Here is a 72,089-nt window from a genome sequence, read left to right as displayed (position 1 = left end):
TTCTTAGTACGGTATGCACTTGTCTCAGGATATGATCAGCCTAAGATCAAGGAGGACGATCCAAGTCATGCATGAACGGAGATAATCCTTATCTGTTCCGCAAGCAATACTCAGGTCAACTTGATCCATTATATCAAGTTGCTTGTATTAACTTGCTATATAAAAATCCATGTAAGAAATACTCTGGTCATCTTGAATCTTTATGTCAAGTTGCTTGTATTTTCTTACAACATTTTAAAAGCTCAATGATGAAAAATAATGCACCATGGATCGTCATTGCATCTCATCTGTATATATTGCATTTCATTGCATTCCATCCATCCATACATTCATAATAGCTGCATATCATGCATACATAGTCATAATAATGCATACTCTATTTTCCTCTTCTTCCATAGGAATGTAATAGGTCCTCCATTTCTTCTATCTATCATTGAACCCCCCCCACCCTCCCCATCTCGATAATCACCATCACATACCCTACATCATGTCCCAATCAACCTAATCAAGCCACGTTCATCACCATCCATCTCTAAATAGGAGGGATTGTGTTTCCTATCCTAAGTCATCCAATAAGTCAAGAAAGTTACTCTATTTGCACAGATACATCGACTCCCACACACCTAGACTATCAACAGATACTCTGATCAAGTATCTTCGGGTCTCAACAGGTAATCGATCATGGTAATCCTAGACTACATCAGGCATTTATCATAATGACCTAGTCTCAACGGAGCTGCTATGATTCCCCACAACCATCCATCACACGCACACACTATCAATTGATCAACCAATCAAACACAATCCAACGGACAATTACATCAATTGTCTACGTCTCAACGAATATTTTGCTTCATATACCTTGACTTCATCAGGCAATTACATCAATTGTCTAAGTCACCATCAGGTCACTTTGATTCACTTACTCAGACTTTATCATGTCCAAGCAACCAACTGACATCAACTGTCACGCTTTGACTTGACCGGGGCAATTAAACTGATTGCACCAGATTGTCCAAACAATTTTGATCAATTGTATAGCATCAATCCAAACCCCACACTACATCTGCTATGTATCTCTTGCATGACCTCAGGGTATTCGTTGGCTTGTTGTTTCTTCATATTCACTCCATTTTCTCCCATTCTTTCATCATTAGTTCTAATTTCTTCTATTCTACCTCCCCTCCACTTTTCATTCTTTTTCGAGAGATCGCCCGATTTTTCAAAAAAAAAAAAAAAAATCGGCCCATCTCTCGAGGGGGCATACCACCCATTAAATTTACATTTTATGGGGCATTTCTTCACACCTATTTTTCTTTCTTTGAAACGACGCGATAAACCGCACCGTCTCAAAGAGGGGCAAATGTAGTCACATAAATTTGTCCACTTAATTAAATGAATACTTAGTATTTATTTGATTATTTAACCATCAATTAATAATTAATTAAATTAATATTTAATTAATTCATCTTAACCCTATTCTCCTATTAATTAAATAAATTATTCAATTTATTTGATTTAATTCACTTAACCAAATTCAGACCATTAATTAAATAAATAAATCATATTTATTTAATTAAATCTTCTCTCACATTTAAATAAATTAATATTTATTTAAAACCCCCAAAATCCCACCTCTCACATTTAAATAAATAAATCATTTATTTAAAATCACCTTTATCCTCCACCCACTTGTATTTTCCTACAAAAGCAAGTTGCACAATTATTTTAAATAAATAATTTATTTAAATCACCTTTATCCTCCACCCACTTGTATTTTCCTACAAAAGCAAGTTGCACAACTATTTTAAATAAATTATTTATTTAAAATCCTATTTATCCTCACCCACTTGAAACCTTTAATGGTTTCCCTTAAAGTATTCAAACTTGATGGCTTTAAAGTCTTCAAACTTGATGGCTTCCTTCTATAATCTTCTTAAGACTTTAATGGTTTTCCTTAAAGTCTTCAAGCCTTTAATGGTTTCCCTCAAAGTCTTCAAGCATTTTAAATGCTTTATCTTCTTTTTCTCATTTAAATAAATTAATATTTATTTGAATATTTATCCAAATGCAAATTACACCATTTAATTGAAATAAATGATTTTATTTTAATTGAAAATACCAAAATTTCTCCCACTTGCATTTTCCTACAAAATCCACTTGTATGCCTAAACCCCTTCTAGATTCTTCTAAACCCTTCCTAATTAGCCTAAATTCATCCCTTAAATATTGTCACATTCCTAAGCAAATTGGAGTCACTTCTCAAAGACTCCAAAGTCTTTGAAAAGCAATTAATGCTTTGTGTGTTCAACAAATTAACCCTCAAAGTCTTGGATAACCTTTGAAAGCTTCCAACCTTCAACCACTAAATGGCTCAAAGTCTTTGATAACCATTGAAGGCTTTCAACCTTCAACCACTTAATCCCCAAAGTCTCCAATAACCATTAATGGTTACCTCAAACCCTCCCACATGGTTAAAACATTTGTTTTGACTCAACCTCTACCCAATCCAAAGGTCTCATCAGGCCATTAATGCTTTGACCATGATTATCTCTTAAACATTTGCACAAAGGTTTATCCTTGGATTAACTCTTAATCCAGTGGGTAATCTTAATTTAGACTTGACCCTTGCCTTCTAGATAACCATGAGGTCTTCTCAGGCCTTTAATGCCTCCAACCTCTTCTCTCAACCCAATCCTATGTTGAAACTTGTCACCATTTTATTGGTGCCAATTGTGCACATGGATCCCCAACTTTCAATCCTAACCCTTGTTAAGATTGTTCAATCTTAACCCTTCATTTCCCTATTTCTTCTATAAATAGAACCCTTCTCCTCAAGCAAAAGGGGAAGCATTTTAGAGTATTGTTGTTATACTGGCATTAGCATAGAGCTTTTTCATAGCATCACTATCTACTCTAGCATAGTATTTAGCTTTTCATTTCATATTTGAAGCTTAGTATTAAATCTCAATCCTCCATAAGCATCCATAGTGCAAAAAGCTGCTGAGAGCTACACTCATTTGGGACTTGGAGAGGAGAGAAACAAGGGAGGAGCAACTATGAGCATCTTGATTAGCTATTTCATTTTATGTTTATATGCTTTCTATTTCATGCTTAATATCTCTCTTGATATGCCTGTTTAGGATAATCTTTTGTTGCTAACACTAACGTTTGTTTCTTGTGCTCTTGTGTGTGTTGCCATCAAACAGATTTTCTAATCCTTTTTGCAGAGCATCAACTCTTACCTTGTATCTTTGAACCTCCTTGCTTGTAAACATGTTCTAGCAAGTCAGACAAACTTTCTATGGTAGAGGTGTCTAGACTCTTGATGTTTTGGGTGTCATAGACCTTGTGTTTGAATTTTGATTTCCTAGGTGCAAGTTATGGGGGAGTGGCTTTCATTGGGGGTCGGGACCCAAAGTGGTCGTTGGGGTAACTCAATGAAAGTTTGTAATCAAGTGAAAACATAAAATAATGAACTAGGGTGGGTAGCTAGCTCACATTTATAAAGATTAATTTTTTGTTGCCTCTCTTACTCCCGAACGCTTGTATAGGTTCAGGGTAAGTTGAAGAGGCCTAGAATGGCGTCCACCAATCTTGTCCCCACGAAAGGTTGGTGTGGTCCACTAAAGTTGTATGGGGGTCGGGGGTCGGGAGAGGTCACCAGGGTAACCCAGGATGGGGGTCGGGACCTAGAGAAGACCTACCATGGTAACTCATGACAACCTAGTGATGACACTCTTCCCAACTGCATACCTAGCAGTTTCCCTTGGTTTTGTCCTTCTGTGAATTGCTTGGGCCTCTAGGAGTCTTTTGTTTGTACTTTGAGTTCATGTGATCACAATCTTGTGGGTCTCTTGTGATTGTGGTTTTCTGAGCCTCGTGAGAAAGTCTTTTTAACACCTTGTTATTCCTCTCATTTCTTGGGTCTGGCAGATACCTCCTAGCACAAGGGGTGGACCTTATGGTACCACATGGTTGGGTGGAGTGCTATTCACACCCATTGGGTTCTAGTTCAATCTGCATCATGTTCGTGATGGCTCGTGAGAAGATTGGAGACTCGCATTATGTTCCAGATTTTGAACTCACTTCATTGTTGTACTCATGGAGAATATATCCTTATCGATACCTTGTAATGTAAATAATGATCATATGTACAATTCCACGGCTATGTATATTGTATCATGTACCTTGTAAAGGACAACGTAATCTTAATTGTAAAAGTATCATTGTTCTTGTTTGTATGGATATGTTATTTTGAGTAACATCGTTGTGGGGCCTTGAGGACTCTTGTTTGATATTATATGTCCGCTTTACCATTATCTTGTATCATCATGATACTCATTGCATTCATATAGTTTAATTCTTTTATAAAAAATATATATATTATTTGCATTTTTTGTTGTTTATTTTGTTTATGTCCTTTGGGCCTCATAGTGGGGGAGTTACATGGATGAAAATTGGAATCAAACCATTGAAGAACTTGAGGATTGAGGAATATAAAGTGTTCTTTTCTCGGTGGAAGAATAAAAGGAATCAAACAAAACCCCTAAGACTCCAACAAGATATGTTCAAAAGAATCACTCTAAATATCAGATTATTGGTGACAAAAATGAAGGTGTATATACCAGAAGAGACTTGTGAAGGCAAGTCAACAAGTGAGTATTTGTCTTTTGCCAAAAGTAGAGCTCAAGACCTTTATGATGCAAGGATGAAGTATAGATAAAGGAAATGCAAGAAAAACTTGATCAGATTGAGAAGAATCAGACATGGGAATGTTTTCCCAAACCTACTGACAAGAATGTTATTGGAACCAAGTGGGTATTTCAAAACAAATTGAATGAAGGAGTGACAAGGAACAAAGGTAGAATGGTATGCAAAGGATATTCTCAAGTAGAAGGTATTGATTTTGAAGAGACTTTTTCTCTAGTAGCTAGAATGGAGGCAATCAAAATGTTTATAGCATTTGTTGCTCACAAGGATTTCAAAGTGTATCAGATGGATGTCTCATTAGCCTTCCTGAAAGAACTAGAAGAAGTTTATATAGAACAACTTGATGGTTTTAAGTAGGTAGATGATTTGGACATGGTATGTGAATTTAAAAAAGGAATTATATGGTCTCAAGAAATCCCCTAGGGCTTGATATGCAAGATTGGACAAATATCTACTGCAACAAGGGTTCAAGAAAAGTATCGTAGATAGTAATCTTTATTTCAAAATTGAAGATAACAAGCTATTGATTATTGTTGTATATGTTGATTGTATTATCTTTGGATGAGACGATGAGGTATGCAAGAGGTTTGTTGAAGAAATGTACAAGGAATTTGAGATGTCAATGGTTGGTGAGTTGTGTTTTTTTCCTGGTCTTCAAGTTGCTCAATCGGATAATGAAAACTTTATCTCTAAAGCAAAATATGTTAAGGAAATGATGAAAAAGTTTGGTATGGAGAATGCTAAACCATTAAGTACCCCCATGGCTACTAGTTGTCACTTGAGAAAGGATGATAAATCTATGAAAGTTGATCAAACTCAATATAGGTTTACGATTGGTGGATTGTTATACTTGACTGCTTCTAGACCTAATACTATGCATGCAATATGTATGGTTGCAAAATATCAAACTCATCCCAAGCAATCTAATGATAACGTTGTCAAGAGGATATTCAAATACTTGAAAGGAACTGCAAAATTATGGTCTATGGCACAAAAAGGATAGTAATTTCTCTTTGGAAGCCTATACTAATGTTGATTTGGCTAGTTGTGGTGATGACAGAAGAAGTACCAATGGAAGTGCATTTTTCTTGGGAGACAAAATGGTTTACTAGTACAATAAGAAGCAAGATTCAATTTCATTATCCACTATAGAAGCGGAATACATTGGTGTAGCATCCTGTTGCACTCAGGTGATGAGAATGAAGCAATCATTGAAAGATGTTAAGGTGATTTTTAATGAACCCAATCCTGCCATGTGTGACAATACTAGTGCCATGAACATTACAAAAAATCCAATAATGCATTCAAGGACCAATCACATTTCTATTCGGCATCATTTCTTAAGAGAGAAAGTTGCAAAGGAGGAAGTCATATTGGAGTATATACCTACCAAAGATCAGATTGCAAACATATTAACTAAGGTACTCTCAAAAGATACTTTTGAATACCTCAAACAAAAGTTGGGGGTTATTGCCCCTCCTTCCAACTAAGATGCATATATTGATGCATCCATCCAAGGGGGATTTTAAAGATATATCCTTTGTCTTAAATTGATGTTGATTGTTGCTCTCAAGGAGAGAAGATGGTTGGTTTGTTGATGTTGAAAGGGAAAGTATAGATGGATCAAAATACAAAAACGGGTGAAAATATGTGCCCTTTGTCTTTGTTGTCAAAGGGGGGGAGATAATGTGGAATAGATATTGTTGATAAAGGGAGAGAATGCATATATGAAAGGAGAGCACATTGCATTGTGTATACATCAATTAGTGTTGCCATCAATAACAAAAGGAGAGATTGTTGGCAATATGTGTTATCATTGATGTCAATTTGATGTCAGACAATATATGATTGTTGTTGTCATTGATGATATCGTATTTGGTTGCATAGAGAACTCTTGCAGTTGTTATGAAGTTGTATGTTGATCAATGAGGAGAGTGTTGGCAATTGATTGTCAGTTATTTGTGTCTTCCATGATTGAATGAAAAGTTTGATGTAATGAACAAACGGTTATTGGTTGTAAATGCTATGTGGATGTCCACCTTCTTGGTGTTAGATGACTACATTGAATATGTTATACTGATACAATTAATGATCTTGACAATGTGGTTGATCGTAATGATAGCATGATGAGGTTTAGATAACTTGAGATATTAAGATGAGGATTAGATGCATGACAAAAATATTGTACTTAGTGAGAAGGTGATGTTTGTGGGACACTTTGGTCCTTGGAAGTTTGATAAAGCAAGTTGGTGCAAAAATATGTATTAATGTGTGTCTAAAAGAATGCTCCACATTCCTCTGCATTTGTCGATATGGTCATACAAACTTGGATATAACATTTTTATGAGGTCATTGGTGTTTTTAAACCATAGGAAATGACTCTCAAACATGAAAAAAATCGAATCACAATAAATTACCAAAACATGCTCACTATTTGGGTAACTTGCCTCAAACATTTCGGATTACTTCCACTAATAGGAATAGATACAACAAGATATTACAAGCATTCCTTAATAAGTCCATCATCATATACAACCGCAATTCAAAATGCTTTAATATGACATGACAACAATACAAATTCTTCAATCTTCCAAATGTCATTACATTAATGATAAAATTGACTAGCACAAAAGATACTCTTCTGACATCAAAGACAACACTCCATTGACATCAATGACAACATATACAACATTTTTTAGGCCATTCACACAAAGAAACACAATAGGGTTAACTCAAAAGCACTTGAATTGTTGGGATTAGGGTATCTCAACCTTTGCAAGTCTTAACATTGGTAATTGGATTTATTTATTTAATAATTGATTTAATTTTATGAGCATACTAGACAATTTTGTTTGCACATGTAATTTTGTCATCTTGTGGGAGTTGGCATTTTGACTTGTCATCAACTGGGAAGGTGAAGTGGAGTTTTTGTGGAAGTAGGCATCCCACTTAGAGGATCTTGGATTATTGATAAGTAGGTGCCATGTGTCATGTAATGACAAATTTATGATAGAATCTAAGACATATTGTGGCACATGCACCTATGAGAAATTCTATGATAGAATGGACAAGTGTCAGGAGACACCTTTACATGGAGAAGGTGGGTGCCCAACTTAGGTAATGACAAGCTATAAGAGAATTATCTATTAATGGTTCGTTATAGTGAATTTCATTATAGTTGTAAATGTTGTCAGTTATGATATTTTTTATGACAAATGTAAGATGTTTAAGAGCATCTATCATACCTAAATATAGCACATTTCAGCACCCAACTTTGGAAAGTTTGAATGAGTCAAAGGATGTTGTACATGTGCCATTTGTAGCTTACAACCCATTGGCAAAATGTGTGTTGAAATTAGGTTGTCATTGATGTCAACCGGTATGGAATGGTCACCGGTAAGTAGTAGTGACCGGTATGGAGTGTGCAAGTAGATAGAAAAGGTATGTTACTGGTACACATGAAGTGCAGCATCTACCAGTAAAGCAGGACAACTGGCAACCAAGCAAAGAATAACAGAGGGATGTGATTACCGGTATACAAAGAGAAATATAATGCAACCGGTAAATGGACTTAGTGGATGGACCAGTATGTTTGATGGGAGATCAACTTGATCCACCGAAAGAGAAGAGGTTAGCAGGTATGAAGGTCAACCGGTGAGGTTAGGTTATACCAGTAAGGTGAGTTGAACCGGTAGTGAGTCATGGTCGGTGAAGGATGTCAAACCGACATAGCAGTCTGAAGATTATGCCAACCCGACTTTGCAGTCTGAGCATAGGTGGATGTCGACAAGGATGACAGGTGGACACTAGGTGGCGAGCACGTAGAGGTCGGTGAAGTGTTCATCGACATGGTAGTTGACGAGCAGGTCGGCATTAATGGAGAACCCGCAAATCATGGGACTATGGTAGGATGTTGCGCCTCGAGGGAGACAGAGTGACCAGGTGATTGAACTGATCTTGCAAGACGATCTGATCCTTGTACTCGTTGGCTGAAGGAAACAGCCTAGCCATTAATGGTGATTGACAAAGCAACGTCGAAAAGCATGTTGCAGACATCCAAAAATAGAAAACGCACATTGGAAGGCGAGGAGATGGCGGTGCTAATTGATGTGATGCAGATCATCATTCCAGAAAAGCAAATCCGATCAGATTTGATGTGGATTGAGTTGGTGGAGGAAAACCCTAGCACGCCATTGTTTGAATGTTGCTTTTGGCAAGAACATTCATATATAAATATGTGAACTGAAGACTGAAGTGATTGATGTTGAATGCTAGTGGTGAGAAGAGTAAGTGTTTGAGCAAGCAGAGAGAAGTTAGTTTGATAAATATCTCGCTGAAAATCAGAGTGTCTGAGTGTTAGCAGACTGAACCGGTGAGAGGTTCTAACCGGTAGAGATAGAGTAACCGGTGAATTGTTATAGTCTTAACATTCAAGCGTACCAGTAGGGATTGAAAGGTTAGGAAGGCATCCAAGTGTGATACTGTGCAGGGTGAGGTTCAGAGAAAGAGAAGAAAGGCTGAGAATAACCAATTTGCGATCAAAGAGAGCAATCTAATAACTGGCAATGGAAGAACCGATGAAACAGAGGAGGTTGGTAACCGACAGACATTAGTTGATCAGGTGTTGCAAAACTCATTTGCAACAAGGTGTTATTATTGTATGAAGTTGTATTTCATTGTATTACATCGAGTTGGTGCTTGGTGCTCCTTGGGTTGGTGCCCTAAATCATTATAATCCATTATTTTATTGTGAGGCTGGATTGGAGCAGTAGACTCAAGCAGCATTTCTCACCGAGGTTTTTCCCATATTGGGTTTTCCTCGTACATCTGGTGTTGTAAGTTGTGTATTTGTGTGTTTGCCTTTTTTTGATATCCTCTCATATCTTACCAGTTTGATTTCTTAGTGCTTAGGTTGTTAACCGGTACTCAAAGCTTGGTTTAAAAGGTAAAGATTTCTTAGGAACCACTGATTCACCCCCCTCTCAGTGGTGCATTGTGTTCAACAATTGGTATCAAAGCATTAGGTTCCCGGTCGATCAAAGCTTTCTCTAGCTTGGGTAGATTCTGGTCAAAGAACACAATGGCAAGAAATGAGTCTGCCTCCTCAAAATCCCCTATGTTTGATGGAACTAACTATGCCTTTTGGAGCAAAAGAATGGAAACATACCTATCCTCCCTAGGTTTTGACGTTTGGATGTCTGTTAAGAATGGGTATATTGTCCCTAGTGTTCCTCCCACAAACCCGAATGCTAAGAAGGAGTATGAGAACAATGCAAAGGGTAAACATGTTATTCTAAGTGGGTTGTCATATAATGAGTTTGTTAAGGTTATGCATTGCTCATCCGCCAAGGAAACTTGGGATAAATTGCAGAGCTTATTTGAAGGAGATGCCAAAGTCAAAGAGGCCAAGCTACAATCTCTAAGAGGTCAGCTTGAAGGCTTGAAGATGAAAGATGAAGAAAAGATTGCAGACTACCTTCACAGAGTAGATGAAATTGTGAACACCATCAGAGGACTTGGAGAGGAAATTGCTGATGAAATTATTGTCAAAAAGGTACTTAGATCACTCACATCTAAGTATGATACTAAGGTCTCTGCTATAGAGGAGCCAAGGACTTGAAAAACCTTCACAATGGATAAGTTATTTGGCTCCTTAACTGCTTATGTGATGAGGACAACCGGAGAAGGATCTTCAAGGAAAGAGGTTGCTTTCAACTCCATCAAAAAGGGCAAGGAAGAGGTTGCTCATAAAGGATCCAGTGAAGACTAGAATGCAGAGGTAGAAAACTTTGTCAGAAAGCTCAAGAGAGGATCCGGTAAGTATAAAGGAAAGTTAACACTCAAATGCTTCAACTGTGGTAAAGTTGGACACTTTGTTGCAAAATGTCCCTAGAATGAAACCGGTGGAGATGAGCAAAGGAGTTTTAGCAGATTTGTCGGTAAAGATAAAGAGAGGAATGTCTATCAACAAGGAAGAAGAAGCTACCGGAAGCATAACGGCTTATATACCATTGAGGATGATGCCACAGATGAAGAAAGTGCATTAGAAGATGATTGCAATGAGGATGAAAGAGAAGTTAATCTCTTTATGGCACTAGATGAACCGGTTGGTGAAGATGAGGAAGAAGAAGACATTGAAGCTGAAGTGGATCTAGAATGTGAGCTCATAAGTGCACTTGAGGAATTAAGTAAGACAAGAAGAGAACTCAAGAAGGTCAAGCTTGTTGTAGCAGAAGAACAAGATCTCTTAAAGCAATCCTTAGATGAGCCCAATCAAGTTATTTCCGACTTGAAACTCTAGTTGGAAGAAACCAAGAGGATATGTGAAGTTACATCCTTTGTTTGATGAAGAAGGAGAAGGTGCATCAAAATCTGGAAGAAGAAATTGTGAAGCTCAAACAGGAGCTTGAAAAGAGTAAGGATGAACTGAAAATGAGGAGCAAGTATGAGTGCAGTACTGAAGCCTTGGACAAGATGTTGAGCAAACAAAAGCAAACAAAGGATACCGGTGGCTTAGGATTTGAAGAAGGACAAAGTTCAAACAGCAAAGACACATCCGATAAGGAGATACAATTCACTTCTTCATGTGATGGTGAAGAGAAGAAAGCATTCACTGTAACTAAAGAACTAGTAAGAAGACTTATGCAAAAGCTGCAAGAAACTGCCCCACAAACCGGTATGCTCAGTCAATGAACCGGAGGCCACACTCAATGTACCAGAATGCAAATCTTAGGAGCAAAGCAAAGGTTGAACATGAAGGGTTCACTAGAGTCAACAACATGAAAGGAAGACCCCCGGTGAGACAGATGTTTGCAGGACCAAGGCAACCAAACCGGTATGTACCAAACTTTCAGGGTTATTGTTACCGGTGTAACAAGTTTGGTCATAGAATTGGTGATTGTAGATTGATGAACAAGCCCCCTATTAGTTTTGCAAGTAGAAATCCATTTAATGCACTCTGGGATATGAATTTTGTCTATTATCAATGCAATGGGTTTGGTCACCGGAGTTTTGAATGTAGGAAAAGTAAACCAGTGTCCTACAATAATTTTAAAGATTCATCTTTTAATGTAAATGTGAAATGCTATAACTGTCAAGAGTTTGGACCTATTGCAAAGCATTGCAAGCACAGGAAAATCAAGCAGAAAAAGACAACTCCTCATCAGAAACCGGTAGTTAAACCAGAACAAGAAGTTGCAGCAAACAAAAAGAAAGAAGACAAACCGGTCTGGCTTGAGAAAGAAAAGGACAAAGCAAAATCAAGTCTAATTGTGCAGACTGCTATACATGTAGAAAGAAGAAACTTGTGGGTTGTAGACAGTGGTTGTTCCAGCCACATGACCGGTGATAAAAAGAAATTTATCAAGCTTGAAGATTGGAATGACGGCTCAGTAAGATTTAGAGATAATTTCTCCATCAAGATAAAAGGCAAAGGTACTCTGAATATAGATGGCAAATTGAAGGCACATGATGTATATTATGTGGAAGGTCTGAAGCATAATTTGCTGATTGTGAGTCAGATGTGTGACAAAGGTTATAAATTCACCTTTGACTCTACCGGTTGTCAGATAAAGAAGGAGAGTATCGATCAGGTTGTAGCAAAAGGTAAAAGAACAAATGGAAATGTATACAATCTAAAATAATGTTTTGATTCCCAATGCATGATGGGACAAGTGGATGAGAGTTGGTTGTGGCATAGGAGATTAGGCCACATAAATTTTGATAATCTAGTTGTAGTAAGCAAAAAGGGTTGTGTGAGAAATATACCACCCATCATCAAACCGGTAAGCACATTTTGTGATGAATGTGTGAAAGGAAAGCAGACTAAGGTGAGCTTCAAGACAAAAGAACACAACACCTCAAGACCACTTGAACTTGTACATACAGATTTGTGTGGTCCAACTAGGACAAGAGCTCTTGCCGGTGAAAGATACTTCATGCTCTTCATTTATGATTACTCAAGAATGACATGTGTCACCTTCCTTTATGATAAATCACAAACATTTGATAGATTCAAGATCTTCTTAAAGATGGTAGAGAAGGAAAGTGGATGCAAGCTGAAATGCCTAAGATCCGATCAGGGTGGAGAGTTCACATCAAATGAGTTTGAAGATTACTGTGAGAGACATAGAAACAGAAGACAATACTCAGCCCCCGGGACACCACAACAAAATGGTGTGGTAGAAAGGAAGAACGGGAGAGTCAAGGAGATGGCCAGAACCACGTTGACTAAGGCAAGTTTACCGGATATGTATTGGAAGGAAGCAGCTCATACTGCAACATATACTTTGAATCGGGTTCAACTGAGAAAAAACAGCAGGATGACACCTTATGAGTTATGGTATGACCGGAAACCATCTGTCAAATACTTCAAAGTATTTGGAAGTATATGTTTTATCAAGAGAGACATGGACGGTTTAGGTAGTTTTGATTCCAATAGTGATGAAGGGATCTTCCTTGGTTACTCAACTCACAGTAAGGCCTACAAATGCTACAACAAAAGACTAAGAAGAATCATTGAGAGTGTGCATGTAAGAGTTGATGAGGATATGCATAAAGGAAGCTAGCACAAGTAAAATGGTATGATGATTCTGGTGATGAAGGTGAAGAAGCTCAGTCAGACAATGAACCGGAAGAAGCATCCAATAAGGTCCCTAACCTGTATGTGTAGAAACATAAGAGTGTTGGTGTGCAGACTAGAAGAAGACTTGCCCAGAATGATGAACAAGTCAATTTCTACCTCATGACTGAAATGGAACCTAAGACATTCAATGAGGCCAGCAAAAGTCAGAAATGGATGGATGCCATGGAAGAAGAGTTGCAGCAGATTGAGAAGAAAAAGACTTGGGAATTAGTCCCTAGACCAGCAGACAAGAACATCATTGGCACCAAATGGGTCTACCGGAACAAGATGAATGAAGAAGGTAAAATTGTTAGGCATAAAGCTAGACTTGTGTGCAAGGGTTACTCTCAAGTAGAGGGCATTGATTTGAAGAAAAATTTGCACCGGTAGCTAGACTAGAAGCAATTAGGATGTTTCTATCTTTTTCAGCCTAAAAGGGTTATAGGGTATATCAAATGGATGTAAAATTTGCCTTCCTCAACGGAAGTTTGGAAGAGGTGTATATGGAGCAACTGGAAGGATTTACGTTACATGATGATGAAACCTTTGTGTGTCGGTTGAAGAAAGCCTGTATGGTTTAAAGCAGGCTCCTAGGGCATGCTATTCAAGGCTAGATAAGTACATGAAGGAACAAGGATTCAAAAAGGGGAGTGTTGACAGCAATCTATACATCAAGGCAGATGGAAACCACATGATCATTGTGGTTATGTATGTAGATGACATCATTTTTGGAGGCAACAAGGACACTCTTTGCAAAGATTTTGTTGATCAGATGCAGTCAGAGTTTGAGATGTCAATGCTTGGAGAGTTGACATTCTTTCTTGGTTTACAGAAATCTCAGCTAGATAAGGGAATCTTCATCTCACAAACCAAGTATGCAAAGGAGATGCTAAAGAAGTTTCAAATGGAGGACAGCAAACCGGTGAGTACCCCCATGGTGACCAGAAGCAAACTGAGCAAGAATGATGAGTCATCGGTAGTGGATGAGACCTTGCATAGATCCATGATAGGCAGTTTATTGTATCTTACTGCTTCTAGACTGGATATAATGCAGGCAATGTGTATGGTGGCTAGATTTCAAGCAACACCTAAGTAGTCACATATGAATGCAATCAGCAGAATTTTTAGGTACCTGCAGGGGACACTCGATTATGGATTATGGTACCCTAAACAAGGGGAATTTACCTTGGAACTATACACAGATGCTGATTGGGCAGGCTGCATTGATGACCAGAAGAGCACAAGTGGTGGTGCATTCTTCCTAGGTGACTGGTTGGTCTCATGGCATAGCAAAAAGCAAGATCCAGTCTCCCTATCAACTGCTGAAGCAAAATACAATGTTGTTGCCACGTGCTCCTCTCAGGTGCTTTGGTTGAAGCAGGCCCTCAAGGACATACAGGTGGACATATCTGATCCTATTCCCATCCGATGTGACAACTCAAGTGCCATCAACATATCAAAGAACCCGGTGACGCATTCAAGGACAAAGCATATAGCCATCAAGTATCATTTTCTCAGAGAGAAGGTTGAAGGACAAGAAGTCATGATGGAATATGTCCCTACAGGAGAACAAGTGGCAGACATCTTCACCAAACCATTACCGATAAGCACTTTTGAGTACTTGAGACACAAGTTGGGAGTTGTGTCACCTGCCTCATGCCATTAAGTTTGTAAGGAGATATATGGTTCAGGGGGAGTTCATAGCAGTATTTATATCTCTCGAACCACATGTTGATCACAGGGAGAGTTCAAGATTTTATGTCTCAGTACCAGTTGTAATCACACAGAGGAGATTGTGTCAAAGGGGGAGAATAGACTAGATAATGAAATACCTTGACCCTTTGTCATTGTGTCAAAGGGGGAGAAATCTATCGGTGTGGAGACTTGCATGTATGTTGACATCAATGCCAAAGGGGGAGATTGTTGGCATTAGATTGTCATTGATGTCAACCGGTATGGAATGGTCACTGATGAGTAAGTAGTGGTGACCAGTAGGGAGTGAGTAAGTAGACAGAAAAGGTATGTTACTGATGGAATTGGGTTTGGGATAGACTAGCCTAGTCTATGCTCCTGGATCCTTCCCTGGGATCACCTGGTGTTCTCTCCACACCCTAGGGTCTCTAGGACTTCCCTTTTGCCTGAGGAATACCCTGGCCTTGCCCAATCCACCCACCAATGAGTTGCTATGTTGCTCCTAAGGTCTCACCTACTCATGAGACTCAAAACCCCTTACTATGGCTAATAAGGGCTAAGGTTTGTTTCACACTTTCCAAGGTCTTAGCAAGGTTAAATCAGGTCTTAAACCATGTTTTACATCCCTCCATGTGCCCCCAAGAAGTTGCTACCTTCATCCTTTCTACCGATTTCATTGTTTTGTGTTTTTGCTTACAAAACAGGGCTACAAGGATTAGGACCAATTAGGCCTCCTAACCGGTCTTCTAGGGCTCCCTCTCACAAACGATGCATAAACAACCCTAACTCCCAAAAAGGACTGCCATTCAATTGGCAAGGGCTCAAGGATTTTCTAGGTTTTGGGCCTCCAAATGGTCGTACAGTGCCTAGGGCATATTTTGGGGTTTTTAAGGGTTTTGTGAGGGTTTTGTGGTCTGCCTAGGTCACAGTGAAGGTTTTGTGTGTTAGCCACCTTGTTTGGATTGGTGGAGGCTCCTCCTTCACACCAATGATGCTTCAAACACTCCTCTGCACTTCCTCCAAAGGATGCTTTCTCCACTAACCAACCTTGCTCTCCAAGACCTCTGCACCAACAACCATTCCTAACCGGGCACTGTCCAGTCTCGCCTAGGAATGGGCCTTTGCTTGGCCTCCTTGCATTTCCAAGGGCCCTGCTTGCATGGGACTATAGTACAAGGTCTTCACTCTCATTCCCCATGGTTTCATGGTGTTTCCACAACGGGGAACGGAGTTAAGACTTCATTTACACAATCCTGTCCAAAACTGGACAGTAAGAAGACAGTTTACAAACTATTTACAAACCCACTCAATCTGCAAGTAAAAACCTAAACTAATTGCTTGAAATGAAAGTATTTACAACATGAAAGACAAACCACACAGTTTTGGACGTATCTCAATCCATTAATTTGCTTGTTTCCTTCATTCAAACTGACTGGTAACAATTTTACAGTCTCAGTCTGATCTTTTTGCTAGGGCCATACAAAGTCTGACATCCAACCCTTTAACCTAGGGTTTGTAACATCTTATACCACCCATACCTCGGTCAGTGTGCCACATTTAGGGTTGTCCACGCCAACCTAAGGATTTTGACATCATGGTGGAAAAGTTGCTTGACAACTTTTGCAGCTTTTGAGCAACTTCCCCAATGTTGCTCTTCATGACTCCTAGACCCACAATAGGCCAACCTAAGGATACCACCATGATATGAAGGACCCCTAAACACCTCCAGGACACACATACCCTTCATTTTCAAGAAAATCACAATCTTGACTTATGACCCCTAAGATCTCCTCTAGGACCCTACCTAGGACCTATGAGCACATGGCTCATTATTTTATGTACAATGGCTTCATAAGAAGCATAACACCAACAAAACAAGAGGGAGGGACAACTTGAAAGGGTGCTCCTGCACCAGTTACCGATACACATGAAGTGCAACATCTATTGGTAAAACGGGACCACCGACAACCAAGCAAAGAAGAACAGAGGGATGTGATCACCGGTATACAAAGAGAAGTATAATGCAACCGATAAATGGACTTAGTAGATGGACTAGTATGTTTGATGGAAGATCAACTTGATCCACCAACAAAGAAGAGGTTAGCAGGTATGAAGGTCCACTAGTGAGGTTAGGTTATACCGGTAAGGTGATTTGAACCGGTAGTGAGTCTTGGTCAGTGAAGGATGTCAAACCGACATAGCAATCTGAAGATTATGCCAAACCGACTTTGCAGTCTGAGCATAGGTGGATGCCAACAAGGATGACAGGTGGACACTAGGTGGCAAGCACGCAGAGGTCGGTGAAAGGTTCATCGACGTGGTAGTTGACAAGCAGGTTGGCATTAATGGAGAACCCGCAAATCATGGGACGATGGCAGGATGTTGTGGCTCAAGGGAGACAGAGTGGCAAGGTGATTGAACTGATCTTGCAGGACGATCTGATTCTTGTACTCGTTGGCTGAAGGAAACAGCTGAGCCATTAATGGTGATTGACAAAGCAACGCCAAAAGCAAGTTGTAGACATCCAAAAATAGAAAACGCACATTGGGAGGGGAGGAGATGGCGGTGCTAATTGATGTGATGCAAATCACCATTCCAGAAAAGCAAATCCGATCAGATTTGATGTGGATTGAGTTGTTGAGGAAAACCCTAGCACGCCACCGTTTGAATGTCGCTTTTGGCAGGAACATTCAGATATAAATATGTGAACTGAAGACTGAAGTGATTGATGTTGAATGCCAGTGGTGAGAAGAGTGAGTGTCTGAGCAAGCAGAGAGAAGTTAGTTTGAGAAATATCTCGTTGAAAATCAAAGTGTTTGACTCGTTAGCACACTGAATCGGTGAGAGGTTCTCACCGGCAGAGACAGAGTAACCGGTGAACTGTTATAGTCTTAACAAACAAGCATACCGGTAGGGATTGAAAGGTTAGAAAGGCATCCAAGTGTGATACTGTGCAGGGTGAGGTTCAGAGAAAGAGAAGAAAGGCAAAGAGTAACCGGTAAGTGGTCAAAGAGAGCAATCTGATAACCGACAGTGGAAGAACCGATGAAACAGAGGAGATTGGTAATCGGTAGACATCAATTGATCAGGTGTTGCAAAACTCATTTGCAACAAGGTGCTATTATTGTATCAGGTTGTATTTCATTGTATTACATCGAGTTGGTGCGTGGAGGGGTTGGTACTCCTTGGGTTGGTGCCCTAAATCAGTAGGGGTTGGTGCCCTAAAACATTGTAATCCATTGTTTTATTGTGAGGTTGGATTGGAGCAGGACTCCAACAGCATCTCACCGAGGTTTTTCCCATATTGGGTTTTCCTCGTACATCTGGTGTTAAAAGTTGTGCATTTGTGTGTTTGTCTTTTTTTTATATCCTCTCATATCTTCCCAGTTTGATTTCTTAGTGCTTAGGTTGTTAACCGGTACTCAAAGCTTGGTTTAAAAGGTAAAGATTCTTAGGAACCACTGATTCACCCCCCTCTCAATGGTACATTGTGTTCAACAATGTGCTGAATAGATTTGGAAGCCCATCTCTTTTGGCTCGGTCCAAAAGCTTATTCCTTTGTTGTATTCCTCTTTATAAGGTTGTCTTGGACAGTGTTATGCATGTTATGTTTTGCAAGTGAAGTGTTATGCTGCCTGAATTAATCTAGATTGTGGGTTGATTGAATATTACTATTGAAGAAGCCTAATATTGATATTGTATTGTAACTGCTAAGTTTCCTAAAAATACAAAGTAGTGTTTTTGGAGTTTGGAGTTCTCTTGAAAGGGTTTTCCCCACATATATCGTGTGTTCATTGTAGTTTGGAGTTCTCCTAAAAGGGTTTTCCCCACATATATTGTATGTTCATTGTAGTATTCTATTTGCATGTCTATTATCTCTATCTAAATATGTTTCTTATTTTGTAATAGTTTAGATTTTTAGATAAAATTTGCACTCCCCCCACTAGATTAGTGTTAGGAAGCATTTTCTACACCTTTGCTTCCTTTCATGAATAACCTTGTCTATGAATGGTATAACCTTCATTTGCATAAAATAAGGTACAAGGGCAAGGTACATATATGTTCTTGATTTTGATAACTTTAATCCAATCAAATTGCTAAAACTATTTGATTTTGATAAATTTAATCCATATTTAAATCAAATTGCTAAGCCTAAGATATTGATGTGGATGTGGATCCATTGTTAACTGGTGATGAGTTAACTAATTTGAAGGAGGCAATTAAATGGAAAACGAAAGTGACAACATATATGGAGGCAAAAGGTGAGGTTAATGAGCCATTAGGGGCAGGTTCTTCGAATACTCAACTTGATCCTATCACTATGGATGAGACACATATTAAGGATATTGCAACTATGCTATCCACTTTTAAACACCCATACAATGGCAACTGACTTTTTTGAGCTTTACTCGTAGATGAAATTTATGGTTTATAATGTTTATTAATATTGAAACTTGAAGGTCATATGTATTCCAAGGGTAAGGTCTTTGATATGTACTAAACTCTAATTTTGATTTGTATATGACATAAATCAATAATGCGTTCCACAAATCCAGTAATGTATTTTTGAATAATAATTTTTTTATTTTATGTATTTTCAATGTTTCAAATTTGCCAAATTATTCCCCAAGTTTTTGCCAAGTCCCAGGTTTTTAAAAACTTTGGTCTTACGACTAAGTATTACAATTATGTGTTGAACAATGTAAAACATAGGCAATTTGGTTTAATAAGCATGCAAACAACTTCAAATCATTTTGGAAAAGAAGTAATGGTTTTATAAAACTTAAACGTGTGCCAAATGATTAATAAATATAATATAATGTTATACTACTACACTTAATCTTAGACTATAGTTTATACACAACCATTTATTGCATATGATAGTGATGTAATAACACACGTTAGTTGTCTAAATAGTAACTTACAACATAAGTTACCACCACCAATGTGACTTCCCCATTTAATAATAAATACAAACATACACATTAAAATCTATTATCATTCAATTCTCTCAAACTCCCTGCATCTTTTACTAATCCAATGAGAATAGAGGCTTAGCTGATTTTACAAACTTTCCTAATTCAATTCAAATTATTGAGCCTAGGATTAACACAATTATATTCAAATCATACTTTGAATCCTTTTTATCACTTCAAAATAGGATAGAAACTCGATGGAAAGCTTGAATAAGAAGGATTCATCACTTCAAAATAGGATAGAAACTCGATGGAAAGCTTGAATAAGAACTTCTTGTTTGGATGTGTTATTGGTATACATTTATAATTTAATGGCATAGAAAGCATACATTATCACTAAATGGCATCCATAAAATTACATTAACAATCCATATCATAGAGTTTCCTAAAGTTCTTTGAACCTTTTTGTTCTAGATCCCTTTAGTGGCGAATAGCTTGCCTATGTTTTTTATATAGAAAAGTAGGGGTCCTAAACCCTATACAAAAAAAAAGCCCCTAAACTAGCCTAAGAATGGCCAAAAACGGCAAATAAATAGATTAAAAAACAGTATGAATTCAAGTGAGACCTTATCAAAAACAACATGAAATAATAAACAACTTAAGCGAAAAGATGTCTCCAATCCTTGGTGAGAAATTTGTACATTTCAACATTTTTCCTAAGTTCTCAACATCAATCCCATGCTTCTTCAAATCTAAATTCTATAAGGCCAAGAGAGTGGTGGCAAACTTGTGCATAATTTGTATCGAACCTCATCTTAATCTTCACGATTTTCTCCATTTCTTCCATTTCGGTCTTCATCTTCTCCATCTCATTTGTGATTTGGGTATAAATCTAACGTTGTTGTTGATCCATAGCAAGGGCTTCAATGAATCCTCGATCACAATATAGGGGGCCTTAGATGAATCCTCAATCTTTGAGTCAAAACTAGGTGCATTCATCGCATTGAACGAGTTATTACCTTCAAACCTTAGGGGGAAGGCTAATGAGAACTATCAATAGATTTTTCTCCATCTTCAATAATACCCCCTCCTATTGCAAGCCACTGGATATTTTTGCATTTCAAGTTAGGATGTTGCACCACTGCAAGTCTAATTGATCCTATGATACTCATGCCTTCCATATCTTGCTTTGGGGTTGTCCCCTTGTCCTTTTGTTCAACCAAATTTTGGGGTTAATTGTCTTCAAGGGTAAACAAGGTCGTGCTAGCAAATGAGCTTGAACCCTCCTCCACTCTCACCGTTTGAATCATGGAAAGCTTCGACTTTTTTACCTTTCTTTTTTTAAACTATCCTGCTTAATTTTCTTCCCAAACCCCTTGTTAAAATACTATTTGGCAAGGGAGCAAACCCAACCACAACATCATCCTAGGTCTTGGTTTTAGTTTCAAGGTTAATGGTAGGGGGGTCGACCTTTTGGGGGGATTTGCCCTACATGATGCTTTTTGACTTTACATCTACTATAACCTTCCTCCTCCATTGTACCCTTAGACTTGACCAGAGTTTTACTCATAGCAAGAGGGAGCTAGGACGAAGGCCCCATGAAACTAAGGGGTTATTTTCACTTATCCACGAGAAGGCGAGGAGGCGAATTTTTGACATTGCTAAATTTAATAGGCTTAGTCGAATAAAGGGAAAAGTGGAAATGGCACAACGTGAGACACTAGTGTAAAGGAATGCTGGCTTGTTAGGGTTATTGGAATGCAGAGCCCTCGCATCCTTAATTGAATTCTCCAAAGAAAGAAAGAACAGAAAGTTTATTAAGGTTTTATGCCAAAAGTGATTCAACAAAGCAAAGTGGTAGTGGTAGTGGTAGTGGTAGTAACACTTGAAACACCCTTCTAGGGTAAAATACTTAAAGAGAACTTGACAAACCTAGTCCCACAATGTCGAAAGCTTTTGACAATCAAACCCATTATGGCTCTTAACCGGTTCTTCACCATCTTTAGAGAATTTCTCCACACTCTCAATGGTTGGAGCCTTACTCTATCATTGGACTTTTTTTCTATGGCAACTCATCCCAGAAACTTTGTTGATGACTTCCTCACTAACTTTAAAGCTCACAACTCCTAGTTGGACATATCTCTAATTACAAGATTCTATAAATTAAATTGAAAGCATTTGGTCATGCTCATTCAGCCATTCTAGATACGAAGCAATGTCACCCTTACTGCAAATATACCAAAGAGTACCATCCATCACTTCTTCACAAGAACCCAGCTTAGTGTGAACCCTATCTCACCCATTATAACACAACGGACTGGCTTGAAATGAAGCAAAGCGGACCAAAAATGTAACAGAGATGTTGTGCTATTGTGAGAATCCAGAGAGTTCTGCAGCCATATAAAATGCCGCCTAAGCCAGCATGTTCAAGCAACTTTAATGAAGACTGCAGAATCACCAAATTCCTACTCCTCAAGCATGCAATTTTGATGAAGCATATCTTGACCATGTTAACAATTTTGATGAAGCAAAGAGGACCAAAAATGTAACAGAGATGTTGTGCTATTGTGAGAATCCAGAGAGTTCTGCAGCCATATAAAATGCCGCCTAAGCCAGCATGTTCAAGCAACTTTAATGGAGACTGCAGAATCACCAAATTCCTACCCCTCAAGCATGCAATTTTGATGAAGCATATCTTGACTATGTTAATAAACTACTTACTCGGCTATTTCACAAAAAAGAATCAGATTGGGAGTTAAGTCAAAGATTACAGACATTTCTACACAAATATTTGCTCAACACATTTAACAGGACTATCTTTCACCTATTGCTAGACTTGTAACTTTCCATTTTCGCAAAAGAACAATAACATTTGAATTAGATCAAAAATCACAGACATTTCCAAAGACTACAGCATCTGATATGCCAAACTGTTGGAAATTGATGATTTGTAATCTTGTTTGTATACATAAGGAAAAACGGCCTTTTAAAGATGGTCTCCAACTAGAGAAGGAAACCCTATACACTATAAACTTGCAAGGCTCAGATGATAACTGGGTAAAAGATACAAAGGATCTGATTATCTGTGGCGAATTGGAAGACCAAAATATTTGAATAGGTTCACTGCTGGAATTTTCCATGAAACCAAATATATAATTTCAGGTCTCCAAGATGTAGCCTGTGTGGTCAAGATTGAGTTGCTCTAACCCAATTAACAAGAGATAAAATCCCTACAAACCTAACTATTTTCTAAGACAAATTTTGAGCTACTTTTTAGTTCAAGTATTTTCACCAAGTGTCCGTTTAAACTTTTGTTGCCTTGATCAAAAAATGTACTTTACAGGATATACAATAGTTATTCTATAGATCATTTGTTTATAACTTTATAGTTCTGCCAATCAAAGGAAACAATCAGAGAAAAATCAAACCAGCCAAAGAAATCATTATTTCAAGACTTACCCCTAGTGCTTTAGATATCAGCTCAAGAATATAATTACCAATTCAGCAGATACGTTAACACAGATTAAATTTTTATTTATATTACTCAGATGTGTTCTTTACAAGGCTGTATGCATACTGCAACAGAGTCTACCGTGATTGAAAGTTCTTACCAGAGTCATCCAAAGTCACACAATATGCCAATACTGAGTTCTGCTGAGATTCTATCCAACTGTAATTCTGATGTTGTGCCTTGAGCTTCATCCTGAAAACAATTCCATCACCCATGTTGCATTGTGACTTCTGTACAGCATATGCTCATACTTGAAAAGGTTGAATTATTCTAATATGTGACAGATTCCTCTACAATTTCACTCCTCTCTCCATGTTCTCCAAGTCTTTCATTAGAAGTCATGGTACCATGTTGCAAAGATATAGGCAGTGATTCATGCACAAAAGCAACATGTTTGTTTATATTACGACTATGCCTCCTACCTGGCTCAGACATTCTGCTATCTATCGTCACATTATGCAATCCTTGTTCATCTTTGTTTGTCTTCTTGTTATCTCTCTTGCCTATTGGTGTTGATCTTAGCAAAAGAACTTGCTTGCAGAAACAAACAGTTAAACTCACAAGAAAAATGTAGAAAGCTAAAGTATACCATACACAAAATGTCCATTTCCATTTCCGAGAAAACTCTTTATTCCAAGGAAGCTGAGAACGAATATCAATTTCAGCAGAATACAATTCAGGCAATCCTGATGTCAATGCTTTTGGTTGCAATATTATTTTCACACTTTCTGTTGGGATTATCTTCTCCTTGTAATCAATCAGGTGAATCACCACAGTCTCAGTTTCGCCTAGAATACCCATCAATAGAGGAAGACTCGTTAAAAAAGTTTTAGCAAGCTGAACTGGGGCACTCCTGAAAGGCAACATACATGGCTGGCTAGATCGGGCAAGAACCTTATCATCACCAGAAATGAGCTCTGCCATTACCTGAAAAGAACATCCAAAAATTTATGACTTATTACCAGTGTACCAGTCAAGGTTTCTATATAAGGAATATATGCATTCAAATCAAACATTTGACCTTGCTAGAGGTTAACATCTAGTGGCAGCTTAAAACAGTTGATATATGTTTAGCTTTGTATGCCAAAATCACTTTATTTGATTGTAACTTAATCGTTGACCCTATTTCAAATTTATATAAATTCTGGAATAGAGCACAATATATAGCCTATGCAGATCATGTCATGGTCCTCTATCAGTTTAGGCTTACAACCGATTGCAAGGAATATAGATTAAGCCTTAACAAAATTGCAAATGATAGTGAAAGGAAAGACAATATGCGTCAATGCACCTCGTGTCCAAGAAATAAGTAGAGTTATATTCTGAATTGCTTAGATTTTGAAATCCTGATTGACATATAAATCGAGCTAACCTTGACTTTTTGAGCAGTCTATTCTACATTCCTTCTGGACTACCCTTTTACAAACCTTACCTCCATCTCCTTCTAATATACTACCAATAACTAATAGCCACCAATTGGTTCTAATGGGGAATCATTGAACCAAAAATGGATCTGATATTAATTTCGACTCCATAGCAAAGTGATCACAGCTCAGAGGACACTTGTATCTCATGGTCAAAAACAGGACCTGAATGACACCAAAATCTAGATATTCATTCATATTTGGATTTCTTTCAATAAATTATGCAATTTCAAAAAATGTCACCTTGTTTTGGGTATGTATGCAAAAGCTAAGACTTCTGGAAGTTGGATGAAAAATTGGATACATTATCAATGGGGCAGTTACGTAATCACCAATTTAATTACAAAACTGTGCCGGAAAGTAGTGTTTCTGCTCTACAACAAGAAAATGTCTTGTGCCATTCAAAATTCTTTTGTTTTCCAACTTCCTGCTACTTTTCAACTTTTGTTTAGACTTGCATACAGATGCCAATGCACATATAATCTAATCATCAAGTTGTGTGAATTGGAGTAGTACATGAAGGGAAACGAGTTCGTTCATAGTTCCTAGTAAGCATTTTTCCTTGTAAGCTAATCAAACTTATACGAAAATTGTGCTAAAGTTCTTAAGTACTGAATTCATTGAGATTCAAGATGGTTACGCCCAAGTGGCCTAGGATTGTAATTTCCCTAGAAGTTCGTTGTTATGTGACTACGTAATGTCCCCGCTTTAAGATTAAGGACTTAATCCAACCACCCACGGGACTTACATATTTTATATGAATCTCTCTTCATAAAAACACAGACTGCTGGCGTCAGAGATTGTTTCCCCAGCATTAGACGATAGTAATCTGCCTAAATTAACAAATAAGGAAATCATTCCAAGTAGCACCATTTCCATAAAGTCTATGGAGAAAATAATTAAGGAAAAAAGTGACGCTAGTTCCATAATAGTGATTGGGAATTAAGAAGGATTAAATTAAAATTAAACTATAAGCTATTTAAAGGGCAACAGTTTGGATGAAGTATTGTGACCCTTTTCTCTTAAAGATATAAATAGGAGATAAAAATCAATCGTTGGGGGCATATGAGGGAAATAGGAAAATAAAAATAGGAAATGGAATAAATAAAATAAGAGATCAGAAAATAAAAGATCTGATCAGGATAAAGGGAAAATATATAAATAAATATCATACATATGCATACAGGTGGATGGAGCAGAAATAAAGATATCTCAATAGAATGAAGAATTACATAGGCATCAAGAGAAACAACTGAATAAGCATCGAACAACAGCAGAACTTCTCATATATGCAGCAGGCCAATCTGTGAAACAATGCATTAAATTATTGTGGTATGCAGAAATAGTTATGTTACTTATGCATGTGTATTTATATCAATCGTATGTAGATATGAATGTATATAATTATGGGTAATTGTATGCAGATCTGAATCTCTAAATTTAACATGCATTTAATGATATGATTTTCTGCTTACAATAATCAATCATATGGGGGTTAAGGATGGGACTGCAAGGAAGGGGAATGGCTGTGCATGCCTCACTAGGTAGTAGGTACACCACCTCATGAAGATGGATAAGGACCGTATGGGGCCAAAAGGGACAGAGTTTCCACTCTTTGGCCTAGGGTAGAGAGTAATTTTAGAGGCACCCTATTGCAGTCTCCCCTGCAAACCATATATTGGTCAATTGTTAAGGTGAACAAAGGGGAATCCTCAATCATAAGAGGAGAGAAGGATGGCATGACATAGGGGAACAGCGTACAGGCTTCACTAGGTACACCACCACATGAGAATGGTTAAGGACCACATGAAGCCAAGGGGCATGGAGTTTCCGCCCTTGGGCCTAGGGTAGGGGATATTCAGGGCACCTTATCATGTCTTCCATCTCAACCCTCGTTATGGTTGAACCCCACATAATTGTTTAGATTATGTATTATAAATATATATGTTTCTTAACCCTAGAAATAGATGCATCTCATGAATTATATCTACATTATTATCTAACTCAGTTGCAGGTTTCCAAAGCAGACTTATCTCATCTTATTCTTGGATAAGGATTATGTCTCTAACTATATTATGCTCTTTGTTTCATTTTGGATTTGTGAATTTAGGGCAAAGTATAAGGTGATCCAAGAAGAGGCATTACAAACTAGTAGCTCACATTTTACTAGAGTTTTCTCCCATATGTTGACATCTCCAAGGAAATCCTTTGTCTACTTAACTGTGTATGGTGTTTGCTCTCATTTACATATTGCAAGTTAGGTTAATTGATTACAAAGTTTACAACACTCCATTTATTTCATAAATTTCTCTAATGGTGACTACTGTATAGTATAACTATACTAGTTTATGGATCAATCATGGCCACCTCTTTTCATCATCCTTATAGCTAAAAAATGCAACTCATGAAGGACATGTCTCTCCACCTCACAAATGAAACAAGCATGGAATAAACATGCTGGAAACACATCAGGTATGAACCAAACATGGAGCATACACATAAAAACATGTAGAATACACATAAAAACACGTAGCATACACATGGATATATGCAAACACGAAGCATACACACAAATACACATATTGTTAGACTCCTCATTGACTAGAATGCATCCATTTTTTTTTTTTTCCCCTACAGGCTGGCACGATCATGCTCTGATACCACTTGTAATGTCCCCTTTTGGAATCACCTTATACTTTGCCCTAAATTCACAAATCCAGAATGAAACAAGGGCAAAACATAGTTAGAGATATAATCTTCACTCAAGAATAAGATGAGATAAGCCTGGAAACTTGCAACCAAATTAGACAACAATGTAGATATAACTCATGAAATACATCCAATTCCAAGGTATGATGAGGTGCCCCAAGTATCCTCTAACCTAGGCCCAATAGAAAGACCTTATCCTCTGTGGCCTCATGTGGTCATTAACCGATGGTCCTCAACCATCATCATGAGGTGTACCTAGTGAGGGCTTTACACCATTCCCTTCCATCATGTCAACCTCTCACCTTTTATGATTGATTCACCTCAACAATTGATCAATGTGGAGATAGTAGGGGAGCTGCAATAGGGTTCCTTTGACCCTCAGCCCTAGGCCCAAGGTCAGGACTTCTCCTCCTTGGCCTCATGTGGTTGTTAATCGATGGTCCTTAACCATCATCATGAGGTGGCCTTGTGGTCCTTAACCAATGGCCCTTAACCATCTTTGCGAGCCACCATACCTAGTGAGGAATCTTTCACCGTTCCCCCTCCTTGCACTCCCTTCCTTTCACATAATCAGTAAGTGTATGGATATTTAGATTCAAGCATATTTCTTAAGTAATCTAAATAGTTTATAAAAAATTGCCTTGCTGTAGATATGATTGCATTTGCTGATACAGATGTAATTCTGGTTTGATTGCTGCCATAATCCTTAAATTCTGCTAACAAGTCTGCTATATATCTGCTCATAAGTCTGCTATAATGATCTTCAAATCTGCACATAAATCTCCATCAGAAATCTGCTATAATTTACACTCAGATCTTGTCTAAACAAAAGTATATGATCTTTCCTTTATACTTTATTGGTGAAAGAGTCGCCACCTTTCATAGGGATTGAGGCACCACCTTTCATGAGAATTGAGTCACCACTTTTCATTGCTGCCTTTGAGAATAATATATTATTCTCCAAACTGATCTCCCTTGGATCCTTCTTCCCTTTATATCTCCCAATGTGAGGGAGAGGTCACACCTCTTCCTCATGTGTGCCTTTTAGCAAGATACACAACCTTTCACAGTTAGCACCCTTTTGAAAGAGTGCAGCCGCTTCCTTATTTACTTCCCAATCCTTTTCTTTTTCCATTAATCTTTGCTTGATTTAAATGCTCCCTTCCTTCTTCCTCTCTATCTCCTTTCCCTCTCAAATGAGGTTCCCTTCTCCCTTTTATATCTAATGTTTGAGGGAGTCACAACTTTTCATTTCATGTCTTTTGACCATTCACTAACTTAATTAAATTTTAACTATATTTAATTATATTCTTTTATATTTTAATTTTAATTTTATTTTTATTCTTTTGTATTTTAAATTTATTATTATTATTATTTATTATTAAATCATATTTCAAAGTGGAGACATTACATAATCTTGGATCATCTGCTTGTTGTCATTTAATAATATCTTCTTGTTGGATCACACTATTGTAATTGTGCATCACTCTTTCCATGTTGTATTCCAAGGTGCCGACATGCACTCAAATGATACAGGAACATCAATTTCACTTCCATATTCCATTTTCGTGTAGAGATCTTACGAATGCAAGGTAGGAGTCCTTTATCCTTTAAAGAACTGATCACTAGCATACAACTTCACTATTACCAAGAATTAGCAATCTGCTCTAACACCAATATGATCCATAATCTTCTCTAATGAATAGTAGAAATTAACAAACCACAAAAATTTATGCTATTGTGCTACTTGAAAAGTTCAAATCATAGTTAACGAGAGGACTTGAATACTATTTAGAATTGGAAATAAGAACCAGAAACAAAGAAATTTCACAACAAAACACATGATTTTTTATCCAAGAAAACACTGAGATAGGAAAAAACCATGTTGCAAAGTTCAGCTAAGTAGCTCCCCATACCAAGCCTAAACAAGTCCAGGTTCATGTTCACAATCTAGCCCTTAAGGGATTCATCGCCTTTAGACCATCTACCACTTCTCCAATAGTAATTGCCACAAATCCTTCCATTGCGAGACCATCTTCCCAATATGAAGAGTTCCTCACAATACAAACTCATTAGAAAAGGCATTTCAAAATGAGATGACTAACATTGCAAATGAGTACAATACATTGAAATTACACCAATCAACTTTCTTTCAACTCATGAGATGATGGTTATTAGTCAAACACCCACAAGTATGAAAAGGTGTGCACCAACATTTTGGCAAAAAAAAAAAATGGAGACATTCTATATAGCCAATCAAGGATTCACGGCTGAAATAGGAGTGTTCATTTCTAATGGACGAAAAAATCATAGTTTCACGAAGTTTCTTGACAAGGGGATAGGGGGATGAGTTTCAGGGGCAAGGGGGACCAGGGGCCTAAGTTTGGTATGGCAAGGGGACGGCGGCACAAAGGTGGTGAACTAGTGGTCCAAATATATATAGAAATTAAAAAAATTAGTTATAAAGAGATATGTAAGGAATAAGTATAAAATTACAAATGGAACTTTGGCATGCTCTAAGTATAGTTTAGACTCACTTTAAACTACTAAACATAAAAAACATGGCAATGATTACATTGGGCATTAACAATGGTGGGTGGAGGTTTGGGAGCGAATCCCCCAAAGGATTTTAGGGTAGTGCCCCTCATGGAGGTCTAGGGGTAGATCCCCTAATGTGGTCAAGGGGCAATGTCCCTTGTGGGGGTGTAGGGGGCAAATCCCCCAATGATATCAAGGGAAAACAACCCTTGTGGGGTTCGAGCGCAATACCCTTAGCATGTTCCCTATGCCAAACATAAATCATGATAGATACAACAGATACACGACTGATATGACTGATGCCACTGATACCAAACCTCACACAATTGATACCAGAACATGATACAATCCAAAAATAAGCACAACTCAAGATTTTGGAGATGAGGATCTTCTGGAAATAACTCTAATAGATTATCTGCGCCTTACTACTTCACATCACATTGATGCTCGACCAGCAATACCCACACTACTTAACAGCATACACCATCCAGTCCTAGTAGGATAACCGGGTTTGACATCAATGACAACAATGACAATATTCACATAAGTCTAACAAACACGTACTTATGGAACACTAGAATAAAATATAAAAGTAAGACTTGAATTAATGTCATTGCAATGTATCCTAACAAGGCAATATTTTCTCAAGGAAATTGCTTGTGAGAGGCAGGTGAAGGATGCAAAGTTCATTGCCAACATTCTCATAGATGCAATAGAGATGGTGGGTGCTCAAAACATTGTCCAAGTCATAACAAACAACATTAGACATTGCAAGGTAACAAGTTTATTGGTGGAGGTAAGATACAAGCACGATGGTGGGTGCTCAAAACATTGTCCAAGTCATAACAAACAACATTAGACATTGCAAGGTAACAAGTTTATTGGTGGAGGTAAGATACAAGCACATTTTTTATTCACCGTGTCATCCACTCACTCAACATAGTTATGCAAAAGATTAGCACACATATCAAGTGAATCAAATTTTGAGGTTGAGAAGATTTGTATGTTTACGAAAAATCATCATACGACACAAGCCATTTTCAAGTCTTTCAAGTTGGAGCAATTGAAGGTAAGTTTATGAAATTTCAATATTTAATTTTTTTATTTACTTTAAGTTTGTAATAAAAATTTGATTGTCATCTGTTGTTTTTATTTTTTTATTTTTTTTATTTTCTTTACACCATACTAGGTTAGTAAGCCTCGATTCACATCACACGTAATCATCTTGAGATTTGTGAAGGTGCAAGAAGCATTGAGTTCCATGGTCATTAGAAACCTTTGGAGTGTATGGAGACTATCAAATTCAACAAGGGCCCAAAAAATATTAGCATTAATCCTGAATGATAATTGATGGGCTGATGTAGTTTGTAATAAAAATTTGATTGTCATCTGTTGTTTTTATTTTTTTATTTTTTTTATTTTCTTTACACCATACTAGGTTAGTAAGCCTCGATTCACATCACACGTAATCATCTTGAGACTTGTGAAGGTGCAAGAAGCATTGAGTTCCATGGTCATTAGAAACCTTTGGAGTGTATGGAGACTATCAAATTCAACAAGGGCCCAAAAAATATTAGCATTAATCCTGAATGATAATTGATGGGCTGATGTAGATTACCTTCTAAATATCACTAAATACATAATGAGTAGATTAGGTTTGTCAATATGGATTGGCCACATTTGGGTAAAATATATGACATAGACTCCATGATAGGAAAAATAAAGGTCATGATAGCAACTAAGGAGAATGACCCCATAGAAGCATTTACAAATGGTACAAAGAATTCTTGCTGATCACTGAAACAAAATGAACACCCTTTCATCTGCTAGAATTTGCTTTGTTGCCCAATTGATACAATGCAATGATACGTTCCTTACCCAGGTTGGTGGCAACAAATAGAGATGTTAAGGTTAATGTGGGGTGCAAGGCTATAATCACTAGACTCTTCCAAAATCCAAATTTAGAGGACAATGTGAATGCTGAGTTTGCAAATTTGATAACTTTAAGGAATCACAATCTTAGCACCCTTCAAGACAAGTACAAGCAACACACTCCCACCTGGATATACCTCTATGGCCATTGCATTGTCCACCTATAATGTCTTGATGTAATCTCCCCAATTTGAAATACAATTTAATGATAAAATGGTAATAATAAAATTAAAATCAAAATATAAAAGAATATAATTAAATTTTAATTAAGTTAATGAATGGTCAAAAGGCATGAAATGAAAAGCTGTGACTCCCTCAAACATGAGATATAAAAAGGAGAAGAGAACCTCATTTGAGGGGGATAATTTAGGAATCAGAAGTGCAGATCTGATTTAAATAAGGAATGCAGATCTGATTGTGAAAGGTTGTGTCCCTTTCAAAGGGCAGAAATAATTAAGAGTTGCACTTTTTCAAAGGCTGCTAATGGTGAAAGGGTGTGTCTCTTGCCAAAGGGCATCCATAATGAAGAGGTGTGACCTCTCCCTCACATTGAGAGATGTAAAGAAAATGAATCAAAAGCATCCAGTGATAGGACCATCCATCAGACCAGATCAGATTAGATCAGAACTGTTATTAAGTTATAGGAATTGGAAGCTTCCTAGTAGGGGACATTACAGATATAAAAGTATAACAATTTCCCAAAGGTAGGGCATCAAAGAAGGAATTGAATCAGATCAGACCAACTAAAAGTAGAAGGAGGATTTTACAAATCAGAGCAGGCCTATTACATCCAACATGTAAATATATTAATGCAACAGATTATAAGCATTCCATGGAATATCATATCTACTCAAAGGTATAATAAACAGACCCTAGAGCAGATCTAAGGAATATTTATGAGCAGAAATGTGTGAAGACTATGAGCAGATTATTTCAGACTTTATGAGCAGCAAGAGATTGAACAGGGGCAGACCTGATATAATCAAATTCAGGCATACAGATATTAGTATTACAACTGTGATTTGATGTGAAATGAACTTGGATTTGTGAATTTAGGGCAAAAACTAGGGCATGTAGAAAAAGGGACATTACAAGTGGTATCAGAGCCTGTTCCTGTCAGCCTGAGGGAACAGAGAACAGATTTACTTGATTGTTTGCAGCAAAGAAGATAAGCAGTGATTACTTCATTAAGTCTGGTTGACTTTCTCGGTATATACACAACAATTATCAAGCACAAAGGAAGAACAGGCAGTGATCAGTTTTATGAGAAGATAAATAACAACAAGGGCAGTGATTTTATTAAAGACCTTTAAAGCAATCAGCATAAAGCATCAATTGGGATTTACTAGAAGACAACAAATTTGTTAGTGATAAACAATAAAATAGTGACAATTACCTTTTAAAAGATGGGGAGTTCTTTTATAATAAATAGAAAGAGCTAGCAGCGATTACTAGAGAAAATCAAATTGAATGAAGACATCAGGTTTATTAAGATAATGAGAGTAGCAATCAGTAAAGGGTGTGTTCTATTCTTAATAAAGAAAACTATGATTATCTTAAAAGACAACCTTTGAAAGGTTGTATCTTCATCCAGTTGCCTCTTTTGACTAATCTATCAAAAGGATTGTGAATTGTGGTGGAGGAAAGGGTGTGAAGAATAAAGCAATATATTAAAACACCAGCAAGAAAAGAGAGAATTATAAAGAGTTATCTTATGTAGATTTGTATAAAGAGATTGATTAATTATCTTGTGGATAAAGTAAATTGGCCCAAGTGATGGTTCTAGTTCTGGATGAACGCTCCTGCCTCTTGTGGATAAAGTGAATTGACCCGAGAGAAGGTTTCGGCCCTGGTTGGACGCTCCTGCCTCTTGTGGATAAAGTAAATTGGCCCAAGAGATGGTTCTGGTCCTGGTTGGACGCTCCTGCCTCTTGTGGATATAGTGAATTGGCCCAAGAGATGGTTCTGGTCCTGGTTGGACGCTCCTGCCTCTTGTGCATAAAGTGAATTGGCCCAAGAGATAGTTCTTGTCCTAGTTGGACGCTCCTGCCTCTTGTGGATTGGTTACTCTGAGAGATGGTTTTGGTCCTGCTTGGACGCTCCTACCTCTCGAGGGTAAAATGATAGATTGATTGGCCCAAGGGATAGATCTAGTCCTAGTTGGACGTTCCTGCTTCTTGTGGACTAAGTAAACTATATCTATCCATGTGTCTACTTCGTGTTTTCATGTGTATGCTCCGTGTTTTATGTGTATACTCCGTGTTGGGCATATCCACTACATGAATATTTATGATTACTGATTTCTATCATTGTGAATTCTATTTTTTTGTTGACCTAGAAAGACGAGTTTATTTAGGAAAGAATATTGCAATTAAGGTCTTACATGTGTGTCATGCTTCTAGTCCTCTTCTCAATGAATGAGGATTCCACCTTTGTTTGTCTCAAGGAAACGACCAAACATAGATTACAATTGATGAGAGAGAAGTTGTCCTAACATTCCAAATCTTCAAGGGTTAGTTAGAAATCCTTGCATAGGGAAAATTTAGTTAAATTGATCATTGCTCGAGGACAAGCAATATTGAGTGGGGTGGGCTGTAATGTCCCCAATTTGAAATACAATTTAATGATAAAATGGTAATAATAAAATTAATATCAAAATATAAAAGAATATAATTAAATTTTAATTAAGTTAATGAATGGTCAAAAGGCATGAAATGAAAAGCTGTGACTCCCTCAAACATGAGATATAAAAAGGAGAAGAGAACCTCATTTGAGGGGGATAATTTAGGAATCAGAAATGCAGATCTGATTTAAATAAGGAATGCAGATCTGATTGTGAAAGGTTGTGTCCCTTTCAAAGGGCAGAAATAATTAAGAGTTGCACTTTTTCAAAGGCTGCTAATGGTGAAAGGGTGTGTCTCTTGCCAAAGGGCATCCATAATGAAGAGGTGTGACCTCTCCCTCACATTGAGAGATGTAAAGAAAATGAATCAAAAGCATCCAGTGATAGGACCATCCATCAGACCAGATCAGATTAGATCAGAAATGTTATTAAGTTATAGGAATTGGCAGCTTCCTACTAGTGAACATTACAGATATAAAAGGATAACAATTTCCCCAAGGTAGGGCATCAAAGAAGGAATTGAATCAGATCAGACCAACTAAAAGTAGAAGGAGGATTTTACAAATCAGAGCAGGCCTATCACATCCAACATATAGATATATTTTGCAACAGATTATAAGCATTCCATTGATTATCATATCTACTGAATGTTGATACATAATAGCTTCGGTAAGATAAATGATTGAATGGGAGATGAATGAAGTCTCCCATTCAATCATCTATCTCATCGATAGATAATTTCAGATCTCACTGATTATTCCTTTATCTGATATTTATGTTATAATTGCTCTCCTTATTCTGTTACAGCATCTATCAATTATGTTACTCATGCAAACTGATGATTAAATTAAGTGCAAACTATTAAACTGATAAACCGATAATGATCGGGTTTTATTCTAACCCCCCGATTCATTATCGGGTTACCATTTTAATAGCCACCGAATTTACATAATGATCGGGCTTGATGAATTAAATGGTTATCGGGCTTAATGCATTACCACCGACTAACTAATGTTATCGGGTTAAATGAATTGCTAACCGACTAACTTAAGTTATCGGGCTTAAACCATTTTAATTGCCACCGTATATATTAATCGGGCTTTAACCAAACATTGCCACCGATTAATATTAATCGGGTTTAATCAAACATTGCCATCAATTACCATCGGCCTTGTTATGTTGTATATTGACGACCGAAATGATATTGGTTCATTTGCATATGTTATGGCACCGATTAGCAATCGGTTATGGAGGGACACAACCAAGGGGTATCTTGTTCGGTCATGTCCAAAGGACATGATCGATCAAGGTACCACTTGATCGGTCCCCTCCATGATATATATACACCGATAAAATGTTGTGGAGAGTACATAGAAAATATTAATGCTCTCTCTCCACCTCCAACAAAGCAAAGAAATCAGATTTATTATATTTTGAAATAACATATACTTGTAAAGAAAAATTACATTGAATATAACTTGCTCTTTGAATTGAAAATTGAAATACATTTACATGGTATCAGAGCTATAGTTAAATCGAACCTAAGGCTATTCAATTTTGTGGAAAATTCAAGACAAGCATATATCCAACATCACATTTCTCCAAATGGCCAGCACTATCAGATTCGAAGATAGACTTGAAGGAGGTGATAACTTCTCAGCATGGAAATTCAGAATTAAAGTGATTCTAAGAGAAAATAAAGTTGAATCATTTGTAAAAACTGAAAATAAAGAACCTGAGACTGAACCTGACAAAGCGGCATGGATAGAAGGAAATGAAAAGGCTGTCAAGATCATAAATGATGGGGTGCGGAATAATATAATGCCCATCATAAAGAAACATGAGACGGCCTACAACATGTTCAAAGCACTTGAAAATACGTTCGAGATATCCAATGCAAGTCGAACCTTGGCCTTAAAACGAGAAATAAATCATATAGCTATGATCAAAGGGGAGTCAGTCAATGCTTACTTCATGCGGATATCAACCCTAAGGGATGAACTAGCGACCCTTGGATACGATATCCAAAGCAAAGAGTTAACACTCATTGCTCTAGATGGGCTACCTAGTGTGTGGGACACATTCGTCCAAGGCATCAGTGCAAGGTCTAAATATCCAAAGTTTGAAAGGTTAAGAAATGACTGTCTCCAAGAAGAATCAAGGTTAACTAAGAAATGAATAAAACAAAAGAATATAGATGAAGATCTTCAAGTCCTAAATACAAACTCTAATAAGAAAAGCAAGAAGAAACAATTTAGGAAGAGGAAAGGTCATCAAGGCAAGAACACCTCCAAGAAGGATCTCTCACATATTCAATGTTACAGGTGTGACAAATTCGGACACTATGTTGCCAAATGTCCGTAAAGAGCCAAACAACAAGCCACATTTGCCAAAGCAGGAAAATCTAAAAGGGAAGATGACTCCGAGAAGTATGTACTCTACTCGGCACTTACAAACCAAGCATCAAACAAGATTAACCCCTGGGTGATCGACAGTGGCTCATCCAAACACATTACAGGGTTTAGAGAAGTGCTAGACTCCATGATAGAGGAGAATGATGAGGAAGTGACTATCGGAGATGACTCCACACATCAAGTCAGAGGAGTTGGAACCTGCACCATCAAACTAAAGTCAGGCATATCATTGCAACTTAAAGGAATACTATATGTCCCTGGCATCAAGAAAAATCTAGTCTATATATCAGCACTAGAGGATAATGGGTACAGAGTGACCTTCATGGACAACAGAGTGTTGTCTTGGCCAAGGAATTCATCTATCAAGAAAGCTAAAACCATTGGTCAAAGACAAGGCTACTTGTATGAGCTATGCACAGAGCCCAACCTAGCCCTAATCCATGAAGCTACAGATGCTAATGAAGTTTGGCATAGAAGACTAGGTCACCTGAATTTTAGAGCTTTATCATCAATGGGAAACCTTGTCACAAGTCTACCTAAGTTAAAGCAATATCATCCAGGGGCATGTAGGGGATGTGCCCTAGGTAAAAATACTAAGAGTGATTTTCAAAATAGTACTAGGAAAACAAGCAAAGTTTTAGAGTTAGTTCATTCTGATGTATGTGGACCTATGTCCGTACCTTCTTTAGGGGGGTTTTTGTATTATGTAATATTTGTTGATGACTACTCTAGGAAAACTTGGATCTACTTTCTGAAATGTAAAGAATCAGAAGAGATAGGTTTAAGGAATTTAAATCACTAACAGAAAACTACTCGGGAAATAAAATTAAAACCTTAAGAACTGACAATGGGGGGGAATACACCTCAGATTTGTTTAAGGATTTTTGTAAAAATACTGGGATTAAGAGGGAGCTTACCATACCTTATAATCCTCAACAAAATGGGGTAGCTGAGAGGAAAAATAGGACAATTGTAGAAGCTGCCAAAGCCATGATTCTTGATTAGAATCTAAATACCAATCTTTGGGCAGAAGCAACCAGCACTATTTATATATACAAAATAGATGTCCTCACTCCCATCTTGAAGATAAAACCCCTGAGGAAGTCTTTACTAAAACAAAGCCAGATATCAGCCACCTTAGGATATTTGGGTGCCCTATCTATATTCATGTACCTAAGTGTTGTGACCTTTTCCACACATCGCCCCATTGCAAATGGGGACCCTCTCTTTTTCCTGCTTTCTAGGATTTTGTTAGTGTCCTGTGACCTTTTGCTGCAGTTTCACCAAGCCTTGTCCAGTTCAGAGCATTTCAGGCCCTGACGATTGAAAGTTAGTTTTTGCAAGTTATGTGATTCCGAAGTGTGAACGCCACCAAAGTGCTTAGAGAGGCCAAAGGACGAAGATCGCAATTGATTTGGACGAATTTGGACAACTTTCTATTTTTAGAAAGTTTGTTTTTTGCTTTTTGTCCTATTTTTTAGGAAGTTTCGTTTTTGGCATTTTTAGCCCGATCCCCGGTATGGCTATTTTTAGAAAGTTTTTCCTATTTTTTAGGGATGTCTACTTTTTGCTTTTTCGGGATGCAAACCTAGGGTTTACACTTGCACCATCGACCAGCTTCGACCAGATCTCGAAAATTCCAAGTTTTGACCTAAAAAGCTAAAATCCCTAGATTTTAGGCTTTTTGCTTTTTCAGATGATCCACCTAAGCACGGATTTCAAATTTCAAGTTAATCCGATTAAATTAGATTCAATTGTGAAATTTTGAAATTTCTTCGAAAATTCTTTTAAGTCTGGCTAACAAGGGTTTTGAAGTGTTTCTGCAGGTTCAAACCCCATCACGAAGGATGAAGAGGTCATGTGGGTGTTGAGGTTAAAGTCCGCCATGCTAATGGAGGTCATGTGGGCGCCTCGTCTAAAGTCCACCATGAGTTTGGAGGTCACATAGGAGCACTCTACAAAGTCCGCCCCACCTAAGGAGACCATGGAGGAGCAAGGGTCAAAGTCCGCCCCACCTTAGGAGATCATGTGGGTGCAAGGCTTGAAGTCCGCCCAAGGCATAAGAGGGGCCATGAAGGAGGCAAGTCCAAAGTCCGCCCAAGGCTGAAGAGGCTACGTGGGTGCCTTGCCTGAAGTCTGCCCCACCTAAAGAGACCAAGGAGGAGCATGGGTTGAAGTCCGCCCAAGCCTTAGGAGATCATGTGGGTGCAAGGATCAAAGTCCGCCCAGCCATGAAGAGGCCATGAAGGAGGTGAGCTTGAAGTCCGCCCAAGGGAGATGGAGGCTATGTGGGGGCTAAGCTTGAAGTCCACCCAAGTCTATAGAGGTCACATGGGGGCTAAGGTTGAAGTCCGCCCCAAGTTGAAGAAGTCACCACGAAGGAGCACTCTCCAAAGTCCGCCCAGCCTTAGGAGACCATGGAGGTGCAAGACTTAAAGTCCGCCCAAGGCATAAAAGGGGCCATGAAGGAGGTAACTCCAAAGTCCACCCAGCCATGAAGGAAGCCATGAAGGAGTCAACATCAAAGTCCGCCATACCTGGAGAGGTTGGCTAAATTCGCCAAAATTTGAAAAGGATGGAAATAAAATTCGAAAAATCAACCTACACATGGAAGGTCAAACAAAGTCAACATGATGTCACAAAATCCACAGAAATTTTAAAATTAAATCCAAAATGAAGAAATATCTAAATAAAAAAAAAAAATCCTCAAAATAAATCCAAAATGGAATGTTTTTTTTTAGAAAATTGAGGGAATATTAAAAATTTATTGAGATATTAATTCAAAATGGAAAGTTTTTTTTGAAAGGGAATATTGGAGGATTAATGAATATCTTCAAACTTAAATCAAAATGGAAATTTTTTTTTTAGAAGTATGAGTTGGATGATTTTAGGGGTTTTTCTTAAAACTTGTCTACAAATACTTCATTATCAAATTCATTATTACATCAAGAAGTTCAAAATTACTAAGGAGAGATTAGTAAAGTATGTCAATTTGAAGATCATCTGGAGGAAATTCTAGATATTGCTGGAAGTGGGATAATATTTTGGCAAAAGGCCTACAGATTTCTGGAGAAAGGCACCTTTTCTGAATTTTCTCAATATCTTGGAGAAAAGTCTAGCCAAGTCAGAGGTAAAATTAAAATTGTGAATTTTCTGAAAATTTTTCTAGAATTTAATAAATGATTTTGGAGAAAGAAAATTCAAATTTTTTTGGCTAAGTATGAAAATTTTCGAAAGCTTTAAACACTTGATGGTGACTTCAACCAGCTTCAAGGCCGAGGGTCTAGAGGTGAAAATTCAACTTTTTTGGCTAAGTTTTAACACTTGATGATGACTTCAACCAGCTTCAAGGCCGAGGGTCTGGAGGTGAAAATTCAACTTTTTTGGCTAAGTATAAAAAATTTTCGAAAGTTTTAACACTTGATGGGGACTTCAACCAGCTTCAAGGCCGAGGGTCTGGAGGTGAAAATTCAACTTTTTTGGCTAAGTATAAAAAATTTTCGAAAGTTTTAACACTTGATGGGGACTTCAACCAACTTCAAGGCTGAAGGTCTGGAGGTGAAAATTCAACTTTTTTGGCTTAGTATAAAAAAATTTCGAAAGTTTTAACATTTGATGGGGACTTCAACCAACTTCAAGACTGAGGGTCTGGAGGTCTTGAGCACCATGAAGTTCCAGGTAGATAAAGATGCTCCTCCAGAGTCAAGGATGACTTCCAAGTGGAAGAACATCAGCGACACCAACCTCGGACACATCAATCTGAGGGAGTTTAAGAAGCAAATGTTTGGTCTGGACAACCTTGTGCCTACCACCATTGCGCGGAAGATGATGAAGAGTGGTATTGTGCACGCTGCCGGTTTCCTCCCCACCATGCAGTGCAATGAACTAGTAGTTGAATGTGCCAAACACTACAACCCCATCAGTAAGGATATTGTTGCACCTGATGGAAGAGTGTTGGCAAATGTCAGCGATGAGGCCATCAGAGAGGCATTCAGGATCCCTGAGTACCACAACATAGTATATATGACCAAGGACGAAGCTGACAGTCTGTACCATGATCACCTAGAAGAATATGATACCATAGTTAATCATTCCTGGCTAGACAAGCCGAGGAAGGGCGCCTCTAAACTCCAGAGAAAAAGCCTAGTGCGAGCATACTTCAAGGAGGACATCGGGGACATAATTGTCTTGCTCAATAGAATAATAGGAAATCCTCAGGGAGATCCATTCGAACCCTGGATGTATTATTTCATTAATGAAATAATCAATGGAGTAAAAATGATAGACTGGGCCCATATGATCAGCGACAGTTTAGACAGCCAGCTAAGGAATCTGGAGACAAATAGGACTTTCTTCATGAGTTCTTACTTGTTCTATTCTTTAGCCAGGACCTACAGGTACAGAGGTCTCACTTGCAGAGGAGAAGTTGGGAACAAGGAGAACCAATTCCCAGTATATGATTGCTATCCCCAGCTCCATATGGAGGAAAAGTTCCATTTCAAAAGGATGAATGATGCCTTCCTGATGCACATTACCCGGACCCTTCAAGGTGGACTGCACCAGAGGCTCTCTCAAGAGTCTATGGACTTCATCGGTCGGTTCCGGTGTTGGTACATCCAATATCCAAAGTTCACTTACCTCCGAATTCAGGGATTCTCTGGTCCCCCATACAAGCTTCCAGGTTACCCTACCAACCGAGTGGTGTTGCTCGAGGTTGTGAGACAATTGGTAATGGGCTAGAAACATGTCCATCATCACAAGCTGCAGCTACCGCTGAGAAAGAACTGGCCTGGTATCCCTTTTACCAATACAAGGCAAGAAAAGAGTTCGATCCATTCGAGAGGATAAAGAAGATCAAAGGGACAACATTTGAGCACAGACTAGATCTGGAAGACTACTGGGCTAATGCAGCCGATAGTTTTGAGATCCAGAAGAGGTTCTGGTCAAGAATTCCTCTAAGTATGGTGAGAGCAACGGAAGTGTTCAAAGTTGCCAATCAGGTGGAAGAAAGCCTAGAACTTCAGCAGCCGGGTTTTGAGAAGATGAAGAATGAACCTTTAGTCTTGATAGATTGGACAGAGGGAGAAAAATCAGATCTAGCAGACCTCATGAGGTCAGTGGTTGAATACTCAAGATGGTGGGCATCTGAGAAGACAAAACAGTTGAAGGCCAAAGGTATGGTTCTAACTTATGAATTAATGGGAGTGGATGATACTCTGTCCGTCCACCCTTGTACCTCCACCAGTGATGCTCGAAATCCGGAAAGCGTTGGATCTCGAAAGAGAAAGGAGTTGGGTGGAAGCTCTACAAAGTGCACAAGGAAAAGGGTTGTGGTTGAGAGAAGAGAATCCAGCGAAAGTCACTCCATCCTAAGTGCTGCTAGAGAATCCAACGAAAGTCACTCCATCCTAAGTGCTGGTTCCATTGCGCCTGATCAGAGTACAATTGGGGAACAAGAGATAAATATCTATGTGAGTGATGATGAAGTAAGAGTGCTTTCTCAGCCAGCTGAGGAGGTGGTGGAGAAGGTCTTCCGAACTCCAGACAGAGGGCAGGATGAAGCCCCTATAATTTTCTTGGACGGCATACCAATGAACCCAGGAGAAGCAAACGATGAGTTTGATCGGAATACTCTAGAACAATCAACCATTCCTGATTGGCTGAGAGCAAGAATAAAGGCCAAGGTTCCCAAGGAGGTCCACTCAACCGAGGAGGCTACCGCAGCATTCCTGGAGAAGGTGAATGAGCCCACCGCAGCTAAACCGCCCAAACCAGCCAGGAAGTTCTCCCTGATTCAGAGGGACAGTGCCAGATTCAGGACAGTCCAGATAGCAGTGCCCAAAGAAGGGAAGACTAGGGACAATGTCACCGCAGATGACTACAAGATCACCACCATAGAGATGGGTAAGCCTACCCAGGACCAGGAGGTCCAATATTTTGACGACTCCTGTAATGTTCTAAAGACAAGGTTGGCTCATGAGAAAGAAAAGAGAAAGAAAGTGGAAGAAGAGAACCAGCAGTGGAGGAAGTATGTTCTCCATCTTACCAGCCCACTCAACCATGAAGTCCCAGCTACTCCACCACAGCCTCTTCAGCAGGGATCCATGAAGGACTATGATGAGATGAAGGGATCGTACACTCAAGAAAAGGAGTGGATTTCGGATGCTGTGATACGTGCTGACACCCTGGTAGAAAACTTAGTATCAGCACATGAGGCAACTTCTTTGTTGATTGATCGTATCCAGGATCTATCATCCAATTGGGAAGAAGTGGATGAAATTCAAAATGAAATACTCCCTCACCTAAAGGTTATCCGAGGCATGTCAAAGAAGAGCTTAGTGGATGCAGGCATCGTACAGATAGGAGACAGGTACGACTTCGGCACGTGGTACTATGCTCTGGTCACTCGGATTGAAGTCCTAAAGAAATCCAAGACCAAGTGTTTTGAGACAGAGGCAAGGGTTAGAGAGATCCTGGGCAAGGTATTCCGGGTGGCGTCAGAGATCTAGCAAAAGGAAAGCCTAAGAGAGAAGCATTTACAAGCAGAGAACCTGAGAGCCAGGATTTAGACAAGCTTCTTCCGAGATTCAGGGATGATTGACAAAGGCGATCTTTCTAAGATTGCAAACTTCCTCTCCATCGATGACAACTTCCTCACCCAGGCAGTAGAGTGGGAAGGCATCCTTGCTACGTGCGTCGACGATGTGGATCTCGTTGATTTCCAAATTGGCGGTTTGCCAAGTGTCACCATAGAGGAGGTCAAGCTCGTGGTGTCCAGATACGTTGAATCTCTGAAAGAGGAAAGTGGCCACTCACCTCAATAAAATTAGCAGTTGTGCCACTTGTCACTCTTTCATTTGCTTGAACTAATAGTATTTCGGGAAACCCTAATTAGGGTTTAGGACTTTCAATCTTGGCCCTTGATCACTGTTTGATCTCGGCCATTCATTTATTTTTGAGAAACTATATAAGGTTGCCTCCCCTCATTTGAAAAGGGTGAGGTTTTTGATGTATTGTTGCTTAAGGTCATTTCCAGATAATATATTGCATGTGCACTGCTTTGTAATCTCTATTATTTGAATGATTTGCATGGTTTCAATTGCCTCAACACTTAGTTTAAATTAATCTAGATTTGCTTTCATTGTTGTTAATTTGAATGAAGGATTTGATAAGTATCAATTGATGGTGTATTTCCGCTCATACTTTTGGTAAATGGATGATTTCCATTCTACCGTGCAAAGTTAGTCTGAGCCCATCCCTTGTGCATCCCAACATCTCGATCATAAGCACAACCCATTGAAGATTGCACCGGCCTTGTGAAGTTGTCCCTAGTGTGGCGAAGCAAGGTTTGGTTTCTCGAGAGCACCCAGTTGATACCGTCTCCAGAATTCGTAGGATTAGATTAGCCTTCCTGAACCCTATCTCTTTTTCCCTTTCTTTTGAAAGTCTAAATCCCAGAAAATCCAAAAAAAAAAAAAAAAAGAAGAGCTTAAATTGCTAAATCCATCTAAGTCCAGCAGTTCAAGAATACTTGTCAAACGTAAGTCCCCCTTGAAAATTTCAGCATACACTACCCAAGAAGCTATTCCACTAAAGTCGCTTGTTCGCACATACAGACCTTGGAATCAGTAGTGATTTTTCAGGAGAGGATAGAATACCTTCAGGTATCCTATCCTAATGTTTGGTAGATGATAAAACAGACACCAACACTAAGGAGAAAAGATTAAAATTAGAGCCTTCTGGAAAAAGGGGAATACTTGTAGGATATAGTGAAACCTCCAAGGCCTACAGAATCTATATACCTGGTCAGAGGAATATTGAACTGAGTAGGGATGTGATCTTTGAAGAAGACTTAGCCTTTAAAAGAGCCCAAAGCTCAATAGAACCTAAAGCCTATATCCCTACCCCTAGCATAGATGAAGACTCTACTCTTGAGCTTCAGAGGGAGAATCTTGAAGAAAATGAAGGTGAAACTCAAAACCCACCTAGAGAAAATCTCAAAAAAAGACCACTATTGGCCACCAAAACTGTAGAAGAAGCTCAGAAGTATGTTGCTCCTTCAGGAACCTTCAGAGAAAGCAAAAGGCCTAACAAATTCACTAGCTATGTTGCCCTTATGAATGATCTTTTCAAAGCTAAACCTAACAATGTATCAGATGCACTTAAACATCAAATATGGAAGGATGCCATGTCTGAGGAATATCAGTCCATTATGAAGAATGATGTTTGGGAAATTGTTCCTAGGCCAACTAGAAAATCTGTTGTTTCTTCCAAATGGCTTTTCAAGATCAAACATGCTACAGATGGCAATATTCAAAAACACAAGGCCAGATTTGTAGCCAGAGGGTTCTCTCAAAAGGAAGGAATTGATTATGAAGAAACATTTGCACCTGTAGCCAGATTCACCTCAGTAAGAGTCGTCTTAGCCATTGCAACAGCAAAGGGATGGAAAGTTCATCAGATGGATGTTAAGACAGCATTCCTTAATGGTGAGATCTCAAAAGAAGTATACCTAGAGCAACCTAAAGGGTTTGAGATTCATGATGCAGAGTCTCATGTGTGTAGACTCAAGAAAGCTCTCTATGGGCTTCAACAGGCTCCCAGGGCCTGGAGAAGATCACCTTATAGATCAATGCAAGAAAGATCTTTCTAAAGAATTTGACATGAAGGACTTGGGACTCCTTCATTACTTCCTAGGCTTGGAAGTATGGCAAAATTCTGATAGCATTATACTAAACCAAGGAAAGTATACCTTGGACATTTTGAAGAGATTTAGAATGATAAACTGCAGACCCATGACCTCTCCAATGGAAACAAATCTTCATAAACTTAAGGAAACAGCAGCAGAGTCACAACCCACTGATCCTACTCACTACAGGCAAATGATTGGGTCCCTGATGTATCTGGTAAATACAAGACCAGATATCTGTTATGCAGTTAATGCTTTGAGTCAATTTATGTGTGAGCCAAAGGAGATACACCTGATAGCAGTGAAACACATTATGAGATATCTACAAGGTACTCTAAACCTTGATCTCAAATATGAGAGAGTTGATCTAGATCTACACGGATTCACAGATTCAGATTGGGCTGGAAGTGTGACTGACAAGAAAAGCACCTCAGGATGTTGTTTCAGTTTAGGTTCAGCCATGATATCTTGGATCAGCAAAAAACAATCTTCAGTAGCACAGAGTTCTACTGAGGCCGAACACATTGCAGCTTCCATGGCTGCCCGAGAAGCAATATGGCTCAAAAAGTTGCTTGTGGGATTATTCAGTGAACCAGTGAAACCTACTGTTATCCATTGTGACAACCAGAGCTGCATAAAACTTTCAGTAAATCCGATGTTCCATGACAGATCCAAGCACATTGAGATTCCATACCATTATGTGCGAGATATGGTAGACAGGAATGTGATTCAGTTGGAATATATTTGTACAAGAGATCAGACAGCAAATATTCTTACCAAACCACTTTCCAGAGTGAAGGTTGAACACTTCAAAAAAGGTTTGGGTATGATAGAAAGGTAATTTGCTTTGTAATTTGTACTTACATATCAATAAGGTGTTTAATGTGTAAACTTCTTTGTCGTGTTAGGACTTTTATGGGTTCAAACCCCTGTGTTCATTTCTAAGAGGTGACGATCTCTCAGATAATGAACACTTGTATATAGACATTATAAGTGACGATCTTATAACGATCAAACCAGTTATCATGTGTGATTTCTGGTATGTCATGGATGTGCCATGATTATGTTGCGGTAAAACATTTGGAAAGATGTTAGTGCACATACCACAATGTGGATAAGTTGAGAATTTAATTATTCTCATGTGTTTATCCTTAGTATTGCTTGTTTTGCAATACTGATATCACGTGCTTAGGTGATATCGTGTCATCACAAGGTGATGAATTTCTTGTATCACGTGTTTAGGTGATACTCCATGTCATGTGCTTAGGTGATATGGTTACTTGTATCATATGTTTTGATGATACTTCATGTCATGTGTTTAGGTGATATGAACCCTTGGAGAATGAGATTATAAACTATATAAGGAATACTGGTCATCAAGAGAAATGTGATGCTAGACACTTTGTTTGTTATTCATCTTCCCAAGCTAAGAGGGAGTGTTGATACATAATAGCTTCGGTAAGATAAATGATTGAATGGGAGATAAATGAAGTCTCCCATTCAATCATCTATCTCATCAATAGATAATTTCAGATCTCACTGATTATTCCTTTATCTGATATTTATGTTATAATTGCTCTCCTTATTCTGTTACAACATCTATCAATTATGTTACTCATGCAAACTGATGATTAAATTAAGTGCAAACTATTAAACTGATAAACCGATAATGATCGGGTTTTATTCTAACCCCCGATTCATTATCGGGTTACCATTTTAATAGCCACCGAATTTACATAATGATCAGGCTTGATGAATTAAATGGTTATCGGGCTTAATGCATTACCACCGACTAACTAATGTTATCGGGTTAAATGAATTGCTAACCAACTAACTTAAGTTATCAGGCTTAAACCATTTTAATTGCCACCGTATATATTAATCGGGCTTAAACCAAACATTGCCACCGATTAATATTGATCGGGTTTTATCAAACATTGCCACCGATTACCATCGGCCTTGTTATGTTGTATATTGACAACCGAAATGATATCGGTTCATTTGCATATGTTATGGCACCGATTAGCAATCGGTTATGGAGGGACACAACCAAGGGGTATCTTGGTCGGTCATGTCCAAAGGACATGATCAATCAAGGTACCACTTGATCGGTCCCCTCCATGATATATATACACCGATAAAATGTTGTGGAGAGTACATAGAAAATATTAATGCTCCCTCTCCACCTGCAACAAAGAAAAGAATCAGATTTATTATATTGTGAAATAACATATACTTGAAAAGAAAAATTACTTTGAATATAACTTGCTCTTTGAATTGAAAATTGAAATACATTTACCCTGAAGGTATAATAAACAGACCCTAGAGCAGATCTAAGGAATATTTATGACCAGAAATGTGTGAAGACCATGAGCAGATTATTTCAGACTTCATGAGAAGTTAATTTCAGACTTTATGAGCAGCAAGAGATTGAATGGGGGCAGACCTGATATAATCAGATTTAGGCATACAGATATTAGTATTACAACTGTGATTTGATGTGAAATAATAATTCTTGTGGATCTGAACTTGGATTTGTGATTTTAGGGCAAAAACTAGGGCATGTAGAAAAAGGGACATTACACTTGAAATCAAATTTTATCATAGGAATGCATTTTTAATTAAAAAGAACTTTCCTATTTTTCTTTGACAGCTATATATTATCTTTTAATTTTACAATTGAAAATTTTGTATTGACTATGTCTCCCATCTCAATAGGTTGGAAATTCTTCTTCAATTTAGTCAAGCACAACCCAGTTGGCTGCAAAACAGCTAAAGGAGCTGGTCTATGTGTGTTCCAACTTGCACCTAATATCACATAAGCAAGTCAAAGTAGGGCGATGACAAATTGTAATGTAGACCATAAGTGAACTAATATGCTTTTGTTGCACCACTTGCCATAGTTTTTTAGAGAATGAAGTGGCTCCCACACATGATGCAACTAGTGGGAGTGGCAATGCAACTGTTTTTAAGTAAGGTGATGAGGAATTAGAATGTAGCCCCTAAGTGTGCTAACTTGGATGCTTTTGTTGCACAACTTGCTTTAGTTTATTTAGATAATGATGAGGCTCCTATACATGATTCAACTAGTGCAAGTGGTGATGCAACTTCTTGTGGTTCAAACAAACCAAGCACTGACATTGATGCTCTCAATGAAGAGCAAGATGAAGATTATTGATTGTAAATGTGTATTGATTTGGCATTTGACATTGAATTATCAATTATCTCTATCACATTCACTTATGTTTTCAATTCTATATGCTTTGTTGAAAAAACAGGTACAGCCATACCCAACCATGTCAAACCAACAACACGGGGGAAAAACCAAAAGGTAGTGGCAATTGCTTGTCTACATAATTGCTATTGCTCAAAACAAACAAGTACAAAAACAAAAATTACTACTTCTAGATGTTCTTCTTAGCTGTAAAGTCTACCAGTTCACTCTTCAACTAGAATTCTTCTTCTCAAAATCACATTAACACTCAAACTTACCTCGAATGTTGAACTTTGCGCTCTTCATGTCTTTATATAGGTGCTAGTTGTGCAAAATGACAAGATAAAATGGGACAATTCATCTTTTCTTGGATCCATATGGATCAATCATCAAGTGACTGAAAGGCCATATTGTTATAATGCGTTGGTCAAGTTTACCTAGGGAAGCCTTATCATGTAAAAAGAGTTCCATTGTAATTTTTTCTCTTTCCACATAATAAATTGTTATTCTCATTGCACATAATAAGTTGATTTTCTCTTTGCACATAAATTAACTTTTTAAATCTTTTTAGAAATAAATAATTATAAGTGTTAACAAATATTTTATTTTCAAACCAAGGAGATGCAAAAATTGTAATTTATATTTAGAGAGGTGATTGGAGAAAAAGGTGGAAAAAGCCATGCAATATCCTCCAGCATAATAGGAAAAGCGGAAGGTAATTAGGTTTAAAATAGGAAAGCATAAATATTTTCAGTCTAGAATTGTCATCCAAGGTTTCAAGTTGATTTTTGGAAAACCAAATTCCTATGTGATATGTACATTGTAGTAAAGGGGATTTTGTTTTGTAAAAATGAATTTTGTCATTAATAATCAATTTCATCAAAGTTATTGAACTCTTCATTGTTCAATGTTGCATGGATAGCACATTGTAACAACGGGGATTTTGGTCTATAAAAGTGAATTTTGTCATTGATAATCAATTTCATCACAGTTATTTAACTTTTCATTGTTCAATCTTGCATGGATAGTGAATTTATTATGATATATGCAATTTTATGATTCAAATGTGAATGGTGGATCTTGTTATGATACATGCAGTTTTTATTATTGGACCTAATTTGCAGCCCCACATTTCACAAGCAGAGGGAAAATGTTAGTGATTTCAGGCTTTGCACTGGGTTTATTATTTATGAGAAAGGTAATTCCTCATTAATTTGTCATTCTCTCTCATTAATTTGTAATACCTCATGAAAATGTGGTTTACTTGTGTGTCTATACTTATGGAAAATCAGAAAAAGATTGCACTGCATGTTTGTCTTCACTCAATATTTTGGGAAAAGCCCAAATTCAAACTTGTGAATATTAAAAATTTTGTACAAAATTTACTTCTTTGTTCTGAACAAGGGAGTTGCCCCTTCAAATGCAAAGAGACACCACACTATTCCAAGTGATATTCCCATATCTGTAAAATAAATTATCACCGTCCACTGGTCAAGTCAGATATAAATTCTGGAAAAGATTGAGGTGACATTTTTAAATGCTAACAGTTAGGACCTTCCACAAGAGCTAAAGCTTCCATCTCAATGTTTATACCATGAGAAATGTACTTATTGCTGACCATAACAAGAAAACCTTGCTCATCGTGGATAATATTATGAGTGCTTGTCAATTTCCTTTGGAGGCTCATCTTGGATTATGAATATATGTATCCCTTGCTTTTGTTGCAAACATTACTCTCAACAAGAACAAAAAGAAAAACCTAAACCAAAAACTGGATATTCATCTATATCAGTAAGGTTGCTATGTACAATGAACTCTTTCTTTAGATGCTTTAGCAATCTTCCTTACTGCCTTTTAAAAATTAAGTAGACAAGAGTTAGATAAATCCTTCTCACTTTAGTGTTATTTTGCATTATAGAAAATTAGTTCATCCCAAACCCCAAACCGATGCATTTAGTCCAAATACCCCTCCTAGCATATTCATATGGGAAATGGACGAATGAAAATGAAATTGTGTTTAATTAACCCATCTAATGCAATTTCCTGTCTGTATGTCTTCAAATGTGGAAGATGGATTTTGCAACTAAACTGTTTATCACAATTGAGAAAGAAGAAAAACCATGAAGTATGGAGAAACCAATCAAAAGAGAAAAATTATGAGCATGAGAATGAAGATAAGCTGTGGCAGAAGCACCGGCCCTTCCTTGATGGGCTTCAGAAGATGGAATTCAGATGTCCAAACTTGGCGATCACAAATAATTTATGGGATCTTGCTACTCGTGTCACCAATGGACCTTAATATAAGTACCAAAGGAGAAGAATTTTCCAGAGATAAGAGAAAGATTAAAAAAGCATATGAAAAGATGGCTAGATATCATAGCTGTGAAGGGAAAGAGGTTGTTAAAAAAAAGGACAAGAGGGAAAAAAAAGGTTTAGACATTGACAAGGAAGGGAGGAAGCCAATGTGTCATATTGTAAGAAAGGATTTCTTAGATTGAGTTATTTTATTGAGAGAAAGACTGATGCCATGTCCCCGCTTAAGCAGCCACAGCCTTCATCAAACTGGGTTGCTAGCAGTTATTAATAATAGAAACATCATCCATGGAATGAGAAGGGGCCAACCTGAATTAGGTCATGAATAAAGATGGCCAACTTGGAAGAAAGTCTTCAGCAAATAAATAAATAAAAATTAATTCTTTTGCTGGCCGACCTCCTAAGATAGGTGCACCCTTTTTGGGCAAGGAAATTAATAAATGAAAATAAAGTATTTTATACCCAGCCAACCTAATTAAAGAGACATAACTCTTGGCCGGAAAGGACACCTTAGAGGGTATAAATAAGGATTGTCTTGAGAGCATTAAGGGGAGTTAGGAAAATAAATAATTGTGCAGATTTAGAGCAAACTTAAGGAGCAAACCTTAAGAACAGAAAATAGCAGAACTTATTAATTCTTTGTACATATCGTGATGGATATTATCTGCTCATTGATGATTAAAAATATGTTGTTGCTTATGACTATTTAATACCTGACATAATATAGGATGCTCTATGTATATCCTTTCTGATTATTATAACCAGCCATGGTAGGGGAAATGAGGGATTGCAAGAGAGGTACGTGATGGGTTACTCTCCTAGGTACGCCACCTCAAGGTGGGAACCAGATAGTCCCGTGAGGCCAAGGGGGTACAGAGGGTACTGCCTTTGGGCTTAGGAGAGATGGGCTTCCAGGGCACCCTGTTGTAGCTTCATCCCCCTATCATGATGAATCAAGACAAGAAGTCCAATCATAGGGAGAGGGAAATGGTTGGCAAGATGAGGGGGAACGAGAAGTGGACACCTCACTAGGTAGACCACCTCATATGGATGGCATGGGCCACATGAGGCCAAGAGGGATGGTATATCCGCTCTTGGGCCTAGGATAGACAATCCGAGACACCCCATTGAAGTCAATTTCTCCTGTTCTCTCCTATGGTTGAGCTTTCCAAACATATTTAAATACTTTATGATTAAATTGATAATTCTGTCATGAATTTAATGATGCTTAATTAAGATAGTCTGCTTATTGAATTACTGTTGTAAATGGTTTTTAATCTGTTTGCAGGGCTTCAATCAGGTGAAAGGTATTTCTAACCCCGCTTGTTTATTTGAAAATTGAGAATTAGGGTTAATTTAGTGCATTCCCAATTATGGGACATTACAACTGAGGAGGTTAGAATGTGGATGAATGGACCTCTACGGTGTAAATGACCCTGTGAGAGTGAAAGAAGAAGATATTCACCATGTGGTCAATATCAAGGACAGTGTACAAGTTGTGTGGGATGCTCTTAAGTGCACTGTAATAAGCTTAAGGGATTTGTGCAGGTTACTTTGAGAAAAAATCCTACATGCAGTATTACTGGGGAGAAGGGAAGAAACATTAGCTCTGATCCAAATAAGATAAGAACGTGATCAACATCACCAATATGCAGGTGACTTCTCTATTAAGATAGTTCTTTTAGCTGTGTGTTTCTATGTAATAAGATGGTCAGAGACTAACAACCAATCTTATGGTAGTTTGTAATGTGCTTCTTTCTTCCTGGAAGTCAATGGTGTCAGGGGGTCTTTATTTCTTCTTGTACTGACGTTTGCATTTTCCATTTTTTGTTGATTTCGGTAGATTTATTCCTAATTAAAAATCAGCCAGACAGCACTAACCAAGAACTGATATTAGGCAGACCAAATGGGATGAGCTCAAGTGGTAAATCATGTTACAATCCCGAAGAGACATGCTATACATACAAAATGTTGAATGGGGATTGAATGTTAGAATTGGGTGAACTATGACATCTAACTCTGAGTGTAGATACTCAGAGTGAACAAGATCAGCTGCAAGTTTTGGATTAATTTAATAGAAAAGATACCCTAGGTTCTGGTAACCAAGGACAACCAATTTAAAAAAATGATATCAGACAGTTTGATGAAGGGCCACTCCACCCTTACACACTCAAGAACATGGTCTTATACCACTTGATGAAAGGTGCTCCCCTTACAAACTCAAACACATAACAAAAATAGAGAAATTGAGAGAAAATGCTTAACAATGCATAAGTTGATAATGCTTGAGGATGATTACAAATGTTCATATGCCTTGCTTATATAGCAAGAGATGATGGAGTAGTTACGACTAAATTAAATGCATGATGTTCTATAAAACCAATATTAAATAATGAGCTATGACTCATCTCTATCTAGAATGCCACCTAAGATAACTAACATGAATTTTATTAAATGACAAGTTATAAAGCTACAAAAATCACCTTACCATTTTAGCCCTTATGAACAATATTTTTGGGTGATCCTGCATCACAGCTAAACTGAATTGTTTCCATTGAGATATGGAAATGGAAATAGATCCTTTTATAATCCACAAAACCAGAAGATCTATTTTTTGGTCTAAGATAGTTACAGAAGATCTGTTTTTTAGTCTAAGATAGTTTATGGTATATGGAACCATCCCATACTGCATTCAGGAGAAACTTAGTTGTGTTATAGACAAGAGTATAAACCCTACCTGAAAATGAATAAAAACCTTGAATCTCTGTACCGCTATTAATTATCAATCCTTAATCCATTCAGGAGACGCTTAACTGTGCTATAAATGAGGGTAGAAACTGTAACGAAAAATAGATAAAAAAAACTTGAATCTTTGTACAAACTATTAATTATTAAGTTAATTGATGAGCTATTCCATACCTGAAACATCCCAACATGGCGGTTGTGATCTGACTGTGGCATAACAAAGGTTACAACTGCAGAGAACTTGTGTCCAGCTGGAATGATTCTTCTTCCAGGAACCTTTTCGCGGTTATAGGGAACCAATGGCACAATTGCGCTGGGATTGGACTCCGTGTAATCAAAATACAAGGGCTTTCTTATAATCACGGGCTCCTCAACCCACACTGAAACAAAGGCAATGCCGAGAAGTAGCGAAAAGAACAAAAGTACAACGAGCATGACACATACATAAGTGGCGGCCATGCAACCAAATCCCAACTTCCTCAAGACAAGACCTCCGCCCTCGGTAACCCTGGGAGGAACCTTCGAAATCATGGCTATGTTTTGAGTCACTACTTCTGTGGCCCTGTCCTTCGCTTGCACCGTTCTGTGCACCGGCTCTGCCACCGCAGACCAGCACAAATTCAATACGCGGCTTATTATTGCAGAAATGTGAAGGATAGTTTTTACCTGCAAAGTTAACAATTTTATGATCCATTCTGCCGGCTTCAATATAATTCCACTTACTTCATCGGCGGCTTGGTTTTCTTGTTTGGGAAGGGAAAGAATCTCGGTTTCTTCCGTGTAGGTGAATTCCCTTCCACTTCCTCTTCCTCTTCTCCTGTGATGGTACACCGAGCTTGGACTTGAAGAGCAGCTCTCCTCCTCTGTAACACCCGAGGTAGAAGCCATTGATTCTGCTCTCCTTTTCCTGTGCAGTAAGCGCCTTCGTTTAAAGATTTCGAATTTAAATGATGAAAAGATTGTTGCAATATAAAATTATGCTCGCCATGCGATCAATTGGGTAGAAGCACGCGCAGGGAGATACGTAACGTGTCGATGTTGAGAGCTTTCGAAGAATTAACGTAGATTCCACTTCAACGCGTCGCTTTCTTGTGAGACTATTTTATTCAATGTTTTATCAAATCCAATTGCACCTTGGTGTGTAATGGGTAGGTCGAAGAGAGGTGTAGAAGGTCTATTAGGTTTGATTTTGGTCTATTAGTTGCATACATTTGTACAATACATGAGTTCAATTGATAAGCAATTTAGAAAATAATGTTATTTTTGTAACAAAGATAACAATGACCTTTCACATGAGTAGTGAAATCTTTTGCGTTATGCCTCCGTGCTTGAGGAAGCGTCTATTCTGGCTCCAAAACGGTTGTACGGATTGACTAACATGTGTGTTATTCCCGCGTTTTAAACCATCGATTTTGCAATAAACGGCTGTGATTGACTAACACGTCGCTATCACACTGTACGAAAGGTCTGTTTTGGAGCCAGAATAGCTTAAGCCCATGCTTGATGCATTGGTGATGTCATCTTATGTGACATTGTGCTTATCATGATGCCTTGTGTGCACATTAGTGTGTAATGTACCATGTGAATGTTACTTACAATGCAAAAAAAAAGTTTGTTCATTGTTGGTTCAATCAATATCTTGTATGAAATCTTGTGGCATTAAATTATGGGAATGTTTGAAAAGGAGGGAGAGGGAGATAGAGGGAGAGAGATGTATGGAAAGAGAGAGGGGGGCATGTTTAGAGATAGAAGGAGAGATGAAGATAGATGTAGAAATCAAAAATAGATGCAAAGCGACATTGGGAGAGATAAAGATAGAGATATATAGGGAGATAGAGAGATATAGAGGAAGAGGGAGGTGGATATATATAGGGAGAGGGAGGGGAGAGATAGAGAGAGGAATATATATAGTTAGGTAGAGTGATGGAGAAATAGAAATATAAAGAGATATATGGGGAGGGAAAGGGAGAGAGAGGAAGAGATAGGGATATAAATAAGAGATATGGAGGAAGGGAGGGAAGGAGAGATGTGGTGAGTTAAAGAGGGGGGGCGGGGGCAGGAGGGGGGAGGGAGAAAGAAAGAGTGATAGGTAGAGGGAGAGAAGGAATAGGGGAGAGGGAGAGATAGACCAATATATAGAGGAAGAGGAAGAGATAGAGAGAGATATAAATGGTGAGGTATTGTTGGAAATTGATGGAGATATAAGGAGATATAGAGGGGGAGAGAAAGAGAGAGATGATGAGATAGATAGAGAGGCATACAAGGATAGAGAAGTAGAGATATACAAATAGAGATTGAGAGAAATAGAGGGAGATAGAGAGAGGAAGAGAGAAAGAGAGAAAGAGGGTGAGATAGATATATATGGGAAGAGAAAGAGAGAGATATGTGGGAATGGAAAGAGAGAGATATATGGGAAAAGAAAGGGAGAGAGGGGTGGAAATCTAGATATAGATAAGGGATACAAAGAGAGCAAGGGAGTGAAATGGGGAGAACGGAGAGTGGGGGGGAGAGAAAGAGACCAAGGGAAAGAGGGAAAGATATGTAGAGGAGGGAGATAAAGAATAGGCGGAGAGAGGGAAAGATGACCCAATATATAGAGAGGGAGAGAGAAAATGAGTGGGGGAGAGATGTAAGGAGATAGAGGTAGAGAAATGCATGGAAAGAAAGAGATGAAGAAGAAGGGGAGGGAGGGGAGGGAGAGGGGAATATGGCTTAATAAATAGAGATGGAGGGGAGCGATATGGGTAGAGGGAGATATATAGAGATAGAGAGGGATAGGGAGAGTAGGAGAGATGGAGTGAATAAGAGAGAGATAATAAGATAGAGGAAGAGATAGGTAAATAAAGGAAGAAAGATATGGATAGAAAAAGATAGAGAGAGGAGTAATGGGGAGATAAAGAGAGCAATATTGAGATAAAGATATAAAGCAAGCGAGATGGAGTGAATAAGAGAGAGGTAGAGATAATGAGAAATAGATATATAGGGAGAGGGAGAAATAGGGAGATATATATAGAGGCCACAATAATGAGAGAGAGGTGATAGAGACAAGTAATAGAGAGAGGTACAAAGAGAGGCAAAGAGGTGGAAAGGGGAGATATAGTGAGATAGAGACGAGGGAGAAATAAGGAGTGTTTATATATGGTGAGAGTGAGAGAGAGAGAGGGGGGGGGGTAATAATAATAAATAGAGAGAGGGAGAGTAAGAGAGAGGAGAGAGAAGTAAAGAGATATAAAAAGAGATCTAGTGATATGAAGAGTGGGAGAGAGGAAGAGATATGGATAGAAAGAGGGGGAGATAGTGATAGAAAGAAGGAGAGATAGAGAGATATAACTTGGGAAAGATAGAGGGGGTGAGAGAGAGAGAAATATATATATAGAGGGAGAGATGGAAAGAGAGGAAAAAATAGTGATAGAAACAAGGGGAGAATGAGGGGCATATGGAGAGATAGAAAGATGAAGATATATGAAGTGATATATATAGAGAGACATATATATGTAGCTTTAAGAGGGCATGGGAGGTGGAGGGAGAGATTGAGTGAATAAGAGAGAAAGGTAGATAATGAGATATAGATAGAGGGAGAGGGAGAGATGGGAAGATAGATATGAAGGGGGCAAGAGTGAGAATAAAGAAGGTCAAAGAGACAAGTGATAGAGAGATAGAGGGCGAGAGAGAGAGAGAGAGAGAGAGAGAGAGAGAGAGAGAGAGAGAGAGAGAGAGAGAGAGAGAGAGAGAGAGAGAGAGAGAGAGAGAGAGAGAGAGAGAGAGAGGGCAATTAGACAAAGAGATAGATATAGAAACAGGGAGACAAAAACAAGAGTGTGTGAGAGAGAGATATATATATAGAGATATAGATAGGGAGGGAGAGGGATATGGAGACAGAGATAGAGAGGGGATAGATATAAATAGATAGAGAGGGGGGGAGATGTAAGGAGAGAAATAAAGTAGAGAGATATGAAAAGAGAGAGTGATAGGGAGAGAGAAAGAGTAAAAAGATAGAGGGGGGGATAGGGATGCAAAGAGACATAAAGAGAGGGGGGATCTAGAGATAAAACTATATAACAAATATATTATATATTATCTTTAATTATTTCTAATGTAGAGTATAATATACAGTAATGTATAACTATAATATCAATTTTAGACATATATGACTATAATATTAATTTTAAAAATAGATCTTACATTATATTAAATACAATATATAATAACGAATCAATTTATATTATATTAAATATTGTACACAATTTTGAATATAATTATATTATATGTAATTAAATTGTACTATATTCCTTTTTGCAAGAATCATGGAATTAAGGAGGAGATTTGGTCAAAACTTGAACGGGGATGGGTTAAGATTAACTTTGACGGGGCTTCAAGGGGCTTGTGATGATGAAGGGAAGGTTCTTTTCGAAGGTGCAAAAAGGCTGCAAGATGGAACTAACAACAATGCAGAGGTGCAAGCGGCTATGTTAGCAACTGATTTGGCAGTGAACATGAAGGTTGAGAAAGTCCATTTGGAGGGAGACTCTCAAGTTGTTGTTAACGCTATTATGAAAGGTGTAACTCCGAATTGGAGATTAAATAAGTTTATTACCTTAATTTGCTCAAAACTAAAAACTTTTCAAGATTTTTGTATTTCTCATGTTAGGAGAAGTGGAAATGTCATTGCTGACAGGTTGTCCAATGTGGCATGCAATTTAGCTAAGGGAGAGATGAGGTGGTGGGATGGAAATGATAGCATCATTCAATGGAGTTAAGACGGCCTACTAAGTACGGTAGCATTGCCATACTTGAAATGTGAGAAATGTAATTTTCTCCTTTGTTCGTGTGTCGAGGCTGGTTCAAGTATTACGAGCAATTAATGTTGAATTCTTCTGCAACGACGACACATGTTGAGAGAGATTCATTAATATTTAGAAAGGGAATTCACGCTCATTTAGTGTGGCAGTTGAGTGATTTTGGTGGTGGTGATAGCAGTTTCTATTGAAGAGTTTGGTAGTTTTGGTGTGGTATTTAATATGTAAGCCAATTTCACTCTCAAATCTTCCAAACTCATGCCTGCCTTTCGGGGTTTGGTTCCTATAAAGTGGTTGGAAAAAATGTTTATGGTGAGAGATCCTTTGTTCTTGAGGGCTATTCAATTGGTTCTTGGTGAGGAGATCGTTGTCATTGGCCATAGATACCGGACAAGGGTGGATATTTAATCCTTAAATATGTCGTGAGGACTCGAATTAGGATTTTCCTGTGAAGAGGTAAGAAATGTGATGATGGCGATAGTGTTGAAAGATTAACTACTTAATATGGAATCTTTGTTGGAGTGGGTGGTCCCGGGATGGGGTTTTAATGTTTCAGAAGGAATCCCGAAGGAGCATGTAGAGCTTCGAGGCAGGCATATGAGGATTCCTTTCCTGTGACACCAAGAAGAAGTTAAAGCAAGATTTCGTGATGATGCGAGGAGAGGATGGGAAGGTCTGAAAATGTACGTTCAAATTATGGAACTGGAGGAAATTATCAGGCAGGTGAGGGGGGAAGCTAGGGTGGTGGATGAGTTGCACATGAAGCGACCGATAACTAGACACCTCTCTGCGGGATTGGCTAAGCAAAACGAGTCGTTGGTTTTCAGAGCAAATGGAGGAGTGAACAAGGTGGGGGGTGTTTCGAGCACACTAAATGCAGATGAAGTGAAGGATGAGAGATGAAGACACTATGGGCCAGGGTACCTCTTGGTGTCATTTCCTTTTTTGCTATTGTTTTTTTGAAAATCTTAGCTTTCAGTTAGAAATTGTACGAACAATATATGCCAAATTTAGTATGGCATGATGTATATGGACATTTTCATTTCCGTAGGAATGGGGTAGGCTTTGAGCAGGATGTTGGGTTGAGAACATCTTTTTGTTGATGGTGGTTTGGTGAATTTGTAGGTGGTTTGTTGGGTATTTTCTGGATGTTGATGTACTACTTTAGTTTTATCTAATAAAAATCTAAATATTACCGATCAAAAAAAAAAAAATTGTACTATTTAAAAATCTCTTAAATATTAATTATTATAATTTAATATACAAATTATATATATATAATTTGTTTTGTTACTATATATTATATATTATATAATCTAAGATATATTTTTTAAATTAATTTTTATTGTAATTAATAGTTTTTCTTATAAATTAAAGAATATAATAATTATATAACTTATATATATGTAATATTATATAATAATAAGTACAATTATTTATATATAATTTATTGAATTTGTGTTATATGAAATATATGTTTTTGACAATAAAAGCAGCCAAAAACGAGGGGGCTGACCAATAGGTACAATTAAGAGAACAGTGGCAGGACCATTGTTCGCATAAAATCAGCAAAGTAGTAGCCTTTTACCTCTATCAAAAACAAAAACCATACTACGAGAGTTTATCAGCGATAAAAAACTACCACTCAGAGTATAATTCATATGCCACGCAAGGCTATAAACAACAAAATATAAACATAAGCCTAAACTGCGCTTATCCAACCCACAACTACACAGCATAGACAAAAAACTCCTCCACATGCAGACAGTTATTTCTTTTTCCCTTGGCTCTTCTTAGGGAGTAGCTTTCTAGCCCATTCCTTCGTGAGGAACTTGAACAGGCCTTTGTAGTCATCGTCCTCCTTACCTTTCCCTTTGTCCGTGGTATCCTGTAATAGGCACAATGTAGTAGCCGAGCATCTCATGACATTCAACGCGAACTTGGACACATCGTGCATCTTGGACTCTGTCGCCTCTAGTCTACTGGTAATCACCTGCACATTGTCAGAGAGGGCCTCTATCTTTTTCTCAAGCTCAGCCAGGTTGCGATCTTCTTCCTTCACGCTACTGGCCTCTTCAACAACTAGCATTTTTTCAATCCTGAAGGTCGGGGATGGGAAATTGGCTGGCTCTAGATTCATAGAGGAGACGAGGCTTTCAGAAATCCGAGTGGAGCTCACAGAATGGGAGGTCTGTTTGTGTTGGGTCAGGGGCATTTTGACATTCGGAATGAAGTTGCCTGTGTCATGCAAGGAGGAGGGGTCTCTCAGGGATTTCTTTGAGGGCTTAGAGGCCAATCTGTTAGAGCGGCGAAGGGTGTTGGCTTCTTTAGTAATGTCCAAATCAAAGTCAATCTCTTGGATTTTGACTCTTTTAGGGGTTCAAACCTCCTCCGAGGAGTGATTCTTGGTTTTCTTGTTGGAGGATCCAAAGTCTGGGCACCGAGGGCTTGAATCATTAATGGCCAGAGGTTGGGTCGAGGGGATGACATTCTGCACAGAAATGGAATGAGGTGAACAAAGGGCGAGGTGAAAGGTATCCTGGGGGATTATGCTGCAGATTATTTGGTCCTAGGAAGGGACTGGCTCTGTTTCCTTCTTTGCAGAATGTCATCCTAGGACCAAATAATCTGCAGCATAATCCCCCAGGATACCTTTAAGGTGATTCATGATTTGATGGAAGCGAGTGTTGACCAAAGGCCTATCCTCCGTCCAAAAATCCTCCCAGAATCTCACCTTTTTACCGTCTCCCAACTGCCACTTCAAACCTTCTCTAACCATCACTCTATTCTTCAGGATGTTGTTCCACAACTTGGAACCTTGGGGAAGGTCAGTTGTATTCAAATTATAACATAAATGCTCCCGGTCCAAGTACTTAGCTTTGATGATGTTGCACCAGTCCGCCTCACCTTAAGCCAGGGTCCATCCAATCTTGGCAATTAGTGCCTTATTGAGGGCATTAATCTTTCTTACGCCCAAACCTCCTAGAGATTTGGGTAGACACATAGTATCCCAATTGACCAAAGCAAGGCGTTTTTTTTCCTCTAAGCCATTCCATAAAAAGTTTCTTTGGATTTTTTCAAGTTTTTCTCCCATGGTCCTTGATATTTTAAACATGGAGAGGAAGTACACCCGGATTCCCTGTAGGGAGGCTGTGAGAAGTTGGAGATTCCCCTCACTACTGAGGAATTTCCCTTTCCATCCCACAAGTTTTTTTCTGCATTCGTTCCAAGATAGAGTTCCAGAAGGTGGGGGTGATTTCCTTGACCGTGAGGGGGAGACCCAGGTAGGTCCACGGGAGAGTTGCCACTTTGCATCTGAGGATGGAGAGAATTTTGAGTTGGAGGTCATTTGGAGTGTTGAAGAAGTAGAGATTACTCTTCTCATAGTTGATGCATTGTCCCGACGCCTTGGCGTAGTCTACCAGTAGGCTCTTCCATCCTTTAGCCTCCATGACAGAAGTCCTACCAAAAAGGAAAGTGTCATCCATGAACTGTTGAATATTAGAGGGGAGGAGCATGGAGGCCGCTTTGAATCCTTGGAGCCTACCATTGGTCAACGGATGGGTCACATTTTTGTTTAAGACTTCAGCTATCATGATAAACAGATAAGGGGATAAAGGATCGCCCTACCGGATACCTTTCTCAGCTTTGAAGCATACCCTAGGAGTCCCATTAATCAGTACTGAGAATTGAACCGCGGTCACACATTCTCGAATCATATTCACCATTTTTTGGTTAAATCCCAATTTTAGAAGCACTTTGAAAAGAAATTCCCAATTAACCTTATCATAAGCTTTTGATATATCAAGTTTAAAGGCCATACCTGGCAATTTGCTCCTATCCATGGAGTGGATTATCTCATGAGTTGCAATGGCAGCATCCAAAATTTGGCGTCCCGGGACGAAGCCTTTCTGAGACAGACCAATAAATTTTTCCAAGAAGGGTTTAATCCTATTCACAAGGACCTTTGAGAGAATTTTATAAATGGTATTGTAGAGGCTTATGGGTCGATACTCCTTCAAGCAGCTGGGAGTACTGGTCTTGGGGATGAGGACAATGAAGGTGTTGTTGATCTTTTTCAGCAGTCTCCCTGTTTTGAAGAAGTCTTGAACAACTTTGGTGACATCGTAACTAACAATGTCCCAAAAGTCTTGGAAGAACATCGGGAGGAAACCATCTAGGCCCGGTGTCTTGTAGGCTCCCATAGCAAAGACAACCCTGTGAACTTCATCGATCGAGATGGGAGCCAAAAGTTGTCAGTTGTCGTCCTCATTGATGGTCATCGGCAGCTTACTAACAAGGCAATCCTAGAGCGGAGAATTCCTTCCACCATCCGCATACAGTCTGGTGAAAAAGTCCACCGCATTCTGTCCAAGCAAAGAGTCCTTAGAGATCTCCTGGCCAGTTTCATCCTTAATACTTTTGATATAGTTCCTCCTCTTATGGATAGAAGCCGATCTATGGAAGAAAGCAGAATTTATGTCCCCTTCTTTCAACCACTGGATCCTGGATCTTTGCTTCCAATACACTTCTTCCCTAGAGAGGGTATCTTTCCAGCTCTTGCGACAATCTTCCTCCTCCTTTAAAATGGGGTCCGGGGGGTTACCGATAGCCATAATATTCTGAAGTTGTTCCAGTCTGGCTCCCAGGTCCTTCTTTCTTTTGAAGATATCTCCAAATGTGGTCCTATTCCACCCTTTGACTTCCCTGCTAATTAACTTTAGTTTCTCCATAATTCTGAACATGGCAATCCCTTAGATCGGGGTGGTCCACCAGCATCTTACCATTTCTCTGAAGTCCGGATGGGAGGCCCACATGATCTCATAGCGAAAGGGGGGGGACCCTGGTAGGGTTTGTCTTTCTAGTGGAGAAGAAGGGGGTTGTGGTCAGATGCAGTCCTTGGGAGGGTTTTCAGGTAAGAGCTATTTCTAATGTCCCAATTGGTGGAAATCAGGAATCTATCCAGCCTGACTTGAATAAGATGTTTGCCTTTCCTATTGTTCGACCAGGTGAAGGGGGCACCCTGCAGATCAATATCCATAAGGCTCGTAGCATTTATGAAACTAGCTAGGTCACCCATAGTGTCAGAGAAATCTTCCAAACCACCACACTTTTCGGACGGGTAGAGGGGGGAGTTGAAGTCTCCCGCAAGCATAAACTGGTCCTTCTAGTTAGTCATAATGATATTAGAAATTTCCTCCCACAGGAACCATCTCCCCGATCTTGAGTTGGGAGCATAGATATTGAACATCTGCTAGCATTGTTCCCCATAATGAAGGGAAACCGCTAGGAAAATTTGGGAGCTAGCGAAAAGCTTGCCTTTCATTTTAATGGGATCCCAGAGGGTAGCAATACCCCTAGAAGCACCCAAGGCATCAACATACAGATAGCCCGCTCTAGGCCAAAGTTTACTAGCAACCGCAACAAAAGTTTGAAAGGGAATCTTCACTTCTTGAATGAGGCAAATGTCAATTTTCATCTCAAGAATGAGTCATTTTATGGCAAACTGCTTCTGGGGGCTGTTTAGACCCCTTATGTTTCAAGAGAGGAACTTCATTTCTTTCTTTTGTTAAGTCTGTCCAGGGTCAGTTGTCTACCCTTTGCACTGTCCCTTTCCATAACCTTGTGCCTTAGGACTCTTTCTGAGGGTCTGCCTACTTTATTTTCATTACCCCCCACATCTACTTTCTTGGCCTTGACTTTCTTCTTCTAGGTTATCCATTCTTCATTATCCATCCAGGGGGAGCCAGGGGGGGACACTTTCAGCGGAGTTTCCAGGGTGCACATCTCTATCCCCTGTTACAAGGGAGAGAGGGGTTGAAGAGGTGCGTAAATTATTTTTAGTCAAAAGAAGCTTGGCCAAAGTCGAGTTGAGGGCTATCTCTCGTGGGATCTCCCCCTCTTCCAGGGGAATGCTTGAGTTTTTGACTGGGTCTGCTGGGGATTTTAAGATCTCAAGGATCTTGTCTGTGTGTGGGTAATCTTCAGAAATTTCATTCGTAGTATTCAGCTCAAGGGGAGTCGAGGATGATGGGTCACCAGGGTTGATGGGTTCGGCCCAGATGGCTTTATTTTTGAGCTTGGGTTCCGCAACCACATGGGCTTTACAATCAGTATATGAATGCCCCTGGTTATTGCATTTCTGACAATACAAGGTGGCATTTTCATACACAATAGCCTGGGACCATTTTCCCCATTTTGATTTTAGGGAGATAAAGTTTGGGAGAGCCTTGTTAATAGTGACATTGACACAAAAATGAGCATACACCAACCTGGATTTGTTGAGAGTTATCGAGTCCGCTGCAACAAAGCTACCAAACGAGTTCCCTATCCAGCGGAAAATTTGTTCATCCTGTAAAGCGGAAAATCGCGATCGAACCCTAGTTGTTCTCCCCTCTTCCAACTCCGAGGAGAGAGAAGGGAGGTTTGCTAGGATTCGATGGTTTTCACTTAGGGGAGAGACTTTACATTCAAAAGAGGGGTTGAAACTCATAAGATCCAATCCCACACAATGTAAGATTGGATGCTAAATGAATTTCAAGGGTTAGGAAAGCAAGGCTACCCTCTTTTGTAAAGAATGTTGTTAAGGAAATTAAGCTAAGAATACATAGAAAGTCATAAAGATTCGCTTATAAACTGAGTTCGGGTTATAGGATGAAGCTGCGGACCTGGAATTAGCAGTAGAATATCGATACGGTGTTGTCCTGCAAATTTGAGCAAAAGTTGTCGGGACGATGGCGCCCGGCGCCACGGTCCTCCGAAAAATCCACGAAACGAAGGGGGATCTGTTCGTCTCTACACAAGGATTCCAGATCTTCAATTTCAGCCGCGTACCTGCAACTTTCACACAGAAAAGCGAAGACGATTGGGGGGTTAGGGATTAGGGGTTTGCCTTTAGGTCAAACCCCGGTTTTGGAATTAACCAAGAAATGAGCAAGAGCTGTAAATGTAAATGACTGTAAAACAAGTACTAATACCTTGTTCTAAGGATGTTTGTATCCTTATGTGCAAAGGTATAGATGTTGTATGTTGTATGTTGTAGCATGTAGTATGTGATCTCCTCTTCAATGGTTGAATCCTTGACTTGAATGCAACACTTAGCCTTGAATGAAGACTTGAAATGATCAATTGCTTGAAGGAATGCTTGAATGCTTGAATGCTTGAATGTTTGAGTATAGTTTCCACGCTTTTTCCCTCATGTATCTCTTCTCTCCAAATGAGAGAGAAAAATGTAGTTTATATACTTGTCATTTAGGGCTGATAGACTGATTTTCCCGACCTTAGGCCGACCAGGAAATGTAATTTCCAAATTGCAAACAAAAAGACCCGAGCCCCTTAGGAGACCGGGCCCAAAATAGGACCCAGGGACCAGGGCGTTGGGCGCTCTGGTCCCACCTCCCGGGACAGTAGGGTGCAAGGAGGTTCAGGCCAGGGTGCTTGAAAAATGCAGTTTTCAGTGTCGCGAGCAAGTTTTGGGGTCTCCATTCAGGTTGCGTGTTGCGTCGCCATCGTGAAGACCGAAATGCAGTCGAAATTGCAAGTGTCGCAATTTTAGGACGCTACATTTAGCCCCCACTTTAGCGGGAGTATGTATGCTCATACTTCCGGTAAAGTACAAGGAAACAACATTGAAAGACTTTCACCACGTCAAGGAGGCAAGATACACCAAGCCCCCAGTGGACTAAGGATCTTACGACTTCGATTGACAAAGTAAAAGGGAAGATCACGAGGGAGAACCATGACTGTCAGTAGTAAGGCTCCCTCACTATGAGTCATGCAAGAAAGATATCAAAAATTTTCAAGGCAAGGCTAAATTTGCCAAGAAATTTTCAAGTATCTTGAAAAGATATGAACGGGATGTATGCCCCCCTATGTTAAAGCGATCGCACACGCCTCACCGGGGGTGATTGCTTTAAGGTAGTGATACATATAAGAAATGAGAAAGGAAAGGAGCACGTTATCGCAAGGATTTAGCCCCCAAGTGTGAGATAAGCCCAAGGATAATAGACACAAAACACAAAGCACAAGGTGACTTCGCTTTCCTCGGGGTCAGTATGCTGTATGATAATTCATGTATATATATCATATGTATGTATGCATAATTGTTCTTCATTCCCCAATCAAGGAAGGTCACCTAGAAGAAGGGAACACGTGTCTTTTGAGTCAACATGAGAGAGATCGAGAGATCTCAATGCTTTGCATCGTCCTCAAGTAGACAACACCAAGGACAACAAATAGAAGAATGAGAATAACATATAGAAGAAGTAACAAAAGAGAGGGGGAGAGAATCTGCTATGCTAATGTAACTAGTCTAGCACGTCATCTACCCCCCGATCTTGCTGATCAATGTTTCGGGAAGGCAGGGAACACGCTAGAGGAGGAACATCCAACACAGCAGATGGAGCTATCACAAGATCCAAACAAGGGCTATGTTCATGTTCCGAGCCACATTGTTCTTGTCTAGGAGCTAGGATAAGTGCTTTAGAAAATTCATTAGATAAATGGTTATCAACATCAACAAGTTCATATTCACTATCAGAAGCAAGAGGAGTAACATTTTCATCTATATCGTCATCAAGATTTATAAAAGTAGGATCTTTAACTCGCACAGGATCAAGATCATCATGCATCTTATGTTTAGGAGATTTAGGCTCAATGTCCGGCTGAGGAGAAAATGGAATAATGCTTGTTGAAGGTGTTTTTGGAGATTGCAAAGTTTGAGAAGCAGCTGCTTGAGCTCTAAGACGACGCTTTCGTCGGCGTTCACGTGCAGAACGATTTCGTCTAGTCTTAGTAGGAAGTGGAGAAGATTGAGGAGGAGGAATGTTCTCATCCTTAGCACTTGGGTGTTTAGGTTGTGGTCTCTTAGGCTGGATAATAGGAGAAGAAGAAGGTCTCTTCTCTCTATAAAAAGAAGGAGGAGGAACTGCTCCATATAAAGGAAGAATATTTGGTTTAGGGAGAAGACCAAGTCCATCATGACGAGGAGGTATAGGTCTACTCTTAGGAAGTTTATTAGGCATAGACATAGTCACATCCATAGGGATGGGTTGGGAATCTTCTTGAGGAAAGACATTAGTTTTATCTTTCAAAGGAAGAACTTCCTTCTCAAGAATGATAGGAATGTCAAGTTTAGGTGTTCTAGGTTCACTTAGAGATAAGATCATATCTGTTTTCCACTTTTGATAAGATTTGAAAAGATGATCACTTCGTGGAGGAAGAGATTGGAATTGTTTAGGCCAAAAGTAATCTATAGGAACACTAGAAGTTCTTTCAGCTGGTTTAAAGAGACTATGATTGATAGTAACGACTTCACCATTATGGGGAAATTTCAAACACTTATGAATAGGAGAAGCAATAGCTTTCATGGAAGATAGCCAAGGATAGCCAAGCTTCACACGAAATTGTTCGGAAGATGGAATAATAGCAAAGTTCACATCAAGGGATTTGTTATGGACCTCAATAGGCAATGTAATAGAACCAATTGCGGGAGAAGAAAATGCATCAAATAATTTTACAATCACATCTGTTTTGTCATAGATCACTTGATTCAATTGCAAAGTAAAAAGAAATTCTTCAGTAATAACATTAATCATGCACGAAGGATCAATAAGCACTCCACGGCAAGGTGTATTCTTGACTTTTGCAACTATGTATAAAGGACCATCAGGTGCCCTAATGGTTTCACTGGAATCAAATGTGATGGAAGGTTCTTCAGGGATTTCTTGCTGCTCTACAAAGTTAATCACATTCGGGGTCACAGACACAAGACCATCAGATGAAAGAGAGGAATCATTAGCCTCAATTGCATTAGAGGTATGAGAAGGCAATGGATCAGTGAAAATCTGAAGATTTTGATTAGGAGGAGCTACAAATGTGTTGCCTTTATCATTCACTCCAGAAACAAAAATAGTATTATTATCAATCAAATCCTGAATTTTACCCTTTAAAGAAAAACATTTTTCAGTATCATGACCAGGCTGACGATGAAATTGACAAAAGGCTTTGTTATCAAAATAAGGTGAAGTAATCTTTGCAGGATCAATTTGTCTTATAGGAGGAAGAGTAAGCACATTTTGTTCCAATAACTTATTCATAATACTATGCAATGATTCATTCAAAGGAGTATACTTTCTTTCTTTCTTGAAAAATTTAGAAATAGGAGGCACACCTGATGCTGCATTCACATTGTTGTTGATGATGTTTTCATTGAATTTGATGGAATCTCTGTTCGGTTTAAACTTCCCAAATGGTTGTTGACTGCTATCACCCTTATCACTCGGAGCCATAGGATGTGATTGTTCCATTTGACTCACAGTCAGTTGATAATTGTGAAGAGTTGCACACAACTGTTGGAAAGAAGTAAACTCAGAAAATAGAAGTTTGTCTCGAATATCTTTTTGTAAATTAGAAATAAAGATTCTTTGAATATCATTGTCAGGCACTGGAAAAGAAATTTGAGCATACAAATGCTTATATCTACCAATGAAATCAATCACTTTTTCTTTAACACCTTGTTTACAATGCATTAAATCAATCAAAGTAACTTTAGGACTTATATTGTTTTGAAATTGTTGAATAAAAGCATTTGCAAGTTGTTCGAAAGAAGTAATAGAATAAGAAGGCAACGAGCAATACCATTGTAGGGCTTTGTCTCTTAATGTTCTAGTAAACAGTTTTGCAAGCAACCTTTGGTCATAAGCAAAATCAGTACAAATTGTTTGAAAAGTCTTAACATGTGTTAGAGGATCTCCTTTACCATTATAAAGCTCCAAATGTGGGATTTCAACATGTTTAGGAGGGATAGCTCGAACAATGTCAAGAGAAAGTGGGCTCGCAACGTCAAATGTGGGCACACTGAACTTAGATTGATTCATAGAGGCAATTTGTTGTTGTAAAGAAGAGACAGTTTGTGCAAGATTGTTAATGGTCGCTTCAGTCGAAGAATTCATATTGGATGTGTTAGATTGAGATGGAGGTGTTATGTTATTGAAAGAAGGTAAAGAGTAAGGTGGTGGGACTCTATGATAATTAGTCATAGGAGATGATTGGACAAGAGGAACACTACAAGGAGGAATGGAATGGTTAAATGAATTGCCCCCTTGCGTCATGTTCATTTGTGAAGATGTAATAGGAACACTCATTGGAGGAATGAATGAAGAAGTCGGATTGAATGAAGGAAGAGGGTTAATTGAAGAAGAAGGGTTGCCCCCATGACTGGTGATCATAGGAGGAATGTCTTGTGTTGAAGTAGTCATTATGTTTGATGTAAAAGTAGGTATACTAGCAATAGGAGTCGTCAAAAGAATAGAATGATTGTCTTGGGTAGGAGGTTGTGTATAACCTAAGGTTTCGGCACAACTCTTCATAGGCATCACATTTGAATCCACAATGTGTGCAATACCACGCAAAATATCAATTCCATTCTTATCACTTTGAAGCATACGTTTTAAACCCTCAATTAAAGGAAGAGCTTGACTATCAGGGTATTCTTGAGACATCCATTGTCGAAAATCGTCAAATTGGTTATCCAATTTCAAAAGTTGTTCTACAGAAACCTCATGGAGAGCTTCTTCATCATTAGGAGGATTAGAGGAATTACCCATGTCCTCGTTAAAAAGGCTATTCAAATTAGGTTCCATCTCCTCAGTAGTTAAACCTCAGAAAGACTTAATTCTACGGCTTCGTCTAACGGGAATAGTGTAAGTAGGGCTTATTGTTGTAAAACTCATGCACTAGAAAGAGAGAGAAGATTTTGAATTTAGAGGTAGCAATTTTCAGTAAAATCAACCAATCTTCTGGATTTAAGCTGTTAAATGCAATCACAACAGTCTCCCGAAATTTCGGAAAAAATGTTCGGGACCGTGGCGCCCGGAGTGCAACACGGTCCTTGCAACTTTTTTCGAAATTTGCAGGGATGAAAGGTATGATGATTTTAGAGCTAATCTGAAAAAAATGAATGATTTTACGATCTGTAGATAGGCCAAATTAAAGTTGCAAATTCAAAATTGAACCCTATCAAGATTGTCAAAAAATGCAAAATTTTGAATTTTGAAAAAGAGAGGGAAACTGAAATTTTGAATTTTATGATTTTAGAGGGAATGTCAAGAGCAATGCAAATTTTGAAATTTGAAAATTGACTCAATTTCATGCAAAATTCAATTTTGAAAGCGGAAATCAAAGTTGTTGTAATTAAACACTTAATTTCAAAAGTCACAAAATGCAAGAATTTGAATAAAGCACTGAAATTTCGAATGAATGCAAACACAATTTTCAGATTTATGATAATAAAAACGCAATTTTGACACAAAATTTTAATTTCAATGATTTTTGAATGATTAGAAGCCTTAGACCAAGCAATCGCAAGACCAACTTTGACTGTAATTTTGAAAGTATTATAATTGACAAAATCAGCCAAAATTCTGGATTTTAGCAGGAAAATATAGCAAGATCTCGCTCCCGAAATTTTGGAAAAAATGTCGGGGACGATGGCGCTCGGAGTGCAACACGGTCCTCGCAACTTTTTTCCAAATTTTCAGGGATGAAGGATATTGTGATTTTATTGCAGAATCCAAAGTTACAGCTGATTTGGAGATGTTTTGATTGGTCAAATTGTCGGACAAAGGTTGAATTAAGAGGGTTTCAAAAATTAGGGTTTTGACATTTAACCACTTAATTTTCAGAATTAAAGCACAAATATGAATTGAAAATTTGTAATAGAAGGGCAGATCTGAAACAGGCATTAACATTTAGACATTTCGCAAGTTCAATTACTAAAAAGAAAATTTAGGGTTTTTATGCAATCACCTCTAAAATTTTGCAAAAGATCAAACATGGAAATGTAATCAATTTTTTCAGATCTAAGCATGAAAAATCAGAAAGGATGTTCACGTCGGGTTCACCAAAATGTAAAGCGGAAAATCGCGATCGAACCCTAGTTGTTCTCCCCTCTTCCAACTCCGAGGAGAGAGAAGGGAGGTTTGCTAGGATTCGATGGTTTTCACTTAGGGGAGAGACTTTACATTCAAAAGAGGGGTTGAAACTCATAAGATCCAATCCCACACAATGTAAGATTGGATGCTAAATGAATTTCAAGGGTTAGGAAAGCAAGGCTACCCTCTTTTGTAAAGAATGTTGTTAAGGAAATTAAGCTAAGAATACATAGAAAGTCATAAAGATTCGCTTATAAACTGAGTTCGGGTTATAGGATGAAGCTGCGGACCTGGAATTAGCAGTA

The 72,089-nt window shown here is 38.5% G+C and overlaps 2 protein-coding genes across 3 annotated transcripts; one reads left to right on the top strand and one right to left on the bottom strand.

The window, feature by feature from the left end:
- Positions 1–23,453: 23,453 nt before the first annotated feature.
- LOC131075978 (seipin-1) lies at positions 23,454–55,121 on the bottom strand. Of its 2 annotated transcripts, XM_058012990.2 has the most exons (3): positions 54,780–54,917; positions 54,231–54,652; positions 23,454–24,382 (listed from the first exon to the last, which is right to left on the bottom strand). In XM_058012990.2, the coding sequence occupies exons 2-3, from the start codon at positions 54,585–54,587 to the stop codon at positions 23,726–23,728; spliced, it is 1,014 nt and encodes a 337-aa protein (XP_057868973.2). In that variant the 5' UTR covers positions 54,588–54,652; positions 54,780–54,917; the 3' UTR covers positions 23,454–23,725. The 2 variants fall into 2 exon arrangements, with proteins under 2 accessions (XP_057868973.2, XP_057868972.2); XM_058012989.2 differs by having other exon boundaries at positions 54,231–55,121.
- A 3,239-nt stretch (positions 55,122–58,360) lies between these two features.
- Positions 58,361–58,813, top strand: LOC131858447 (uncharacterized). The gene has a single exon (XM_059211686.1). The coding sequence runs from the start codon at positions 58,361–58,363 to the stop codon at positions 58,811–58,813; it is 453 nt and encodes a 150-aa protein (XP_059067669.1).
- The last annotated feature ends 13,276 nt before the right edge of the window (positions 58,814–72,089 follow it).

This window comes from Cryptomeria japonica, chromosome 9 (genome assembly GCF_030272615.1).
Source record: "Cryptomeria japonica chromosome 9, Sugi_1.0, whole genome shotgun sequence".
Lineage (NCBI taxonomy): Eukaryota > Viridiplantae > Streptophyta > Pinopsida > Cupressales > Cupressaceae > Cryptomeria > Cryptomeria japonica.
Note: the sequence above shows the minus strand (reverse complement) of the source record. Positions and strands in the feature narration are given on the sequence as shown.

Excerpts from the sequence above, each read along its gene's own strand:
- LOC131858447 (XM_059211686.1), top strand. The coding sequence starts at position 58,361 with ATGGAATTAAGGAGGAGATTTGGTCAAAACTTGAACGGGGATGGGTTA.
- LOC131075978 (XM_058012989.2), bottom strand. The coding sequence starts at position 54,944 with ATGGCTTCTACCTCGGGTGTTACAGAGGAGGAGAGCTGCTCTTCAAGT. Across the intron at positions 24,383-54,230 it reads GCCATGTTGGGATGTTTCAG|GTAATGGCAGAGCTCATTTC; the intron begins GTATGGAATAGC and ends TGTTCTTTTCAG.